Raw genomic sequence first — 72089 nt, 5'->3', positions numbered from 1 at the left:
CACCTTTCCTAAAGAAAACTGCCGTCATCTACCACATTCTCCATCTTGTTAGCGACTTGGATGCATGAGGTATTAAGCTGATTGTGCGATAATTCTTGCACTTGTCAGCACTTGCTGTCTTCGTAATTTTGTGGATGTTATTTTTCTTGTAGATAATACTTTTCCAAACTTCAGATGATAGATCGCAAGATCCACATATTCTACACACAAACGTGAATAGTCATTTTTTTCTACTTCCCACAATGGTTTCAGAAATTCTGATGGAATGTTATCTGTCTCATATGATCGTAAGTCCTCCAAAGCTCTTTTATATTCTGATTCTAATACTGGAACCCCTATCTCTTCTAATCCGACTCTTTTTTTCTTCTACTATTACATCAGACAGATATTCCCCTCATACAGGCCTTCAGTGTACTCTTTCCAAATATCCACACTCTCCTTTGCATTTAACAGTGGAATTCCTGTTGCACTCATAACGTTACAACTCTTGCTTTTAATTTCATCGGAGGCTGTTTTCATTTACCTACATGATGAGTCAATCCGTTCGACAATCATTTATTTCTCGGTTTCTTCACAATTTTCATAAAGACATTTTGTAATGGCTTCCCAGCACTTCCTATTTATTTCGTTACTGAGCGGCTAGTATTTCTGGATTTCAGGACTTCCGTGAACATTTTTGTATTACCTCCTTTTGTCCATTAACTGAAGTATTTCTTCTGTTACCCATGGTTTCTTCTCAGTTACTTTATTTCTACCTACGTTGTTCTTTTCAAATTTTGTGACTGCCCTTTTGAAAGATGTCCATTCCTCTTCAATTTTACTGCCTACTGAGCTATTCCTTAATGCAATATCTATAGCCTTAGCAAACTTAAAAAAATATCTCTTCATTCCTTAGTACTTCTGCAACCCTCTCATTGACGTACCGAGTCTTTCTGGCTAATTTCCTAAACTTCAGCCCACTGTTCTTCATTACTACTTTATGATCAAAGCCTATATCTGCTCCTGGGTACAACATACAGTCTATTATCTGATTTCTGAAACTCTGCCTGAAAATGATGTAAACCAACTGAAATATTTTGGTATATCCCAGCTTTTTCCAAGGATACCTCCTACTTTTGTGATTCTTGAGCAGCGTATTCGCTAATACTTGCTGAAATTTATCACAGAACTCAATTAGTCTTTCTCCTCCCTCATTCGTAGTACCAAGTCAATATTTCCCGTAACGTTCTCTTCCCTACAACTGCATTCCTGTCCCCCCATGACTATTTGATTTTCATCTTCCTTTACACACTGTATTCCCCGTTCAATATTACACTCACTTTATCTTCAGCTTGCGACGTCGGAATGTATACCTGAACTATCGTTGTCGGTGGTGGTTTGCTGTCGATTCTGATAATATCACTGGACTGTTCACAGTTAGGTGCTCTCTGCCTACCTTCCCATTTATAATTAATTAACTCCCGTTATAACATTTTCTGATGCTGTTGATGTTACCCTATATTCATCTGACCAGAAATCATTGTCTTCCATTTCACATCACTGACCCCCACTATATCTAGCTTGAAACTTTGCATTTCCGTTTTCTGATTTTCTGATTTCCGTACCACTTCGAGATTCTGGCATTCTACGCCCAACTCGCAGAACGTTATCCTTCCGTTGGTTATTCAACTTTTTTTTCATGGTCATCTCACTTGACAGTTCTCTCCAGCATATCAGAATTGGGGACTTTGCTAATGGAGAGATCATCATGACACTTTTTCATTTACAGACCACATGTCCTGTGGATATTCATTATTTGTCTTCTACGCAGTGGTTTCCATTGCGTTCTGCACCCTCATGCCGTTGATCTTTGCTGACTCTTCCGTCTTTAGTGGCAGTTTCTCACAGGAAGGGCAACAGAGAGCCCTGAATCTCTGTCCGATCCGCCGCCCTCTTTGAAAAGGTCGGTGGCAGAATGAGGGTGACTTCTTAAGCCGGAAGTCTTTGGCCGCCAATGCTGATTTTTCTAAGAAATTGAGTAGTCTACTGTTCCTCCAATATCACTGGTCCAATATCTGGAAATGCGTGCAAAATATAAAATGTGCGACGAATGGCACCTGTACAGTGGGTATTTTTCATTTTCTAAAGACTGTGTCGTACAAGTAATTTTCTCAAGTATCGGTGGATTTTTGAATGCGACTTCATGAATTCTGCACCACACTAACGGGCATGTATTGAGGAATGAGACCAATTTCTTCCTGTATGGTACTTTTTAGTTCTGAAATATTTCTCAGACGATGTTAAAGACAGCAGCGTTGTGACGCCCCCATCGAATAAAATCACAAGCTGTAAGTTCACGTGAAAGTGCTGACCAGAGGATGGCCCCACGTGAAGAAATTGAGTGTCCCAGAAACATCTGTCTCAGCATTTGAAGAGAAACCTGAGCTGAGACGATTGCTTGTTAATTTTCACCGCATAGTTTCTTGGTGCAAAAGAAGTGATCATCATGTGAGTGTCGGCAACATTATCCATTTAAAAAAAGTACGGACCAATTATCCCTATTCCCCGTACCGTCCAGGATACTCTAACACGGTCAGTATGCAGTGGTTTCTCATGAATTTCGTGAGTCTTCTGTCCACTCCAATATCGGAAATTTTGGTCCTAATAAGCGGAAATTTGCTACAAAGGCCCGCAGCACCTTCAGGCTCATTTTGAAAGCTATTGCATTTGACCTCACGCGATTGCCATAATCTCTTCCAGACATTTATTTAACAATAATCATGTAGTTCTGATGAAATCAAAAGTCCCGCTTCAAAATTCGGAGCAAACGCCGATCAGATACCTGAAGAGCTCTAGCGCGTTTCCTAGCACTTCTTTGAGACAGCTGAAATTAATGCCTCCTCATGACCTGACCGAGAAGTGACTGCCACAGCTATAAGGAACAAGATAGACACAAGACTTACGCAAACCAAGATAATACTTTCAGATCCTACAACGGCTCTAATCTTGGATGGAGGTACCTTGAAGACGTCCAGACATCGGTGGTTGTCGAAGACGTTACCCAGTTGCGGTCCCGTAAGTTACCTGCACATTTTGTACACCGGGAAAAAGTCAACCTTTACAACATCCTTAATGAAGAGTGATACCATACAGTCCAGCAGCTGACTATTTGACTTCTGAGAAATGACACGTTACACAAATAGATACCGTGTTTTTCAACTTCAATTAGCACTTTTAGGTTTATACGGGTACGAACCGAATCTCCTGGCGAAGGAATTCATAGTAACTTTGGTACAGACTGCGTTATCAAGCAAACGGTTAATAAAATAGCATCATCCCGCGGTAACGCAAGTACGAAACGAGGACACTCGGAGTCGTTTCTTCCCATCCACCTTACATTAGTTCTGTTGGCTTCGAATCAAATCTAATTATACTTCTACACTCTTGAACTACACAGCATACTGGAGACGAATAAGTAAGTACCGTAACTATTTAAGTGCTCAGGACAGTTGCTTTGCGATTAGTCAGCGATAAATAAAGGACATGTAACTTTCATAACGTGACAAATAAACCAGCAAGTCTGAAAAGAAGGAGCATACACTATGTGACCATAAATATCCGGACACCCCCAAAAACATTCGTTTTTTCATATTAGGTGCATTGTGCTGCCACCCACTGCGAGGTACTCCATACCAGCGATCTCAGTAGTCAGAGACATCGTGAGAGAGCAGAATGGGGAGCACTGCGAAACTCACTGACTTCGAACGTGGTCAGATGATTGGGTGTCACTTGTGTCATACGTTTGTACGCGAATTTACACACTCCAAAAGCTCCCTAGGTCCATTGTTTCCGATGAGATAGTGAGCTGGAAACGTGAAGGGACACTTACAGGCCGACCTCGTCTATCGACTGACAGAGACCCCCGACAGTTGAAGAGGGTCATAATGTGTAATAGGCATGCATCTCTTCAGACCATCACACTGAAATTCCAAACTGCACCAGGATCCACTGCATGTACTCTAAGAGTTAGAGGGGAGGTGAGAAAACATGGATTTCATGGTCGAGCGGCTGCTGATAAGCCACACATCACACCGGTAAAAGCCAAACAATGCCTCTCTTGGTGTAATGAGCGTAAACATTGGACTATTGAACAGTGGATAAGCGGTGTGTGGAGTGACAAATCACGGTAAACAATGTGTTGATCCGATGGCGGGGTGTGAGTATGGCGAATGCCATGTGAACTTCATCTGCCAGCATGTCTAGAACCAGTAGTGAAATTCGGAGGCGGTGGTATTATGGTGTGGTCGTGTTTCTCATGGAGGGGGCTTGAACTCCTTGTTGTTTTGCGTGGCGCTATCTCTGACGGAGTGGGTACACGGCAATAACATCCCTGTAATGGACTGGCGTGCACAGAGTCCTGACCTGAATCCTATAGAACACCTTTGGGATGTTTTGAAACGCCGACTTCCTGCCAGGCTTCACAAACCGCCATCGTTACCTCTCCTCAGTGCAGCAGTGAAGAATGGACTGCCATTCCCCAAGAAACCTTCCAGCACCTGATTGAACGTGTGCCTGAGAGAGTGGAAGTGGTCATCATGCTGAATTTCAGCATCACCGATGGAGGGCGCGACGAACTTTGAAGTCATTTTCAGCCAGGTGTCCGGATACTTTTGATCACATAGTGTATATTGCTCCTACGTCAGTGATAAGATTTCTTTGTACAAATATACTAGCATTGTCTTATTGGACCAAAAAAAATCTACAAAGAAGTAAACTTTTGTTAAAAGCTACTACTTTTCCTCTACATTTCATACTGTTCGTATACACGCCGTTTGGTGCGCCGTTTAGAACATTGCAACAAGGTTTCTTCTGATATGAATGGTGCTATCACCGCGAAGATGAAAGACAACGGCAGAAGTCATGGTGCAGATAGAGTGGTTCATCACCTGTATGACAATGAATCCTAATCCCTTGGCGCCCCATAACTTGTGATTCTTGCGGATGATTGTGCCTATTTCACTATAATCCGTGCCTGAGTGCAACTCTGGTGGGACGTGACATGGATTGTGACAGTTAACGGTAAATGTGAGAGGGCTGGTGTGAAGGTGTAAACTACTCATACATGAGGACTGCAGTGAGACACTATGCTGTGCAGTGCAGCCATTAAGAATGCCACGTATCATTCACGTTAATACCATTAAATACTGAAGCCACATGTTTTATAACGTTTTCAGACGCGATGGTGTTCAAAATACAGGTCAAATACCATAAACAGAAGTAACAAACTACGCCTAAATCTATTTTAGTCAATGATATGCTGTTTTGATTGGTGCCCGTGTGTAAAGCAAATAATTGCGCTGAACATATTACTCTGCAGTTAAATTTAAGCTGATTGCAAGTATGTGATTGAAAACTTAATACTTGTTGACAATTACTTTGCAAATATCTGAAAATGTAATTTAAATATGAAAAACCTAATTAATTTATTCGGGACTGGATAATTCGCTTTCCTGTTTTAATAAATAGCATAATATATTAAGTAACAAAATGTTAAGCAGAAAACACTTTCAAGTTAAGGGTAATACTCATTTTCGTTAAATTTTAGTCATTATGAGGGAACCTACTGTTTTTCAGTTAATAGACATATTGATAACAATGATAGGTGGCGGTGTAGAAAAATGGCGATGATTAGGCATATGCTATGCTCATCATCTTCTTCAAGCCTACATCATAGGCCTTACCATTCGTGGCGTATTCGCTATGGATAACCAGTAAATGCTAAATACATAGTATTTCGTATCTACGTCTGATGTCTTTATATGATTTTTACATCCAGAAACTTTACCGCCATACATCGATACAAATATGATTCCCATTCACCACTGTAACGTGAAAAATGGCAGTGTGCTCATTGTGTTAGCACGTTCTAAATTTTATACAATATCCTATTTCGGTTCCATGGTAAACAGTTTGTCTATCCATGTCGCCCATAAAAGAAAAATTCTCTGTCTCGTTTGTCATTGACATCTACTCATCTTGTTCATAGACTTAAATTTTTGACTTTGCTTTAAGTATCATTCTGAACTTACAACATCATATTTATGTTGTATATGGGAGCAGCTTCGTACCACTGCCTTCCGAATAATTTAATTGAAGGCGCTTGTAGGATTTACTTAAACAGGAAGATTCAATTGTTTCCATTTTATTGTCTTTACGTAACATACAGCGGGTATACAATACCTTGTTTCACTCGGACATATGTTAACTCGGAACATTTACCTCGAAACGTAGCATTTTTGGAACCAGATGAAATATACAGCCTTTAGACCTCCTAAAGATGGTAATTCGTTTAGGAAATATACACCACTACGTGCAATGAGGATCCGTTTATAGTAACCTCGTCACATGAAGTGACTTACCTACAGGGTTGTTACTCGTCTCTCTTCAACTGTAGTAAACTGGAAACGAATTTCTTCCGTAGAATACTAAAATCGGAATGTGTTGAGGTCTTGACGTTGTACGATTTGAATTCAGTACTTTAAACATGAATTCCTAAGCGAGCTTTCATCAGACCGAAGAGACACTGGCTGGGTTTTACTGTAACTAGAATAGAATTCTGAAATCGCTGGAATTTCTGTATTGGAACAATAATAGTTATAAGGCAAATGGTAGCTCGACTACCGAAATATAACGACGTCTTCAACAGCCAGGAAACTCCGGAACTGTCGGAGTTAGTCAAACGTGCATTGTCTGCGTTATTCCAGCAATCTATGGAACTTCTCATCAGTGACTGCAGCTGTAAAATAGAAGAGGGTGGACGTTCAGTGGTACGAGGAGGGTAATCCGATTCCAAGTAGGGCAGTTCCAGCAGCTCACATATAGTAAGACCGCTGTCAGCGGAAGAGAGAGCAATGTGTTACACGAATACCAGTGTAATTTCCGGTCCTGAAGCAAGTGATTGAAATGTGCCATACAGGTCTAGGCTTTGCATCATTATTTTCAAACCTATTTTATTGCAGCGCGCCCAGTAACGTTGGTTTCCATAGGGAACCAACAAAAGGTCTGTATGAATGTTCAACGTGTATAAGCGGTGATGCAGCATATTGGCTTACGTTAGGCTCGTTTACTGTTAACAGGGCTTCGGAGGATTGCAGACTTGCATGTCACATTACAGAAACAGAATTAAAAGAGGAATAGCAGTAACGGATGTGAGGTAACTGATGATTACCATTTACGTTTGCTTTCACTGAACTAATAAAAAAAAGGTACGTGTTCATTCGATTTAGTGGTTTGCATATGCTTCTAAATTACTTTACAATTAAAGGACTAGATGTTATCGGACACAATTGTAGATAAAAGATTTATATGTATGAAAGCTATATCAAATTTATGTACAGTAAAGTTATTTGTCTTACACACAGGTATGGTGCCAGAAGAATGCCTCTCATGCGAATTTCCACGTACCCACTGCTTGGCTTCTTTATATTCACAGTGCTTGATTCTCAGCTAAAATTTGTGGGCGTGAGTCTAAATCAGACGAAGTGAGAGAGTGGCCCTTTGTCATTGGATTCAAACATCCGGTGCACGTCGCATATGTTTGAGTCGCGGCAGTCATCACCAGGGTCGCCACTTATCCCAGAAGGTTCTCTTCCTTTCAGCTGAAAACTCACATACCTCATACTTGGTTAGTGAAAAGCTGAAAGAGATGCCCATACGCTGTATTGCATCCTGCCTTCGCAGACATACTAATTATGCAGAGTGCAAATAGTCCAACTACCTGTGATTTCTCCATTCAATTTATTCTCTCCATCTCCACATCTCGAAAATCTAATGCATTGCTCTTTCTTACTCAAGATCCGATTCTCGTCATAATAAAAGAGAACACTTCATACAAAATACGTTATTTCCCTGAAATTTTTGACCATATTACAGTACAAAATTCTCTTTTTCCTACAAACTGCCTCTTTCGCTGTTGCTAGCTTGTCATTAATTTCTATGCTGGTCTTCCAGTCAGATCTATCTTGCTTCCTAAATATTTAACGTTTTGTACACGTGTTGATACTTCGACAGTCAGTATTTTCTTTAACTTTTTTGTTGTTCGAGTCGTACAACTTTTATTTTCTCTGTACTGATTTTCATTCCTTACATCTTTCCCGTAACATCAGCGGTATCTACTATGGTGGGAAAAGCGGAACATAAGAGAATCGAAGCCGTTGAGATGCAGTGCTTCAGAAAAATTTTGAAAATTAGGTGGACTGATAAGGTAAGGAATGAAGCGGTTCTCCACAGAATTGGTGAGGAAAAGAAGATGTGGAAAACACTGATAAGAAGAACGGAGGATGCTAGGACGTCTGTTAAGACTTCAAGGAATAACTTCCACAGTACTAGAGCTCTAAAGCGTAAAAACTGTAGAGTAAGACAGTGGTTGGAACACATCCAGCAAATACACTCCTGGAAATGGAAAAAAGAACACATTGACACCGGTGTGTCAGACCCACCATACTTGCTCCGGACACTACGAGAGGGCTGTACAAGCAATGATCACACGCACGGCACAGCGGACACACCAGGAACCACGGTGTTGGCCGTCGAATGGCGCTAGCTGCGCTGCATTTGTGCACCGCCGCCGTCAGTGTCAGCCAGTTTGCCGTGGCATAGGGTGCTCCATCGCAGTCTTTAACACTGGTAGCATGCCGCGACAGCGTGAACGTGAACCGTATGTGCAGTTGACGGACTTTGAGCGAGGGTGTATAGTGCGCATGCGGGAGGCCGGGTGGACGTACCGCCGAATTGCTCAACACGTGGGGCGTGAGGTTTCCACAGTACATCGATGTTGTCGCCAGTGGTCGGCGGAAGGTGCACGTGCCCGTCGACCTGGGACCGGACCGCAGCGACGCACGGATGCACGCCAAGACCGTAGGATCCTACGCAGTGCCGTAGGGGACCGCACCGCCACTTCCCAGCAAATTAGGGACACTGTTGCTCCTGGGGTATCGGCGAGGACCATTCGCAACCGTCTCCATGAAGCTGGGCTACGGTCCCGCACACCGTTAGGCCGTCTTCCGCTCACGCCCCAACATCGTGCAGCCCGCCTCCAGTGGTGTCGCGACAGGCGTGAATGGAGGGACGAATGGAGACGTGTCGTCTTCAGCGATGAGAGTCGCTTCTGCCTTGGTGCCAATGATGGTCGTATGCGTGTTTGGCGCCGTGCAGGTGAGCGCCACAATCAGGACTGCATACGACCGAGGCACACATGGCCAACACCCGGCATCATGGTGTGGGGAGCAATCTCCTACACTGGCCGTACACCACTGGTGATCGTCGAGGGGACACTGAATAGTGCACGGTACATCTAAACCGTCATCGAACCCATCATTCTACCATTCCTAGACCGGCAAGGGAACTTGCTGTTCCAACAGGACAATGCACGTCCGCATGTATCCCGTGCCACCCAACGTGCTCTAGAAGGTGTAAGTCGACTACCCTGGCCAGCAAGATCTCCGGATCTGTCCCCCATTGAGCATGTTTGGGACTGGATGAAGTGTCGTCTCACGCGGTCTGCACGTCCAGCACGAACGCTGGTCCAACTGAGGCGCCAGGTGGAAATGGCATGGCAAGCCGTTCCACAGGACTACATCCAGCATCTCTACGATCGTCTCCATGGGAGAATAGCAGTCTGCATTGCTGCGAAAGGTGGATATACACTGTACTAGTGCCGACATTGTGCATGCTCTGTTGCCTGTGTCTATGTGCCTGTGGTTCTGTCAGTGTGATCATGTGATGTATCTGACCCCAGGAATGTGTCAATAAAGTTTCCCCTTCCTGGGACAATGAATTCACGGTGTTCTTATTTCAATTTCCAGGAGTGTAACTGTGCATATAGATTGCAATTTGCAATTGCTACTCTGAAATAAAAAGTTCGGCAGAGGTGAGGAATTCGTGGCGGGCTGCATCAAACCCATCAGAAGTCTGATTTAAAAAGAGAAAAAGATGTAACTCTTTTTTTATATGTTGTTGGGAAGATAATTTCGCCTGCCCATTCTTCCCATTTTTGCCCCATTGTCTTCTAGTGGACAGTCGTCAATCAAACTTTGTATGTGCATAATGAAAAGGGTAGGAGACCGACAGCAGCCTGCTCTTACTTCATTCCCTAGCTATAATTCAAAGATTTTGTGGCTACAGTTTTTCTATAAGTTTTTCTATAAACATTACTGACCTATTGATTCGTTCTTCGTACTTAAAAATGCCATTACAAATTTCAGTGCAATATATTTTGCAGCATTGTTCTTCAGAGTTAATACTGGTGGCCTATTATTAACAATGAAATTGATTCAAGATAGTGATTATTTGTCCTCCACCAATAATTTTTCCGAGTTAGCTAGTAAGACGATATGTTTACAATGTAAGCCTCCAGATGAGCAATTCAGCACTTCCATACTTACGTTTGTGCAGTCACTTTAGATAATAGCATTAGAATTACCAGTTCATTTTACATGAATATTCAAATTTCTGCATCAGTAGACGACGCAAACAATGATAAATATGAATTTCTTTAAGAAATTTCCATAAGCTTGTGACAGTGACCTAATTTCAGCCAGTTATTAATCATAAGTCATCGAGTCAAAATCAAATAATGATTAGGACCACATTTTCTAGTGTACGTTATTACTGTGGACAGAGATGCAATAAATTCCTGTCACGTCATTAATGCAGAACACTGATGACTTTTCCCTTTATCTGTCACTTGTAACATTTTGAAGGTCAACACTTTCGCCTTTTACGTTAGTTTACTTTCAGTCATCACGGTTGTAATTTCGATGCTTAGTAATTTTCAAATGTAAGATTTCGTGCATATGAAAATGTAAAAAAGAAAAAATAATAATATATATATAGTAGTTTACAAAAACAGCCCATTCTGTTGTCAAATACGATAGAAGCACTCGAGTTCAATAACTCTTTAGCAGTTGTCGCTGATATAGGTGCCGACAGTTTTCTTACCATATCTATCAGGGGCGGCTCCTGCATAGGTTTGCAGGTTTGCGCTACCCCCAAGGAATAATTTTGTTCAACTGTGTTTGCCTTCTGAGTGTTCTACAATAGTGGAGAAGTAGCGCGCCGTTTATCTCTCTCGAAATGCCCGGGCTCCAAACGCCGAACGCAGCGGAGTTGGACGGAATGTGCCAACGGCGACAGCGGATTGCACTGTGGCTGCAAACGCGGAGTTGGGTGTCTCAGACGGGGTGCGGGGTGCGGGGCCAACGACTGGCAACACTGTACTCGTATGTGGGCCTTGTGTGTATAATCACCTCACCCGGACCACCCTGCCAGCCGCAGGAAGAGGGCCTGAACTCTTCCGAAGGGAAACGGAACCATCGGATCTTCTAACAAAATGGGATTCTCCCGCCACCTTTACCAGTTCGGGTGTAACTGCGAGCGAAATAACTATTTCCTGTGTGTTGTGTTAGTTACAGTGAATTTTGACGCTCAAGTGACAAGTGAATACGTGAAATAATGAATCAGGTAATTTCACTGCTCTCTGAACTCTTCAGTTCACGGAAGTTTAAAGAAAAATTAGAAATCAAGAGGCTAAGTAGGCCGATTCCTGCTTTAACAATTTCGCAGACCGTTAAACCGAAAAGTCGCCAATTCAATAGGAAATTTAACTCTGAATTGTACAACAAGCATGAATGGCTGTGTGGTTGTGACATGAAAAATGCCTTATTTTGTTTTCCTTGTTTATTTTTGGAGGGCCCGCATCTCGTGGTCGTGCGGTAGCGTTCTCGCTTCCCACGCCCGGGTTCCCGGGTTCGATTCCCGGCGGGGTCAGGGATTTTCTCTGCCTCGTGATGGCTGGGTGTTGTGTGCTGTCCTTAGGTTAGTTAGGTTTAGGTAGTTCTAAGTTCTAGGGGACTTATGACCACAGCAGTTGAGTCCCATAGTGCTCAGAGCCATTTGAACCATTTTTTTATTTTTGGAGGAGATCTTTCATGGTCTAAACATGGAGTCTGTGACATTCAACACCTCCATGACAAAATTAGAAAACACGAACTTTCTTCAGTCCATATAAATAATGTTTTGAATATGGCAAGTCGAGGCAATGTTAATATAGCTACCCAATTAGACAGTGGGTACAGAGGGACCGTGGCATTACACAACCAAAAAGTTACTGGTAATAGGTACATATTTAATCTAATTATTAACTGTATTCGTTTCTGTGGTGTGTTGGAACTTGCCCTTAGAGGACATGATGAGACTAAATCATCTTCCAGTCCTGGTGTTTTTCGTTCCTTGATTAATATTAGTGCAGAATTAGACTCTGTACTAAAATCGCATTTAAAGAAAGCTACAGTTTTCAAAGAAACCTCAAAAACCATCCAGAATCAACTCCTGCAGTGCATGGTTCAAGTCTGCCAAGAGCAAATTAGAAGAGAAATTAAGGGTGCTGAGGTTTTGGCTGTAATAGCTGACAAAAGCAGTGACGTAGCTTGTGTTTTCCAGATGGTTTTAGTGTATACACTCCTGGAAATGGAAAAAAGAACACATTGACACCGGTGTGTCAGACCCACCATACTTGCTCCGGACACTGCGAGAGGGCTGTACCAGCAATGATCACACGCACGGCACAGCGGACACACCAGGAAACGCGGTGTTTGCCGTCGAATGGCGCTAGCTGCGCAGCATTTGTGCACCGCCGCCGTCAGTGTCAGCCAGTTTGCCGTGGCATACGGAGCTCCATCGCAGTCTTTAACACTGGTAGCATGCCGCGACAGCGTGGACGTGAACCGTATGTGCAGTTGACGGACTTTGAGCGAGGGCGTATAGTGGGCATGCGGGAGGCCGGGTGGACGTACCGCCGAATTGCTCAACACGTGGGGCGTGCGGTCTCCACAGTACATCGATGTTGTCGCCAGTGGTCGGCGGAAGGTGCACGTGCCCGTCGACCTGGGACCGGACCGCAGCGACGCACGGATGCACGCCAAGACCGTAGGATCCTATGCAGTGCCGTAGGGGACCGCACCGCCACTTCCCAGCAAATTAGGGACACTGTTGCTCCTGGGGTATCGGCGAGGACCATTCGCAACCGTCTCCATGAAGCTGGGCTACGGTCCCGCACACCGTTAGGCCGTCTTCCGCTCACGCCCCAACATCGTGCAGCCCGCCTCCAGTGGTGTCGCGACAGGCGTGAATGGAGGGACGAATGGAGACGTGTCGTCTTCAGCGATGAGAGTCGCTTCTGCCTTGGTGCCAATGATGGTCGTATGCGTGTTTGGCGCCGTGCAGGTGAGCGCCACAATCAGGACTGCATACGACCGAGGCACACAGGGCCAACACTTGGCATCATGGTGTGGGGAGCGATCTCCTACACTGGCCGTACACCACTGGTGATCGTCGAGGGGACACTGAATAGTGCACGGTACATCCAAACCGTCATCGAACCCATCGTTCTACCATTCCTAGACCGGCAAGGGAACTTGCTGTTCCAACAGGACAATGCACGTCCGCATGTATCCCGTGCCACCCAACGTGCTCTAGAAGGTGTAAGTCAACTACCATGGCCAGCAAGATCTCCGGATCTGTCCCCCATTGAGCATGTTTTGGACTGGATGAAGCGTCGTCTCACGCGGTCTGCACGTCCAGCACGAACGCTGGTCCAACTGAGGCGCCTGGTGGAAATGACATGGCAAGCCGTTCCACAGGACTACATCCAGCATCTCTACGATCGTCTCCACGGGAGAATAGCAGCCTGCATTGCTGCGAAAGGTGGATATACACTGTACTAGTGCCGACATTGTGCATGCTCTGTTGCCTGTGTCTATGTGCCTGTGGTTCTGTCAGTGTGATCATGTGATGTATCTGACCCCAGGAATGTGTCAATAAAGTTTCCCCTTCCTGGGACAATGAATTCACGGTGTTCTTATTTCAATTTCCAGGAGTGTAGGTACATCATTAACGGAAAACCAGTTGAAAGATTTTGGGACTTCATAACACCAGATCAGCATTATGCCAAGTTTCTGGTAACGTCCATTGTCGAACAGATAAATAATCATTTGGGAAATTGTCCACATAAGCTAGTAGCGCAAACATATGATGGTGCAGCAGTCATGAATGGTTCGTCACTTGGGGTGCAGGCTCTTGTTAAGGAAAAGTTTCCCAACGCTTCATAAATTCATTGATATGCCCACCAGTTGAAACTCATTATGCTTAAAGCCGCTTCCATTAATAAAAATGTGCGAATATTCTTCACTAAACTTCAGGGACTTAGCACCTTCCTTTCAGCATCTTGTAATGTCACTTGCAGCGGTCTCTCCACGATTTTTTCAGAAATTTTATAAATTATATAACTCAGTACATATCTCGAAATATCTCTTCTTATCTTAACGATTATCAATGCAAAGTAGTTTCTAGCCCAATTATTCCTTGGAGCGTCCATTTACTCCATGGAATAGCTGCTCTGCTATCTATGTTTTCTCTTATGAAAAGAATGAAGGACTTCTTGCCGATTAGTCGTGAAAGAAAGAGGATGTATATCTATGTATTGTTGAGCTAGTCGCCATCTTGATGAGATTCTGTATGAGAAGGAATTTAATACATGAACTAAACTAATGTAAGTGTGTTCGCGTATTATTTAACTGATTATTATTGACATTATCTGCTTACTACGCTGTGTTGCACGGGATCAGTGGGGAACGTCTGATTTACAGTGGACGAACCTGCCGTTTTGTATGCCCAAGATATCCAGTTACTTCAAATAAATAGGCTAATACGGTCTTACCAGCAGATCTCCGGTCTTCCCCATGTGATCACCGAAAGTTAATAATTATTACAAATGTTTCCAAGAGATCGACTGACAATTTTCGTCGTACCGAGACTTCTAAATTGCTTCACTGCCTTATGGAATTTAAGTTAAGCTCAATTTAATCAGGACAGAACAATATTGAATTGTGTGAGTGTGATAAGCCTGCTTTGTGAATGAAAATTCCCTTAACATAAGCATGTTTTTACTATCCTGATCAGTGAAGCTAAATCAGGCCGGTGTGAGAGATTCTTTTTTAAATTTTTGATCCCACAAAAAAATTTTAAAATCTCCTCAAAGAACAGCAGTTCTCGAGGAAATAGTACGAAAACGACTACCACGTACAGTACCTACTCGGTGGAATTTTCAGTCAAGGAGTGTGAATAATGTTTTCGAATATAGGGAAGATATTATCACGTGCATGAATAATATGAGCCACGGAGAAAAACTGTGTAATGAGAACACGATCCTGCCAGTCTGTGGCTTAGTAACAATTTTGAAGGATGAAAAGTTCATTCTTTGGCTTTCATTTTTTCGTAAAATTTTGATACATGTGGATATTTTGTATAACCAGCTACAAAAAAGCGATATTGACCCAACTTGCGCACAAAATCAGCTGACAACTTTTGAGTGTGAAATTGCGAACATTAGGGAGTGAGTGAGTGAAAGTTTAACAGGTTTACACGAGTACCATAAAAGAGGGAGAACTGAAGATGGCGCACCGATATGTAATCCACTGCGGGAGGCAAAAGAAGTAGGTTATGTCGTAAGTTACGGGTCAAAAGAAGGATTCAAGTTCACTAGGCACCTAGTTGCAGCCTCTGTCTTTCTACTAAGCTTTCTCTACTAAACTTTCTCATAACAAATAAATACCCCACTCATACGGTTATAGTTGGTGGGCGCTTCAACCTTCCCTCCACATGTTGGCAAAAATACTTGTTCAGAACCGGTGGCAGGCAGAAAACATCTTCCGAGATTGTCCTAAATGCTTTCTCCGAAAATTATTTCGAGCAGTTAGCCCACGAACCCACACGAATTGTAAATGGTTGCGAAAACACACTTGGCCTCTCAGCCACAAACAATCCAGAACTAATAGAGATCATCATGACTGATACAGGGATTAGTGATCACAAGGTCGTTGTAGCTAGGCTCAGTACCGTTTCTTCCAAATCCACCAGATACAAACACAAAATAATTTTATTTAAAAAAGCGGATAAAGTGTCACTAGAAGCCTTCCTAAGAGACAATCTCCATTCCTTCCGAACTGACTATGCAAATGTAGACGAGATGTGGCTCAAATTCAAAGATATAGCAGCAACAGCAATTGGGAGATTCATACCTCATAAATTGGTAAGAGATGGAACTGATCCGCCATGATACACAAAACAGGTCCGAACGCTGTTGCAGAGGCAACGGAAAAAGCATGCGAAGTTCAGAAGAACGCGAAATCCCGAAGATTGGCTAAAATTTACAAACGCGCGAAATTTGGCACGGACTTCAATGCGAGATGCCTTTAATAGGTTCCATAACGAAACATTGTCTCGAAAATTGGTAGAAAATCCAAAGAAATTCTGGTCGTATGTAAAGTACACAAGCGGCAAGACGCAGTCAATACCATCGCTGCGTAGTGCCGATGGTGCTGTTACCGACGACTGTGTCGCTAAAGCGGAGTTATTGAACGCCGTTTTCCGAAATTCCATCACCAGGGAAGACGAATGGAATATTCCAGAATTTGAAACACGAACAGCTGCTAGTTCTTAGAAGTAGATACCTTAGGGGTTGCGAAGCAACTCAAATCGCTTGATACGGGCAAGTCTTCAGGTCCAGATTGTATACCGATTAGGTTCCTTTCAGATTACGCTGATACAATAGCTCCCTACTTAGCAATCTTATACAAACGGTCGCTCACTGGTAGATCTGTCCCTACAGATTGCAAAATTGCTCAGGTCGCACCAGTGTTTAAGAAGGGTAGTAGGAGTAATCCATCGAACTACAGACCTATATCATTGACGACGGTTTGCAGTAGGGTTTTGGAGCATATACTGTATTCAAACATTATGAATCACCTCGAAGGGAACGATCTATTGATGCGTAATCAGCATGGTTTCAGAAAACATCGTTCTTGTGCAACGCAGCTAGCTCTTTATTGGCACGAAGTAATGGCCGCTATCGACAGGGGATCTCAGGTTGATTCCTTATTTCTGGATTTCCGGAAAGCTTTTGACACCGTTCCTCACAAGCGACTTCTAATCAAGCTGCGGGCCTATGGGGCATCGTCTCAGTTGTGCGACGGGATTCGTGATTTCCTGTCAGGAAGGTCGCAGTTCGTAGTAATAGACGGCAAATCATCGAGTAAAACTGAAGTTATATCAGGTGTTCCCCAGGGAAGCGTCCCGGGACCTCTGCTTTTCCTGATCTATATAAATGACCTGGGTGACAATCTGAGCAGTTCTCTTAGGTTGTTCGCAGATGATGCTGTAATTTACCGTCTAGTAAGGTCATCCGAAGACCAGTATCAGTTGCAGTTAGAAAATATTGCTGTATGGTGTGGCAGGTGGCAGTTCACGCCAAATAACGAAAAGTGTGAGGTGATCCACACGTGTTCCAAAAGAAATCCGTTGGAATTCGATAACTCGATAAATAGTACGAGGTGCATTCAAGTTCTAAGGCCTCCGATTTTTTTTCTCCGAACTGGAAAGAGATAGAAACATGCGCATTGTTCTAAAATGAGGCCGCGTTCATTGTCAATACGTCCCAGAGATGGCAGCACCGTACAGCAGATGGAATTTTACCGCCAGCGGCGAGAATGAGAACTGTTTTCAATAATTAAAATGGCGACGTTTTCCTTACTTGAACAGCGTGCAACCATTCGTTTTCTGAATTTGAGTGGTGTGAAACCAATTGAAATTCATCGACAGTTGAAGGAGACATGTGGTGATGGAGTTATGGATGTGTCGAAAGTGCGGCCGTGGGTGCGACAGTTTAATGAAGGCAGAACATCGTGTGACAACAAGCCGAAACAACCTCGGGCTCGCACAAGCCGGTCTGACGACATGATCGAGAAAGTGGAGAGAATTGTTTTGGAGGATCGCCAAAGGACTTTTGAACAGATCGCCTCCAGAGTAGGCATTTCTGTGGGTTCTGTGCACACAATCCTGCATGACGACCTGAAAATGCGAAAAGTGTCATCCAGGTGGGTGCCACGAATGCTGACGGACGACCACACAGCTGCCCGTGTGGCGTGTCGCCAAGCAATGTTGACGCGCAACGACAGCATGAATGGGACTTTCTTTTCGTCGGTTGTGACAATGGATGAGATGTGGATGCCATTTTTCAATCCAGAAACAAAGCGCCAGTCAGCTCAATGGAAGCACACAGATTCACCGCCACCAAAAAAATTTCGGGTAACCGCCAGTGCTGAAAAAATGATGGTGTCCATGTTCTGGGACAGCGAGGGCGTAACCCTTACCCATTGCGTTCCAAAGGGCACTACGGTAACAGGTGCATCCTACGAAAATGTTTTGAAGAACAAAGTCCTTCCTGTACTGCAACAAAAACGTCTGGGAAGGGCTGCGCATGTGCTGTTTCACCAAGACATCGCACCCGCACATCGAGCTAACGTTACGCAACAGTTTCTTCGTGATAACAACTTTGAAGTGATTCCTCATGCTCCCTACTCCAATGACCTGGCTCCTAGTGCCTTTTTCCAACAATGAAAGACACTCTCCGTGGCCGCACATTCACCAGCCGTGCTGCTATTGCCTCAGCGATTTTCCAGTGGTCAAAACAGACTCCTAAAGAAGCCTTGGCCGCTGCCATGGAATCATGGCGTCAGCGTTGTGAAAAATGTGTACGTCTGCAGGGCGATTACGTCGAGAAGTAACGCCAGTTTCATCGATTTCGGGTAAGTAGTTAATTAGAAAAAAAATCGGAGGCCTTAGAACTTGAATGCACCTAGTACAATTCTCAAGGCTGTCAATTCAACCAAGTACATGGGTGTTAAAATTACTAACAACTTCAGTTGGAAAGACCACATAGATAAAATTGAGGGGAAGGCGAGCAAAAGGTTGCGTTTCATTGGCAGGACACTTAGAAAATGCAACAAGTCCACTAAAGAGACAGCTTACACTACACTCGTTCGTCCTCTGTTAGAATATTGCTGCGCGGTGTGGGATCCTTACCAGGTGGGACTGACGGAGGACATCGAAAGTGTGCAAAAAAGGGCAGCTCGTTTTGTATTATCACGTAATAGGGGAGAGAGTGTGGCAGATATGATACGCGAGATGGGATGGAAGTCATTAAAGCAAAGACGTTATTTGTCGCGGCGAGATCTATTTACGAAATTTCAGTCACCAACTTTCTCTTCCGAATGGAAAAATATTTTGTTGAGCTCAACCTACATAGGTAAGAATGATCATCAAAATATAATAAGAGAAATCAGAGCTCGAACAGAAAGGTTTAGGTGTTCGTTTTTCCCGCGCGCTGTTCGGGAGTGGAATGGTAGAGAGATAGTATGATTGTGGTTCGATGAACCTTCTGCCAAGCACTTAAATGTGATATGCAGAGTAATCATGTAGATGTAGATGTAGACTATAGAAATTCGCTACTTACTCTTCCAGTTTTCCAGAAACTTCTTTCAGAGCTGCTATTGAGTGCTACTCCTTTTTGGAAGGAAAGAAACTTTTAACAGAACTCTCTGTTATTTTTGGAGGAGAGGAGTTCAAAAGCATGCGTGGAGCTTTGAGCTTTCTGGGTTACATAACAGACAATAATCTTTGTGATACACTTAGCGAATCTGTGAAGCTCCTGAAAGCGATAATTACAGTTCCAATGACCACATCAGAAGCAGAACGTTGTTTTTCTTCGCTGAAACGCATCAAAACCTTCTTGCGGAATACTATGGACCGAGAAAGACCATCAGCACTCTCTATAGAAAGAGACCTCGATTTACGAATTGGATACTTCAATCAAAGAGTGATTGAAAGATTTGCAAATATGAAGGAAAGGAGGATAGAGTTCCTGTACAAGTGATCACCACCACATCCAAATTCAGAGATAAAATCGAACGGTGTTAACATCAGTCCTGCTGAAGAAGGTTAGTAAGGCATGTCTACCACTTTTTGAGTACATAGATCTGCAGTTAATTCCTTTTATACTGCAAAAGTAATACTTTTTTCTGTGTACACCTTTTTGTTTTATTATGAGTAGATGCAGGAGTGACACGAGCGAGCGGTCTGTTTATATCAGGCATTACAAAAACGTGAACAGTGTACTGATTTTCTCTCTTTTGTTGATGTTTTCCTTCGTGAGCAATGTGAACCACCATCTTCTTTGGTCACGAGCCGCCACTGATATCTATTACACGTTATTACTTGCAGCAACTCTGTCTTTATGTGCATGTTACGCAAGGCTTGTTCCTATGACGGGGTGGGCAAGATAGAGACTGATTTTCGCTTCTGAAGCAGAGTTCACAGTCATGTGAATATGTCATCGAATGTTTATATTATGTAATTGTCGATATTATAATTCTCTGCTTTTCCTATTCATCGGCGAATTTTATGATTCTTATTTCCTGTTTACTGAAATATTTTTATGGGGTTTGGAAAGAGACAACGTGAATGCATTACCGGAACCAGATACCTTCCAGCATACGATACTGTTCCAGCAGCCTGTCGATATTTGCCATGAACCAAGGATGTGTGTACTTTTTAGAGTGTAGATTACATTGTGAAAGTCCGAATAGACTCACGAGCAAGTTGTCTGTTCGCTACAACAGAAGAGCACATGCTGGTAAGCCGGCCGGTGTGGCCGTGCGGTTCTAAGCGCGTCAGTTTGGAACCGCGTGACCGCTACGGTCGCAGGTTCGAATCCTGCCTCGGGCATGGATGTGTGTGATGTCCTTAGGTTAGTTAGGTTTAAGTAGTTCTAAGTTCTAGGGGACTGATGACCTCAGTATTTAAGTCCCATAGTGCTCAGAGCCATTTGAACTATTTGAACCACATGCTGGTAAACACACGAACTGTGCCGCTGCTACGTGTTTGCTTACATTTTTCATTTAGTTCGGCAGACGTTTGAGCGACTCCTCCTGACAGACACTGATTTGCAGCTGTGTTATCCTGTTACTACTTGGTCAAGTTTCAGATTCACGTTCGTTCAAATGCCAAAGACAAAAAAGTAAATAGCTCTGTTTTGATGATATAAAATATATTATCAGAAAATTCGCTACGATGTCCGATGTAAATCAGTGAAAATCTCACTGAGATATATGGAAACATTCTTCATATATTCTAAGTTGCCTGCCTCGGCTGCTACATCCTCAATAGAGGTAGGTCACAAATCATTGTAATAGCCGCAAAGGCGTTATATATAAGTTACGACACTCAAAACAAATGTTTGTTGTTAACAGGTACACAGCCTCCAACGCCCCCTGGATACTGACGACGTGCCGTTGATTGAGTGCCTCAACAAGACAGAAATTTCTGTGGAGAGGGGAGATTAATCTAAGGGCCCTGAAGAGAGCCAGCAACTTTTTCATTAGTTGCAGGAGCCAGGGTCTCGATGATTAACCTGAGCAGCTCTAGCCGGAATACTCTTACTTTGCTGATACAGTTAACGACTGAAAGAAAGGGGAAATTACTACAGTAATTCTTCCCGACGGCAAACCGCTTTACTACGTGGTTAAATGATAATGACAACTTCTTAGGTAAAATATTTCGCAGGTAAAATAATCCACCATTCGGATCTCCAGTTGAGGACTGCTCATAAAAACATCATCATCAGGAAAAACAAAAGTTCTGGTATCATACTGGCGAAATCGAAATGTAATACGTCTCAGGATGACATGACATCTTTTAAGACATCAGGGAACAACTTCCGTGGTACTAGAGGGGGCTGTATAGGGTAAAAGCTGTCGAGGAAAACAGAGATTGGAATACATCCAGCAAATACACTACTGGCCGTTAAAATTGCTACACCACGAAGATGACGTGCTACAGACGTGAAATTTAACCGACGGGAAGAAGATGCTGTGATATTCAAATGATTAGCTTTTCAGAGCATTCACACAAGGTTGGCGCTGGTGGTGACACCTACAACGTACTGACATGAGGAAAGTTTCCAACCGATTTCTCATACACAAACAGTAGTTGACCGGCGTTGCCTGGTGAAATGTTGCTGTGATGCCTCGTAAAGGAGGTGAAATGCGTATCATCAAGTTTCCCACTTTGATAAAGGTCGGATTGCAGCCTATCGCGATTGCGGTTTATAGTATCGCGACAGTGCTGCTCCAATGACAGTTAGCAGAATATGGAATCGGTGGAGTCAGGAGGGTAATACGGAACGCCGTGCTGGATCCCAACGGCCTCGTATCACTAGCAGTCGAGATGACAGGCATCTTATCCACAAGCCGGCCGGAGTGGCCTTGCGGTTCTAGACGCTACTGTCTGGATCCGAGTGACCTCTACGGTCCCAGGTTCGAATCCTGCCTCAAGCATGGGTGTGTGTGATGTCCTTAGATTAATAAGATGTAATTAGTTCTAAGTCCTAGGCGACTGATGACCTCAGAAGTTAAGTCGCATTGTGCTCAGAGCCATTTGAACCATTTATCCACATGACTGTAACGGCTGGTGCAGCCACGTCTCGATCCCTGAGTCAACAGATGGGGACGTTTTCAAGACAACAACCATCTGCACGAACAGGTCGACGACGTTTAAGCAGCATGGAGTATCAGCTCGGAGACCATGGCTGCGGTAACCCTTGACGCTGCATCACAGACAGGAGCACCTGTGATGGTGTACTCAACGACGAACCTGGGTGCACGAATGGCAAAACGTCATTTTTTCGGATGAATTCAGGTTCGGTTTACAGCATCATGATGGTCACATCCGTGTTTGGCGAGATCGCGGTGAACGCACATCGGCAGCGTGTATTCGTTCAAATGGTTCAAATGGCTCTGAGTACTATGGTAGTTAACATCAGTGGTCATCAGTCTCCTAGAACTTAGAACTACTTAAACCTAACTAATCCAAGGACATCACACACATCCATGCCCGAGGCAGGATTCGAACCTGCGACCGTAGCGGTCGCGCGGTTCCAGACTGTAGCGCCTAGAACGACTCGGCCACCTCGGCCAGCGAGAGCTAAGTAACATGGTCTATTACTATCTTCAAAGTCATAAATTGTTATGGCTTTCAGTGACAGGAGCAAATCCCCAGCAAATTAATAATAAATAAACAGAAAATAGAAAGAGTAAACACGTTAAACTTCTTAGGAAGTGCTATCTCCATTCATCACAGATATGAACATACAAAAGAAAATAGATTTAATCACATTAGTGGAACAATATACATAACCCTCAGAACTAACTTAAGAAAGGAAAGTTAACTAAGTTCTTCCTCACGACGTTGGTGCCAACCATGGCATATAGAAGTGACTCGTGAATTCTAAAGAGAAAGTAATGAACGATATAGGAATCGGATGATGTGTGTGTGAAACTCTAAGGGACCAAACTGCTGACGTCATCGGTCCTTGACTTACACACTAAGTAAACTAACTTATGTTAAGAACAACACACACACCCATGCCAGAGGGAGGATTCGAACCTCCGGTGAGAGGGGCCGCACAGTCCGTGACATAGCGCGTCAAAAGGAGCGGCCACTACGCGCGGAACAAGAATTGAAGATGCCTTTCCTAAGTAAAGTATCTGGATACATACTATCTGCCGGAGGAGGATTGCATACATCAGAGAAGACTGAGTGACAATCCCAAAGGGAGAGATTAAGGAGTACAGGAAAAACCGGAAGTAGCATGTCACAACAATATAAGACGACAGAATTGCAAAATTAATACTGGTTTACTGACCCATGGGCAGAAGGTCTTATTTCAACCAAGTGGCCGTAACAGGCAGATTTATAAAACGAGCAGAAAGGAGAATAATAAGATTTTCTGAGAGGCAGAACAGCCCCGAGAGAGAACTGATGATGTTCGTGTTCAGCGTTGTCACCAGGCCTAGTAGGGCATGTAATATGGGTAAACAACATCAGATGTTGAGTTATCACTGTAAAGGACAAGGAGAAGCTGCAGACCCATGTGATACGCCGTTGTCAACATATGATTGAGGTTTAAATGAATCTCATTCTACGTCTCCATTTGGCCTGCTGGTCGAATCGTGTAATGTCGAGATTTTTGGGGTATTCGAATGTGACAGTGGCAGAACATTGGCCTGCGTGGGAGGTGGAGACAACTATACTCGTCGTCAAGACTCCAATCGAACACATCCGTTCACAACAAGGAAGAATCATCGTATTGTGTACCATGCAGATTGTAACCCTTTCACATCTGTACCTGCCGTCAGAGAATAAGTAGCGGACTCCCTACAACATTTTGCATCATCCGGCAGCGCAGGGTCGGCGGCTAGAGAATTACCGTCTCATGCGTAGTCTGCCGTTAACTTCACAACACAAACGACTGCGTTTTGAGTGGTGCCGTGCCCTGGAAGCTTAGACTGTTGATGAATGGTTTCGCAATGAGTTCAAGGTGGGTAGAGGTTGTAATGTACTCAGGATCACCAACGTCGGCGAGAACTGAGTCGAATTGGGGAAAGTTAAGTTTTTCTATGTTTTGGAGAATCAGTGGATTGTTACATCTGGCGTCATGATGTGAGGAATCAGTGGGACAGCTGGTGATCACTGGAGGAACTGCGAGAGCACAGTAGTACGTCACAGACATTTTTGCGTCCTCCTGTGTTACCCCTGTACGACGGTATCGTGGTGCCATTTTCCAACAGGACAATGCTCGTCCACTTATGGCACATGCCTCTATGAACCGCTTGCCTGATCATGACTTACTTCATGACTTACTCTTGTGGCTGGTGAGACTCCCAGATCTCACTGGGAGGGAACAATTATGAGTCCAACTTGCATGTCAACTTCGTCTCAGTGTCAATATCTAGGAGATCAAAGAGCTGTTACAACAGTTACGGGCCAGCTTGCCTCAGTTGCGGCTACAATAGTTTTATAACACTCTACCCAACCGAAACTGTGCCGGCATCCATGGGAAGCAACGTAATACTAAAAACTTCGCTGAAGTTCATTGTAAATTTGACGCGATGCTGTACGCACTAAAGTATTATCATGTACCTTCTTATCCCGTGAAGTTTCCTTTCATTTCCTCCTCCCCTTCTGGGTGCTTCACTTTTTTTGTAATACTGTATTTATTACATAACTGTGAGACAAAAATTCTGGAACCAGAGTTTAAACTGAAAACACTTCCTGGGACAGATGTGGGCTCCGATCATGATTTATTCGTTGTGATTTGGAGCGCAAAACTGAAGAAACTGCAGAAATTAGATACCTTAAGAAAGAGACTCTCATTAGACTATTCCTGCGAGATGCCGTGTCTGGCAAAACGGCGCTATCCAAAACCGATGCCGAAGCAACTGTAGTGCGTCATGTGTCATTGACAACACGGGTGACCGATGGCTACGGAGATGTGTACGGGTGAATGGATTGTTGTGCAACTGACCTCCAAGATGATACGAGAGGCTACTAACAGTGCCCCCTCTAAGACTGTTCAGCAAAGGTTGCTGCATATGAGCCTCCTCAACAGGCGCTTAGAGCATGGTCGATGCTGTTAGTCGGCAACTAAGGCTCGAATTTGCACATCAATACCGCATCTGGGCTGGCATTTTAAGAAGGCCGTTTATGTCGGAAAGTAAACACCCTGGTAACAATAGTCTAACAGGCTCACGCCAAATGAGGGAGAGTTACGGTCTGGGGGACGTTTTCGTGGCATTTGAAGAACCTGCGCTAGCAGCATAGGAATGCGGAAAACACAAGTCCGAAAACAATTTATTGGACTCACAAAAACGAAACAAAACTACACTCTCCAGAAGAACAACAGACTCGATCCCAACTGCGGATCAAAACAAATATGAAATAATAATACACTCCTGGAAATTGAAATAAGAACACCGTGAATTCATTGTCCCAGGAACGGGAAACTTTATTGACACATTCCTGGGGTCAGATACATCACATGATCACACTGACAGAACCACAGGCACATAGACACAGGCAACAGAGCATGCACAATGTCGGCACTAGTACAGTGTATATCCACCTTTCGCAGCAATGCAGGCTGCTATTCTCCCATGGAGACGATCGTAGAGATGCTGGATGTAGTCCTGTGGAACGGCTTGCCATGCCATTTCCACCTGGCGCCTCAGTTGGACCAGCGTTCGTGCTGGACGTGCAGACCGCGTAAGACGACGCTTCATCCAGTTCCAAACATGCTCAATGGGGGACAGATCCGGAGATCTTGCTGGCCAGGGTAGTTGACTTACACCTTCTAGAGCACGTTGGGTGGCACGGGATACATGCGGACGTGCATTGTCCTCTTGGAACAGCAAGTTCCCTTGCTGGTCTAGGAATGGTAGAACGATGGGTTCGATGACGGTTTGGATGTACCGTGCACTGTTCAGTGTCCCCTCGCCGATCACCAGTGGTGTACGGCCAGTGTAGGAGATCGCTCCCCACACCATGATGCCGGGTGTTGGCCCTGTGTGCCTCGGTCGTATGCAGTCCTGATTGTGGCGCTCACCTACACGGCGCCAAACACGCATACGACCATCATTGGCACCAAGGCAGAAGCGACTCTCATCGCTGAAGACGACACGTCTCCATTCGTCCCTCCATTCACGCCTGTCGCGACACCACTGGAGGCGGGCTGCACGATGTTGGGGCGTGAGCGGAAGACGGCCTAACGGTGTGCGGGACCGTAGCCCAGCTTCATGGAGACGGTTGCGAATGGTCCTCGCCGATACCCCAGGAGCAACAGTGTCCCTAATTTGCTGGGAAGTGGCGGTGCGGTCCCCTACGGCACTGCGTAGGATCCTACGGTCTTGGCGTGCATCCGTGCGTCGCTGCGGTCCGGTCCCAGGTCGACGGGCACGTGCACCTTCCGCCGACCACTGGCGACAACATCGATGTACTGTGGAGACCTCACGCCCCACGTGTTGAGCAATTCGGCGGTACGTCCAGCCGGCCTCCCGCATGCCCACTATACGCCCTCGCTCAAAGTCCGTCAACTGCACATACGGTTCACGTCCACGCTGTCGCGGCATGCTACCAGTGTTAAAGACAGCGATGGAGCTCCGTATGCCACGGCAAACTGGCTGACACTGACGGCGGCGGTGCACAAATGCTGCGCAGCTAGCGCCATTCGACGGCCAACACCGCGGTTCCTGGTGTGTCCGCTGTGCCGTGCGTGTGATCATTGCTTGTACAGCCCTCTCGCAATGTCCGGAGCAAGTATGGTGGGTCTGACACACCGGAGTCAATGTGTTCTTTTTTCCATTTCCAGGATTGTAGTAGAAAGGACCCGACTCGTCACTGGGAGTGGACGCAATAAACGATTCTACAATGTCAAGAGGTTCGTCGACTATATCAAGTCCATCTACAAGAGATTAGCCAGCTAGAAGAGGCGTCTGGCCGTCGCTGCCGGAGAGGCAGCTCTATATCCTTGCAAGCGGTGCGTCCAACTTCCTTTTGCCGGCAGTGCGCCGCCTTATACGGCCCATTGCGAGAGGTATCTGCCGGAACTACACTCCTGGAAATGGAAAAAAGAACACATTGACACCGGTGTGTCAGACCCACCATACTTGCTCCGGACACTGCGAGAGAGCTGTACAAGCAATGATCACACGCACGGCACAGCGGACACACCAGGAATCGCGGTGTAGGCCGTCGAATGGCGCTAGCTGCGCAGCATTTGTGCACCGCCGCCGTCAGTGTCAGCCAGTTTGCCGTGGCATACGGAGCTCCATCGCAGTCTTTAACACTGGTAGCATGCCGCGACAGCGTGGACGTTAACCGTATGTGCAGTTGACGGACTTTGAGCGAGGGCGTATAGTGGGCATGCGGGAGGCCGGCTGGACGTACCACCGAATTGCTCAACACGTGGGGCGTGAGGTCTCCACAGTACATCGATGTTGTCGCCAGTGGTCGGCGGAAGGTGCACGTGCCCGTCGACCTGGGACCGGACCGCAGCGACGCACGGATGCACGCCAAGACCGTAGGATCCTACGCAGTGCCGTAGGGGACCGCACCGCCACTTCCCAGCAAATTAGGGACACTGTTGCTCCTGGGGTATCGGCGAGGACCATTCGCAACCGTCTCCATGAAGCTGGGCTACGGTCCCGCACACCGTTAGGCCGTCTTCCGCTCACGCCCCAACATCGTGCAGCCCGCCTCCAGTGGTGTCGCGACAGGCGTGAATGGAGGGACGAATGGAGACGTGTCGTCTTCAGCGATGAGAGTCGCTTCTGCCTTGGTGCCAATGATGGTCGTATGCGTGTTTGGCGCCGTGCAGGTGAGCGCCACAATCAGGACTGCATACGACCGAGGCACACAGGGCCAACACCCGGCATCATGGTGTGGGGAGCGATCTCCTACACTGGCCGTACACCACTGGTGATCGTCGAGGGGACACTGAATAGTGCACGGTACATCCAAACCGTCATCGAACCCATCGTTCTACCATTCCTAGACCGGCAAGGGAACTTGCTGTTCCAACAGGACAATGCACGTCCGCATGTAACTCGTGCCACCCAACGTGCTCTAGAAGGTGTAAGTCAACTACCCTGGCCAGCAAGATCTCCGGATCTGTCCCCCATTGAGCATGTTTGGGACTGGATGAAGCGTCGTCTCACGCGGTCTGCACGTCCAGCACGAACGCTGGTCCAACTGAGGCGCCAGGTGGAAATGGCATGGCAAGCCGTTCCACAGGACTACATCCAGCATCTCTACGATCGTCTCCATGGGAGAATAGCAGCCTGCATTGCTGCGAAAGGTGGATATACACTGTACTAGTGCCGACATTGTGCATGCTCTGTTGCCAGTGTCTATGTGCCTGTGGTTCTGTCAGTGTGATCATGTGATGTATCTGACCACAGGAATGTGTCAATAAAGTTTCCCCTTCCTGGGACAATGAATTCACGGTGTTCTTATTTCATTTTCCAGGAGTGTATTTGCGATCACATGCCTGGGGTATCAAAAGTAGTTACTGGGCTAGCTGGACCTCTGGCGTAGCTGTTCTGCAGGCTCCGCAAACATGTAGCGGTCCCGGCGGCCATTGGTGGCGACTTGGTGTCGTGTTGTGTAGTGTTGGGCCCACCGGTAAGTATTTTTTTTGTGAACACAGGCGACGTAGGTTTTCCTGGTGAATATACGCCCTGTGATGCAGGCATCCCCTGTTGGTTGTACGTGAAGTGGGATGCCGATGCAGTAGGCGCAGCGATGTACGAAGTAGGCGGCCACACAAGCATTCCCTGAATTATCTCGACACTCGTTATTCTAGAAGGCACACTGGATCAGCCCAAGTATACATGTGTGCAGTTAGTTTTTCCTCGACATCTACCGGCAGGACATTGCGTCAGTCACACAGCTAGCAGTGTGTGTGCGTAATTTGAAGAGCACCAGGATGAAATCAAATCGAGGATCTGTACGACCGCTTCTCTCGGACTTTTCGTGACATGGGTCCCCAACCGAAAAATCTGGTGCAGCTATCCATGCCAGAATATCAGTGACTCTCTTCCTGCAGGCCTTGCTGTGACCCGCTCTACATAAGGTTGATATTGAGGTTTCTGAAGGTGGTCACATCAATGTGACAGGTAATTACGTTAGCCGCACTTATAGACCCACTGCTCTTGCTGCGACTCACTACAAGTGCAGTAAATCCTCAGTGGGCAGCCACAAAGGATTTGCCTCTCCCAGCCCGAGAGTGATGCTCGCTGTGCTGAGCCACTTCTCCAACCAGTGTGCCTCACTGCAGATCATCGGAATACCTCATTTTACACGTCTCAATCTCGGTTTTAAAGTTTGATTTGTCGAAGAAATGGTTAATATTTATAAAGTTATCCATTAAGGACAGTGCAACCGTGGATGAGGTTCGGCAGGTGGGCAAAACAAAACTAATCAGGAAAATGTTTACAATACGACTGACGCCGGATTGACACCTGTTAACGAACAACACATAAGACTGAGGAAACGACCCCCGTTGATGTTAGTTTATGAAACCGTGAGACACGCGTAGCAGCTAAGCGTGAGAGTTACAGCAATAACGTTTCCAGGTTCCGTTGTAGCTCTTGCACTTTGTGAGGATTATTTGGGTACATCTGACCCTACAATTTACCAGGAAGGGAGCTGATTACCAGGAGATTCCTCTGCCGCTATTGATTGTCCCATCTTCCCGAATGACTGATAAGGTTGTGAAGGCAGTCTATGGAGCAGCTCCGTTTTGCTGATAACATCTACAGAGTCTTCCATTTTCTGTGATCTGATTCACATATGGATTAAATGCTGCCTCGGTACAACTATAAGTAACAGTTTGGTGGAAGATACGTGTTACAATGCAGAAACCAAAGATCGAGCAGCGACAGAGTCTTGAGATTATGTAATGGCTCGTCGAAGTACTGATGGGGATTTCTGATACATAATGGCGTATGTCCTGTGAGTTCACAATCCTAGACATGCTGAACATGACATCATCTGAAGGAATGAACAACTGAGGATCCAAAAGTTCTTATCCAATTTCACTCAGAAATCACTAGTAGTATCGAACGTTTCGTGTGATATCTTTAACACGTGTACAAAAGTAAGTACTAGAAAACTGTACCTACAGCCGCTGAGGGATTGTAGAGGGTGTTGCGAAGAACAAATGCCAGATGGGAACTCGTTCCTGGAAACGTCATCGAACGACACTAGAGAGCGTCAAAGTTACGGCCGCCGGAGCTTGTCACTAGGCCACATGTTCGTTAGAAAACATCACTTTGCATGCTGACGGACCGTAGGCGGTATGCTTTGAATGTTATTTATTATTCAGTGATCACGACTGATTGCCGTGATCGCCAGTGGAGAAAATGGAGCTAGCTGATGCGTAGATTGGTCTTGTCTCTTTCGTTTCCATTTGCTGTTTATTATGCTCTTCTATACGGAGAAACAGTGGAGGTTTTACAATGTTCCAGGAGAACCAAACAAAAAAATTGGGCATCCTCACTAACTGCATCGGCAGCTGCAAAAGACGTTACTCAGATTTGAATAAAATCCAGTTCTAGGTATTGTCAAACTGGGCTAGAGAACAAAGTACCCCAGTAACTTCTGACCACTATTTTAAGTCATATTCGTACATTCCTTGTACGTTTACGGGCTAAATAAAGAAATATTTGTGTATGCAGATGAATATGACAGATTTATAGATCCTTAGAACCGAACTGTTCATTTTGAGGAGCTGAGTGTCATGCTACATCTAGTGAATAATGATATTTACCTCCTATTCCGCCAACTCATCGTTGCGGGTTGAATAATACTCCCGTTAAACCAGCGTTTCTATTTGTACACGCAGGTCATCAAGCTCCACAAGGGCGTCTAAAAGACATCCTACAGTTTTCACATTCTGTCCAGTTCAGTTTCAGACAACGCACATGAAAGAGCGGTCCAGGGTTCAGTGGGCTCGCAGTGTTTTGTGCCCCAAAAACTACTCACACTAAAAATCAAGCTGTAACTGAACGAAGAACGCAGCAAAAATTTGATTATCAAGGTCGGATGATTTGGCAGGTATCGAGAACAGAACGCTGGGTAAGCAGGCGTCACACAGAGCAAGGCATGCATTACAATATACCTATCAGCTTATACATTGAAGCGCCAAAGAAACTGGTACACTTACTTAATACCGTGTAAGGCTCCCACGAGCAGGGAGAAGTGCCGCAACACGACGTGGCGTGGACTCGGCTAATGTCTGAAGTAGTGCTCGAGGGAATTGACACCATGAATCCTGCAACGCTGTCCATAAATCCATAAGAGTACGAGGGAGTGGAGATCTCTTCGTTGCAAGTCATCCCAGATATGCTCAATGATGTTCATGTCTGGTGAGTTTGTAGGCCAGCTTTGACAATTAAATGTTTCCTGCGTTCCTCCCTCAACAACAGCTTGAGTTTTAGTGTGAGTAGTTTTTGGGGCACAAAACTCTACTGGCCCGCTCTTTTATCTGCGTTGTCTGAAACTAAACTGGACAGACTTGGGAAGCTGTAGGGTGGTGTTTAGCTGCTCTTGTGGAGCATGATGACCTGTGTGTACGAAACAGAAACTCAGAAGAGTGTTTTTGGAGCCACTCTGTAACAGTTCTGTACTTTGGGATGTCGCATTGTCCTGCTGAAATTACCCAAGTCCGCCGGAATGCACAATGGACATGAATGGATGCAGGTGACCAGACAGGTTGCTTACGTACGTGTCCGCTTTGAAAGTGGTATTAGACGTATCAGGAGTTCCATGTCACTCCGACTGCCTACGCCTCACACCATTACAGGGCCCCCCATCAGCCTGAACAGTCCCCTGCTGATAGGCAGGGTCCACGGAGTCATGAGGTTTCTCCATACCCGTTCACGTCCATCCGCTCGATGCAATTTGAAACGATACTCATCCGACCAGGCAACATGTCTTCAGTCGTCAACAGTCGAATGTCACTGTTGAAGGGCCCAGGCGAGGCGTAAGGCTTTGTGTCGCGCTGTCATCAAGGGTACAAAAGTGGGGCACCTATTGCCCATATCGATGATGTTTCGTTGAATGGTTCGCACGCTGACGCTTGTTGATGACCCAGCACTGAAATCTGCAGCAATTTGCGGAAGCGTTGCACTGTCACGTTGAGCGATTCTCTTCAATCATCGTTGGTCCCGTTCTTGCAGGAACTTTTTCCAGCCGCAGCGATGAAGGAGATTTGTTGTTTTATCGGATTCCTGATATTCACGGTACACTCGTTAAATGGTCGTCCGGCAAAATCCCCACTTCATCGCTATTTTGGAGATGCTGTAACCTATCGTTTGTGCGTCGACTACAACACCTCATTCAAACTCATTAAACTCTTGATACCCTGCCATTGTAGCAGCAGTAACCGATATGACAACTGCGTCAGACACGTGTTGTCTTATACAGGTTTTGCTGACCACAACACTGCATTCTGCCTGTTTACATATCTCTGTTTGTGAATACGCATACCTATATCAGTTTCTTTGGTGATTCTGTGTATATCATCGATTGAATTAGTTGTTATATCACTTAAGAATAATATTAAAAGCGATAATAACGAAAAATAACAATAATTAAGAGCTACCTGGTGTATAATCGCAGAATGTATTCTACATTTCTATAAAGAGGTTACGTACGAAGTGAGTGGTGTTGTTCATTGCAGATTCATGATACGAAAACAATAGTCGACGTAATAAAACATATAAAGCTCCTTAAAATTTCCATAATCAGACACTGAAATGTATAGAAATTGTTGATGATAGCGAATTGTTTTCGGGAAAAATTGTAACGGGTGTTGCTTGAGACCTGTCGTAACATCCCAAACATGCAAAGATGAATATACACATTTTATAAGTACAGAACTACACTGCATCATATAAAGTAAGTGAAGGAACAAAAGTGAACTAGGAAACGAAATGAATGTGCATGGGTTGAGAGGTTATGTTATTTCAGTGATTACGAAGTTACTGGCAGTATGATCCCACTTATCAGCATGACGTTGCACCACGTCGGACCTGGAGATATATTCGGATCGGAAGGGTGGCGTAAAGTCGTGGTATCTTCTTCCGAGGCAAGATGGCACAAAAGTGTTGTAACTGGTCCTTGATATCCTGGATGTTGACACCGGAACAGAGTCGAAGTCCGAGCCGGTCCGCATGTACATGTTCTATGGGGGACGAACTGAGAATCTTGCTAGCCACATGAGTACCTCAACATCACGCAGACAGTTCCTAGAGGGACGTGCCATATGTGGACAATCATTGCCATTTGTTAAAAAAATACACTGTCGTATGAGAGGCAACAAATGAGAAATTAAGGACACAGGATGTACGGGATGTATCGTGGTGTCATCAGAGTTCCCTCAATCTCTGCCAGCCGTGATGTGAACTCATTTACGCCGCACCATGACGCCAGGAGTAAGACCAAACTTCTTCCTCAAAACATTAGAAGAAGGGGCTCCCCCCCCCCCCCCCCAAGTTTCCAAATACGTGCCGACAATGGTAATCCATGATAGTACAGAACAGCAATTCATCGCTGAGGACAATGAGACATCATTCATTAGCATTCAGCGTACCACCCTAAACGCGACCGTTTATATTGTGGTGTTAACGGCAGCCTGCATGTCGAGTGATAGTTTACTAGTCCGGCCGCTGCTAATCTCCAACCAACGGTGGGCATTACACACAATGTGACAGGGAATCCATTACTTGTCTTTGATGGCAGACGCAGATGTACGATTTAGTTGATGCACAGTACGGTAATCCTGCCTTGTGTTGCTCAGACGTAGACGACTGGAACTTTGCCCACCCTAACGTCAAGAGGCTTCCCAACATCAGGCCTCTGTCACATCCGAATGTCCCAAATATCTGGATGTAGCACGTTTCGTCCAGCCGGTCAGACTCAGTCCCTTCTCACTGCTGGTAACAGTGTCCCACATGAGTGAGTGGCATCTACGCGTCCTTCACACAAACCACTCAACATTCTAATAGCATACTACACTCCATCAACATTAATACACTCTCGGGGCTGTTACACCTGTCACAGAGGTTTGCAACTCTTAATCATACATAGTACATACCCACCGACGGTGTGTACGTGTACAAAGTTACAGTGACATCCGACCAAATCCTCAGAGCGCTCCATTTTTGTCGTCAGGATGGTTTATATGAGACTTTAACCGCGGGAGTAATACCTGACGTATAATGACCCAGATATAAGAGGAAGTGACATTAGGGATTGATATGAAACCAAACAGTTACTTACGAATAATGTTTGCTGCAATCCTTCCATCAATTTTGGAGCCTATTTTGTTCTTAATAATGAGACAAGGATGAATGTTTTATGGAAGAACTATTTCTAATAGAGAAGCAGGAACACTGTGAAACAAACGTTACTGAGACACACCAGTGCCGTCGTTTGTGGTGTCCGGAACACCAATTTAAATGAGAAAATTGTACAAACAGAGTGTAGTTGAAATACGCATACCCAGTTTTCTTCATTTTAACTTGCAGAAATGAAATCAGATAGTAGATCGAATACACTAGTCAAGGTAATTTTATCAAGTATTTTAGAATCAATACCTTCACTGTTGTGTGTGCAGTAACCTAATTCATTGACTGTAGGAATACAAATTTAATATTGATGTAATGTTGCAAACGAAAGGATCCCTTGTGGCCATTGTCCCTGTTTACGTCTTAGACACGGTCTATCGTTATTTCAGTGACTAATATGGAAATGTAGCGGCGTACGTTCCTACGATTTCCGTAATGAGACGAACGATCCGCATTCGCAGGAAAAGGTAACATGCAATTTCGCCGGCGCTGCGGAAGGGTCTGCCTGCGCAGGATGTGCTGGCGCTCGTGGAATCCAATTGCAGACCTCGTGTGTACCTTCCCCTACTGGTAGCTCCGCAGGTGCTCCCCCGCTGCACCTACATATCTTTCTGGTTCGTAGAAAGCTATGTCGTTGGAACTTTGGAACGCCTCTGACGTGCTGATATTCCTTCTAATCCAAGAACTATTTCACTGTTCTGTGTGACTCCATTTGTACACATCATGATCTGCAGACTATCTCGAAAAACTAAACTCTGTTTATTTATTGTTTTCTGTTTCTCTAATGTACGATTCAGTGAATATGACATGTCGGAACTGTTCAAGTAGGGTAGATCTCAAATTATAATTAGGGGCTAGTATATGCAAACCTCGCATTCGCGTTCTTCAGTCCGTTTAAGAACACAAAATGTAAAGTATAATGAGCTACATACATGAAAGTAACTCTGTGAAATTAAATTAGAAACAGGTTTTCTTGGATCAAGGAAAATCATAATTAATTTATCGAACAAGTCTGTAACTTAACTATCTATTTGGACTTTACCAACCTGAGTGATAATAATTGGTTTAAAAGTAGCAAACGTGACGCGAATTGTAGAGATATAACGGGAAAATCACATGTGATGAAACAACGACTCCAAACAACGTGCAAACCATCTGTGACAGCCTGAATAAGAAACCTTTAATTTTGATAGAGCAAAATTGTTGAAATAGAATTCTAGCTTACTTTTTTCATCATATATTTGACCATCACTGCGTATTTCATGTTACGTAAACTTATAAATATCAGTACTTCGGTTAAAAACTAAATTTACGTTGTTCATCGATAACCGAAATCTGCGCCTGGTGAGGAGAGTGGGAAAGGGAGGAAGAGTCAAGCTCTGTTGTCATAGACGATTGTTTCCAGCATTTGTTGATGTCAAAACAGTTTATACACCACGATATTCGGAATCTTTTGCAATCAAGACATCCTTACATTGCGTAGCCTTGTAGTTCATTTATTAATTTATATTTCACAGACATGGACGTATAGATCGATTTTAACAAATGCACACACAGAGAATTACGAGAGAAAGTGTCTGGTTCTATTACTGCAATACATCTGAGAACATAGTCTCAGCAACACAACGTGTCGAATATGTCTCACACAAAGAGCCATCTTCATACACATAACGTATCCTACCTGTTTAGACCTTATCTGTTTCTCCGGTATTTCATGAGGCACACATTTAAACACCTTCAGTGAAGGATGTCACTCACGACATGCGACTTAACTGTTGGTGCGGTTGTCTTTAGTCCGAAAACTAGTTTGTTGCAATTCTCAGTGCTACTCCGCCCTCTGCATGTCTCTTGTTCTCTGCACAGTAACTGCGACCTTTATCCCTTTGTATGTATCCACTGTAGTCAAGCTTTTGCATTACTCTACAAAATATAAGCCCCACGATTTTTGTTTCATTACTGAATTAACTAATCTTTGATTACTCAAAAAGTAAACTATCATCCAATAACGTTTTTCAGTCAAGTGGCACTATCAATTTCCTTTTTACTTCGCAGTTGGACTCCGTGTAATATCTTTGGTTACTCAGTCTACACTTCTAATTCTTATTTTTTTCATTTTTTTCAATAGCACTAAATTTGGAGATCTACGGTTCTTTAGTTTTTCCGTATTGTTTGTAGGTACTTTTTCACTTCAGCATAGAGCTACACTTCAGACACACAGCTCCAAGAATCACCTCCAAACCTATAAATTTCTATTATACTCTCTGAGTTCACGTATCTCTCTTATTTTGGACAGCTTCCATGCTGTTACGAGTTTGCATCTTAAATCCTCTTTATTTCTACCATCTTCACTTTGCAACACAGAAGCAAAACTCGTCTTCTTTCACCAGTATCACTTTTCTAGAAATAATTTCATCAGCATTATTTGTCGATTCATTTTTATCTACATCTTACAATCTCTTTACAAGCCATAATCCTTTCTCTTAAACTAATTTAAAACGGCTTCGTTGTGATAGATGAGAAGTTACTCTCTTACCTAGTTTTCGTATATGGAAAATTATTAAACATTTTTTTACAACCTGATGCACGTTGAGCGAGACACTAGAATGTTTACTGTCTGAGCAGACCGGTATGGCGCTTAAAGCATGAGGTACTTTTACGGTTCCTAGCTCGTAGAAACGGCATGTTGGGAGTTGGAAGCAATTGGCAGCGAGCCCATCCCTCAGTAAATCTTGCCGGACAGGCCCACATCCATACAGGGCAGACAGAGTAGCCCCTTGTTGAGACAGGTCTCCAGCGGAACAATGCCTCTATACCTTCATTGGCGCCAACCGAAGGCGACGAACTGAAGGAATATGTCTACACAGTGGAGTTGTAAACCAGGCATTGTGTGCAGAGTCACACATAATAAAAATTCACAAGTTTTCGTGTTCGCCGATATTGCAAATAGGCCTGTGATCCACTCACTTCGGCTGCCTGAGTTGTAGAAGGAACTCCGGCGTCTGAGAAACGTTTGGATACAATCTTTATTATACCTCACAACTAGGACTAACAAGCTCCAAGGCACAGATGATTTAGATAAAGATCTATAAGATTGTGTCTGTTCGCTTCTTGCTATGGGAAGTGACACGACTTTGGAGAAAAACATGTTCCCCTTCCGTGAAAACTTAAAAAAAGCCACTTTGTGCTGTAGTGAGGGAGGGGAGATTTAGCGCCTCTAGTGCCATCTGATTGGCTCAAGATGGTGTCGTTTGTGGACTTTGTTGCAAAAAGAATTTTTTTTCTGAAGAGGTTTCAGGCACCCAGGTGTGTGACTTTGGTGTCGTAAGAGGACGTCTGGCCGATGCTCTGGCATGTGTGGTTGGTACTTGGGACCTGTCCTAAGACTGACTTCACTTGCCAGTAGCTTAGACCTGGGAGCCTGTGGTGAAATTCTTACTGTACCGACAGTGTGACTTCAAATGTCTCAGACTACCCAATTTCCAAGGGCACAATTATTCTTTTTTGGTTTACCAGTCTTGTCGTTTAATTTCCTTGTGGGCTCTGTCGTATAAGTGAGCCAAATTGGTCCTTGATACGACCAGCGAACAGGTGTGTCACACACTGAAATCTATCATTATTTGAGGGCTCTTGTAGAGAGTAAATTTTACTCTGTCTGCCTGATCAGATTTTTGCATTTCTTTCACGCCCGTGATCGCTTCACAGATGCCACCTTACGTCTGGCATCCACCGCATATATCTCGCCAGCTGCTAGTTCCATCTCTTGAGAAAGCAAAGAGGGTAACGTACTGGTGCTCCGGCCTTGTCAGAGCATAAGACCTCAATCGCCACTTGCTCACAGCTGCACCTGTATTGAAAAACTTCTGTAGATTATCAATCAAAGTCTACTCAGCGTCAGATCAATTCAGATTGCGTTATACACATGTTTAGGGCCAGAGTACTTGACTCACTTCTACCACCCAGGATCCTTGTCCACTGGAGTTTTAAACCCACTGTTAGTTGTTTATGGCATTCAATCAAAACTTGTTTAGCATAATTTATGTCTGTATTGGTTTTGGGAAAATAAATGTTGTCAGTAAACTAAATTTTGCATACATTCTCAATCATTTTATATAACAGCTCCACGAGTTAACTTTCATTGTGGCGACCTTGCCATGATCTCGGATTGATGGCACCTTCTGTGACCGTCAGATCGTAAATAGTGTTGCATAGTGAGGTTCTGTTCCCCATGTTTAATGTGGTACACTGGGTAGAATAGATTCGCGTTGCTGGCGTCTAGATATAGTACTAATATTTAATTATTGTATGTGTATATTTTCATGTTGTGGTTGTGACTTCTGTGTCACTTGAGTGTTTGTTTATGATGGGGAACAGCGTTGTGCTAGTTTATTAGCACTGAGATTTTCGTTTGTTAGTGTAGACAAGTGTGCTCTTATTTGAATTCGTTGTCAGGAACTGGGAATTATTAGCTCAGGGAAGCGCAATTTAGAGTAGAATCTAACTGGCATGGCCGACCTTTGCGGCCGAGCGGTTCTAGGCGCTTCAGTTCGGAACCGCGCTGCTTGTACAGTCGCAGGTTCTAATTCCGCCTCGGGCAGGGATGTGTGTAATGTCCTTAGATTAGTTAGGTTTAAGTAGTTCTACGTCTAGGGGACTGGTGACCTCAGATGTTAAGTCCCACAGTGCTCAGAGCCATTTGAACCATTTTCTGAGTGGCATAGGAATGTGTATTGTTTAAATTCGTTTGGGTGAGGGTTATAGTTCATGCTTACAAGAGGCAAGGCACGTTTGCTACAGAGTAGCGGAAGTAATTGTGTTTTGTTAACCATGGATCCACGTCAGAATATTAGCGGTGACCAGGCAGATTTTACAAAGGATTCTCAGGTAAATGCAGTTGGAGACTTGGCAGAAATATCGAACGTGGAACCTGCAGAGTGTGAAGACATTTATCCATCAGGTGCCGAAAGTGAACAGGAGACCGCAGCAGACAGAAATGTAGGCGCTGCTGGTACGAGACACACCATCTGTGAAACTGGAAGATCATAATCACGAACTAAACATCACTGAATGATGAGATCTCGTTCTTATAGTCTGGGAGGTGTTAGCGGTGGATCTCAGTTTGAGACTCTCATGCAAGTCATGCAAGAGGCCAAAAGGAAGAGGTGCGAGCTAACATCCCATAGATGTTCGGGCTCACATGCGGTTCCTCTTCGTATAAATGTCTTGGCTCAAACGCGTAAGGGGTTGAACCGCACATGTCGCACTTCACGCCCTAAATTAGACCCTTTGGTTAAATTGTCTGGCTGATGGCAAGTTTGCGAAATACGAAGTTACTATTACGTATAATAACAGTAATAATAATATCAGGAACTAAATTAACGACGCATAAATGATGTAGGCCACACATTTGCGATTTGGTTAGAATAATTTTTATTCAGAAAGCACACTGATACCGAATATGGTCGTATTTAAAATTACTATTACACTCGAGCGCACATGCTTTCGACACAGTTCGATCATTCACTACCTCATCGCAAGTTACAAGTTCAATACTCCACCTAGTTAATTACGTGAAATGTTAGTGTTCACACCAGTCGCGCGGCTGCTCACCGCTCAGAGACTAAATCCCGTTATACTACACAACGCGAAATTTTCTACGTCGGTTCACTTCCTAGCTGCCTAAATGCCGACTGCCCGCTTTCGCGTCTCAATCCGAACTCTACCCTTCAGTGTCTCCAGCCGAACTATCGGCTTTCTCGTCCGCACCAGCTCTGTTCGTCCCCGGCCGCGCTTCCCGGGCGCCGAACATCATCGCTCAATTGACTAGTGCAGTTCCCTTTCCTGAAGCCGTCCATCTGATTGGCTACAGCTTATTCTACATTATTTTACATTTAAACTTATTTAAATAATCAAAGCTTGACCACTTTCACGACCTAAATGAAGTAACAATTATATCAAAAAAATTGTTCAAATGGCTCTAAACACTATGGGACTTAACATCTGAGGTCATCAGTGCCCTAGAACTTAGAACTACTTACACCTAACTAACCTAAAGACATCACACACATCCATTCCCGAGGCAGGATTCGATCCTACGACCGTAGCAATCGCGCGGTTCCGGACTGTAGGGCCTATAACCGCTCGGCCACCGCGGCCGGCAACAATAATATCCATTACATCATAAACGTAAAATTATTTTACATAAAACCAATACAATTTCCTTCTTAGTTTTGAATGCCACGGTCAGTAGCGTTGCACCAATGTGCTTTCTGATAAATAAATAAAGAACTGAAGTAACTATTATGCATTAAACTTTACAACAAATATTCTATTACCTAATGATTCAATAAGGTGTCATGTTGTCAACGTTGAATGTGTTTTGTGTGGAGGAAATGATGATCTGTCGCTTAACAAAAAATACTGATAATTTAAATTTACTATATTTTTTTAAACAAATAAAGTTACTTAGTTGACATTTACTACGTTGGTAATTTTAATGATGCGCTTCTATATGAAATGTCGATCGTTAAGATCCTAAACTATTACAGATATGATCAATATTCAAGTTTTATTGGGATCACCATGAAAATTTATGGGGGACGGCAGATTAAAATTACTGTGGCTTGATCCTCTGCATTACTACAGAATTAAATAGTTTTCATAAATGATTCCCTTCATGACCAGTCTTAGGTCCCCCATATTTATCACTGCTATACTTCCCTGGGTTTGGGTATTACGTAGGTTCTCGTCTGCCACACTCCCACACACTACAGCGTTTAGGCCTCGATAGACATTGGACGCCTGTGAGTTTCCCCATCTCGTGGTGAATCTGCGCCTTTTGCGGAAACGGTTCTGGACGAGAGGGTTCGTTTCACAACTCCTGTAGGCCGACTCTTTCGGCCATATATTTAAATGAGAACTCAATGCTCGTTAACTCGCATAGGCAAGAGGCAGAAAAGAAGAGACAAGAGGCAGATAAAAAGTGACGGGAGGAAGAGGAGGAAAGAAACAAATTAGTCATAAGAATGGTCACAGGCGGTATAGATAGAGTCAAGAAAGAGTTCGCAGGAATCCAATAAGAGCTAGAGAATGTCAAGAAAACCACAGTAGAAACTCGTGAGGTGCCGGACCAGGCGAGCACGTTGCCAAAAAAGCGCGACTGGTAGCGCAAATAGCACGAAAGGACACATCAGTGACCAAAGAACAAATTAAACTGGCAAGAGCTGTGGTGTGTAAGACTAAAAAGGCACTTGCAACTCTCCAAAAGCAAGGCAAAAAATAGTTTAAGAAACGCAGGAAAAAATGAGTGAGGCTGAACACACAGAAAGCAAACAGGCCGAAATCTCTGAAGTTAAAGATCAGCAGACAAGAGCCGGCGCGCAACAAAACGTGTTGGCTAAGGACGTTCGGCAGGTACGCGAGCGGGTCGCGCAATCTCGTCCGGTGGAGATCCATTGAGAGCATCAGAAGTGAAGAGACATTTTTGCGACTCTCCGAACCGCTATATGAGGACAAGCCCCCTGCACATGGGAGAATGCTGCAGGAATATGTTCCTGCTGCCGCGGAACGCGCAATAGGAAATGCTCCGTTAGTTACACGCAGTATGTCTGGAAAAAGACTGTACCCGTTTACGGAGGTCAGAAACGTTATTACGTGAATCTGACAACACGAGGGGTACCATAACAGTGCACGGATACATGGAATCACTTGCTGCAGACGATAAGGAAAATTCATACGACTGATACGTCGACCCTTTAGACTACAAACTTTTCTTGACCATACAGAATTTTCAAGTCTACAAGGAGGCAAACAACGCATTACATCCTAAGATCTGGATCACGTGATACCAAAATCTTGACCACTGAAGAACAAGCTCTAGTTTATCTATGGTTTCTTAAAAGGGTCGATTGCAGAACATTTGCGCGGAGCTGCGGAGAGTTGTCACTCCTACCAAGAATTTAAGGACCCATTCCTTAGCACATATTGGTCGCAAGACAACCAGAAGAGGATAAAATAGGAGATGATGTTAGGAAAGGACTTAAAAGAGTCAGTATTACGCAGTCCTGTCAAATTCTTCGAATCTCTGGTCAAGAAAAACCGATTCTTGGATCAACTGTGCAGTCCCAATGAAATTATAAGGCACTGTTACATTAAATTACCTTTAAGTTACAATCAACTGCTCATCGGTAGATGCAACGATTCAATCGAAGCTTTCAAGAGCGCGCAGTGCGAACTCGATCGAGTACGCGAATGAAATTCACGATTCTCAGAAAGAAGTAGAGATAATGACCGTAACTGGCCAGATTTGGCAGAGAAGTGTGACGATGGACGAAATGGAGAACAGCATCGATCTATTTGAAACGAAAATTCAGACTTGAATGGGAATAACCCGCTATTATGAGAAAATAGAAGACGGGGAAATTATAATCATAACAACAACTACCGACGAAACGGAAACTGGAGAGAGCAACAGAACTCGAACCAGGATCAACACGATTCTAGTGAACAACAGCAAAGCAATTGCAGGACAGTCTAGGTCGGTCAAGGTCAATGGAATGACTAACGTAGCGAATATGTGGAACTAAGGCCACCTAACCCATCGCAGGGGTCATTCAGAGAAAATTCAAACAGAAATTGATACACAGCCGCTGCGTTCTCAAACAATGACGCAGAAACTATTGGAACGAGCGATATTAACCTGTTACAGTACTAAGGTACAAGAGAACTGCAACAGGAAGAAAAGGTGCACTATGTAAATAGTCTCCATAGACGAACTATTTAACGTCATTTAATGTTGATATTCTATTGCTTAGCGTAATTTTCCATTTCTTTTATTTCGGTGATATTTTGTTGGTTTGTCAATTCCATTAGTTTTAAGCATAAGCCCTTGTTTAACGTGGTCAAATGAGTTGCGAATTTGTGACATCTTCTCGCCAACATTCACTGGCAGATGGCAGATTGAATAAAAATTCCGTTGCCAGTTATATCTCATTAACAACTGGCGTTTTTTGTGACGTACCAAACCAGGCGTATTGCAATATTGAGTACTCCAAACAACTGAGTATTGCTATTATTTCTTTGGGCCCCACTATTGTTGACAGATTTGCGCAACTGAGCATCGTACTCTGTCACAGCATTCTAGTAGAAGAGCCTTCACAATTATCACCATGGTCGATGAAATTGATTCGGTTTACTTTCCGTGGTTTCTTGTACACTGCCCAAGGGACGGATGTACGTCACTTTATGTTTTTCGTGGTGTCTAGACTATAAATCGTGCCATAGAGCATGTGCGTCTCGATTTTCGGATTTGTTTCGTATGGTGTTAGCAGTCCACACTTTGGGCGCGTGTCGACGCTAAGACTCCGTGTGATATGAGCCATCGCATGTCGTATGATGTAGCCGGTCTCGTGGTGGAATTTTGCCAGAACCATGTGAGCCCCGTCCGCGAAATATTGTGTTTGGGGAATTAGCATGGACAAGTGCAAGTCATGGTAAAGTGGCGAACCCCAGACCTGGAAATAGGAAGCAGAAACAAAACGATGGACCATGGATGCGACTTAAATTAGAAAAGCATTTGTTTCATTTCAGCAGCAGCAATCCTGACGAAGGAGACAGGAGGCATCCTTATACTATGTAAAATTACGTGTACGTAATCATAAAATGCCACTTCAAAGGTTTCAGACAAATCACCAACACCTGAGCGCGTAGACGCGCTTCCTGACCACTTCAGCGTCAGCGGACAACACCAGCGGGCATAGAAAAATAAAAAAAGGATTATACAAGGAGCAAAATGCATGAAAATTCGCTTTGGTGGTATTAGCAAAGGCATAGGGTAGTACAATAATTTAGTGTTTAGTGTTGGGAGAAGTCTGCACATTTGGTGGAGGCATAGAGGTAGCGCCAGCGTAAAATTATAGTGCATGGCAGGAGTAGAACTAACCAAATCCTAATAAAAACACGCGCACACACAAACATAGACACTTCACATCATATAATTTATGTCCATTCAAAGTTAACAGGGCCCTGCAGTCATTAAATTTATTTTGGGATTGGCACCCTTAGTAGTAAAATAAGTAAATACATAAATAAATAATTAAATAAATATATTAAGTAAAAAAATTGTATTCATAATTATTTTCTTTCCTGCAAAGTGATTATATCAATGTAATGACATTTGTGAGAGAATATAGCACTTGACCACTCTTGAGGGTTGCGCTGACTCCGCAACCAACACGGCACACTGGAGATCATGGCCCACAGCAGCCAGAGAAAGGCGAGCGGAGCGGGCAGCCTCAACCAGTCAACCAGAGACTCAGCTGTAGCGGCCCAGGTGTGGGGGACGCCTCCTCCGCCCGCTGCGGCAGAACCGGGCCGAGGCCAGCTGACGCTCCTACGGCTCCTACCTTCTTCTAAATTAACATTATTTGTTCATTCATTTAATTGAGTCTGAGGCGTTTCGACGATCTCATACCAGACGCAGAGTTGTTGTCATTGTTGGTTCTCCTTTGAGAGGAAATGTCGCCTAGTAAAGGTGCATTGATTATAATCATATCTTTCAGTGCGATGTCCAAGATTTCTCGCAATATCATGCCCCCGTTAACTACTTCCTTTTCACCTCCCTTAATATTGTCTGAAAGTCTATCTTTGAATAATCCTTAAAACGCGTCCTTCCCTTCATTTACTATTACTGGTTTCCCATGTAAGCTCGTGATATATGACTGCTTGTCTTTGTTCCTTTAATTTTGCCACAGCCATGCATGCTTTCACAGCTTCGTATGTCCCTCTAGATATTCCTGCTTTGCAGTTTTGCACTTTCTGTCAGCCCCTTGTTTTAGGCACCTGTTTTCCCTTATGATGGCTCCAATTCTTGCATTTTTATGTTTTCTTATTTCGAGAATTCAAATACCTCGTGTGCTACCGAATGATTTCTAATGCGTCTAGTCTTTCTTTCTAGTTGTTGATGTAAAGAGCTTACAGTTTCATCTCTCAAAGCTACACATTCCCAATATTCTATTTTTCCTGGTGTTATCCACGCATAAAACCTTCTTTCATGATTCTTAAAGCAAATGATTAAATTGTAATGCCTGCGAAATTTTACCATGTGGCTCCACCTTCCATTCCTTTTCCCCCAAACGATGTTTCAGTATTTTAATTCTACTTATTTTATTACCATTGGCGTCTAGTCCCATATCATGATTAAATTTGCTTCTCCATTAACGTAGTGAAAAACTTAATTTCTCTCGTCATGCATTGTTCCATCTTTTAGTCATCTGTAGAGTTCATAGGCATATACGAAGGGCGTTTGAAAAGTCCATGCAAAGTCCGAGAGATGGCACCACTGGTGCGTATCGAGGTCATGTTTAATTAGTAGCATCTTTGAAAAGAAGGCACACCAAGTTTCAGCCATATTGGTCTATTTCTTTGTGTTTGGCATTCGTGTGAATCAAGGAAGTCGAGTGATTGTCAAAAAATTGACGAAAACGAATTTCGCCTGGTGATTAAACGTTACTTTATGAAAGGCAAAACGCCTCAAGAGACTAAAGAGAAGCTTGATAAACATTACGGTGACTCTGCACCTTCGATTAGAACAGTTTATAAATGGTTACAAAATTTTCGAAGTGGTCGTATGGGCACAAGTGATGCTTAACATTCTGGTCACCCTGTGGAGGTCACGACAACAGAAATCATTGATAAAATCCATGATATGGTGACGGATGACAGACTAGTTAAGGTGCGTGAGATTGCTAGTGCTGTGGGCATCTCGAATGAACGGGTAAATAATATTTTGCATAAACATTTGGACATGAGAAAGCTATCCGCAAGATGGGTTCCACGATTGCTCACGCTTGACTATAAACGGAACCGTGTGAAGTGTTGCAAAGATGGTTTGCAGCTGTTCAGGAAGAATCCGCAGGACTTTGAGCGTCGTTACGTCACTGTGGATGAAACATTGATACATTACTATACTCCTGAGACCAAAGAACGATCTAAACAATGGGTTACCAAGGGACTATCTGCACCAAAAAATGCGAAGACGATTCCTTCGGCAGGAAAGATTATGGCGGCTGCCTTTTGGGATTCGCAAGGGATAATCCTCATCGACTATCAGTAAAATGGGAAAACTATTACAGGTGAATATTATTCATCGTTATTGGACCGTTTGAAAACCGAGCTACAAGAAAATCGTCGGCGATTGGACTGCAAAAATGTCCTTTTCCATCACGACAATGCACCAGCACACACGTCAGCAGTTGTGGTCGCAAAATTAATGGAAATAGGATTCCAGCTCGTTTCACATCCCCCCTATTCTCGAGATTTGGCTCCCTCGGACTACTGTTTGTTCCGCAATTTGAAGAAATGGCTGGCGGGACAAAGATTTAATTCAAACGAGGGGGTGATTGCGCCTACTAATAACTACTTTGCAGACCTGGACAATTCCTATTATTCGGAAGGGATCAACAAATTAGAACAGCGTTGGACGAAGTGTATAAGTCTAAAAGGAGACTATGTCGAAAAATAAAGAAGGTTTACCGCAAACAAATAAGTAGTTTTTATTTTTGCACGGACTATTCAATGCACCTCATATATGCTCGGTGCTACGGATGTGTATATTGACTTCAGATTATCTGACACATGAGAATATTTTTATTACGGCAATTTTACAATGCACAGTAGCCTCCTTGAATGACGTTATGACGTTGCTGAGCTTTACTCGTACTCTTTGCCTTTATATCACATGTCTAAACAATAAGGACCCACGGATCTATTGTGAGGAATTGCTCTTTCTTCTCCGCCTTTCTCTGAAAGAAATAATCATTCCACCCTACCAATTGTAAAAAATAGTCACTTGAATTTTCAATATTCACGCAGATCTAATTGCCTTCCACTTAAAACTGAGATATTAATAATAAAAAACATGGATAAGCGAAAACCTGAAAGACGAAAGTATATTGTTTATAAATATGATAGAGACGTATTCCAACTTCTCCCTTGCCGACTAGCTGGCAGTTCTTATACTGTTTATTTATATACACGCAGTTGAAAATCCAGACATGGAAACAGCCGCGGTCTGATACGACAATCACACACTAACAACGCTTAACACTGCACTGCCTATCAAGGAAGAACCCAGAGAAGAACCCAGACTGAGGAGGAAGCGAAATGAAACTTCAAGGATTCAGAAAGCATGTGCAGTTATTTCAGTGATTACAAAAAGATTCAGATTTACAAAGAATTTGGCAGTAAGAGCCCAGTTGTCAGTATAACACTGCACCTCCTCTGGCATGGATGAATGCACTGAATCGTTTGGGCAGTGTCTCATAAATACATTGCATCTTCTTCTGAAGCAAGCTGGCCTACAACCGTTGCACGTGTAGCTGGTCATCGATATTCTGGATACTGGCCATGGGACGGAGTTTACGTCTTAGATGGTCAGACATATGTTGGATCGGGTACAGATTTGAGCATCTGCCTGACCACGGAATCACCTAACCATCACGCAGATAGTTCATAGGGATATGTGGCACTTGTGGACGAGCACTGTCCACAAGAGGATACTGTCACCTGACGGCACATGAGGACGGAGAATGTCCGTAATTTTTTTTATTTTTTCATTTCTTTTTATTTTTTTTAATTTTATATTTTTTATTTTATTTATTTATTTATTTTTTTTTGCGTCGAGTTGCCCCATCTGACTAGCAGCCTTGATCTGAAGTCGTACCAATGGCTCCTCACACCATGAAGTCAGGAGTAACACTGTTGTGTCTCTGCAAAAGGTGGGAAGACTGGGACCTTTCCCCAAGTCACTAGGTGGTGATGGTCATCCGTGGCAGTGCAGAACCGCAATTCATCGTCGAAAAAAATGCGACGTCATTCATCATTGGTCTATGCTCATCTGTCATGGCACCTCTAAAATGCGAACCATTTGTTCTGTAGTGTTAACAATTGTAGTGTAGTGTTAACAATTGTAGTGTTAACAATTGGGACGCTAATTCCCAAGACTGGCTGCTGATAATCTCGGGTCAATGTTGCGCATTGTCACATAATGTCTTAAGGCGGCCGTTACTTGTCTCGGATGGCAGCTGTAGATGTGAAGCAATTACAATGTATTTGATGCACACTACGGCGATGATCCCATTTGGTAGTCAGACACAGTCAACCTGAAACCTGAAGACGAGTGCGCATGTCCTCACTTTCCCATGCACTCCAACATCTGTCACCAACGAATGCTCCCAAATCTGGATATTGCACGATTCACCTAGTTAGGCAAACGGAGATCCACCATAAGGCCCCTTTAAAAGTCTCTCAGATGCTGCTAATGCTCCCTCACACGAGTTGGCTTCATCTCTGCTCACTTCATGCAGATTACTCAACATCTGACGTCCACATAAACACGAACAACAATGGAACGCTCTGATTTCCGTTCTACCTGTTACAGACAACTGGAAATCTGTTCATTTACATATCCGCATTTGGTGTTTACATGTAGAAAGTTGCATTGACGTCCGATCATAAACTCACTTTTTTGTCAGGCCGTGTTGCATTTAAGGGATATTCCTTCTCTGATATCATCACAATGGGTTAGAATTGGACTGAGCTATGAATTCATACATTCAAAAACCTTTACTTACTACTTACGTTATTAAGTTCGTCATTCGAGGGGCGATCTACAAATATTACACATTAAACGCCAATAAATGTAACGTATGCCTCTCTAATCAAATGGGAACATACCACACTGAACTTTTGGGAAACTCTGCAATAACGTCGCTGACGAGTCGTCAATTAAAGCCAGCGTAAAGTAGTGATGACCTTCAAATGTGCTGTGACCCTATTTCCGTCTGTGCTTATGGAATATTGCTAGATGACAGGAACGAACGAGTGATAGCACGGATATCACTGTGTTAAGACCCAACATATGGCTGACGGCTGTACTTTCAACAGTCAGATAACCAAAATTAATCAACAGGTAAATAAATACTACTACTAATATTTGTGTGAAAAATGACGTGTGAGGGTAAAGTAGCATTACAAAAACAATCAATATCGCATCTAACAATTTGTTTTGCAAATCCTAGTGAGAAAGCTAAGGAGTTAGAATACAAGATGGATCTATATCTTCAGCCGTATTGCGCAGATCACCGTACGATGTTGTTCCTAGCGTCATTCCGATACTAACTTTTGTTCCCTCTTCCTTCCATTCGCGAATGGTCTGCTGGAAGATCTACTGCCATTAGTACAGTGTGTGGGCTCGAATCTCTGTACATTTACGTAAAATCTCTCCTTCACGAACAAAGTCTCTCATCTAAAGACTGTCACTGGAATGTGTTGACGATCTCCGCAATGCTTTCGTGCTTACTAAATGATTCCGTCACGGAACGCATCACTCTTTGTTATGTCTTCCTTATCTTTCCTATTATTGAACCTAGCAAAGAGTCCAAGTTAATGAACAATGCTCAGTAATAGGACAAGTGCTGTGTACATCACTTCTTTCTTGGAGCCTGTAATCTACTTTCTTTGTAATTAGTATAATTAAGTCATTCGACCTTATATCTCACCAGACGGTTTATTCTAGATAGTTCTTATTTCCGCTGACTTGTCGCCAATAGCGCTATCAAACAGGAATTTCTCTCTGCTCTTATCAGTGAGCAGTACATTTCATTTATTTGCGCTGATGTTTCATTTACCAGTATGCACATTATTCGTCGATCCTCTGCCGTCTTGCCTACTTTTCGCTAAAGAACTCTGCAGTTGCAACTTTGCTATAAACGACAGAACAGTCTTTGTGGTGAAACGAAGCTTGCCTATCATTTCCTAAGTTCTAATTGTGCAATCTTGAGGCTACAAGGACCTTGCGTTGACAATAGAGGCATCAGGTGTCGAACTACGCTTGAACTAGTACCCGAGTTCTCTTTGAGGGTGACGATCCAGCTCTTTGATAGACGGCACAGTGCTTACTCATGAATGTGCTGGTAACTACTCCATTCCTGGTTTCCCGTGTAATGGATGTTCTCAGACAGTAAGGGATGTACGGTAGAGCTTACAATGCATCATCGGTGGTAACCACTCAAAAGTGGTTGGACCAAATATACCGACACCAGTGGTAATAGTTTCCATACGGCCTTGTAAGGTTGTCTAGGGTACTGCCAATAATAGCTTTGCAGGCTTCGCTTTGTCAAGTTAACATTGACATGTTTAGTTAATATCTGCTAAAAAGTGGAGAATCCAGCCACAAATCTGGTCCGACATCCTGTTAGTTCATATTCTGTTTATTAACCGTCCCTAGAGAATACCGTCCAGGATTCAAGGGAGACGGAGAGAATCTAGGTGCCGTCGTCTGCGGCGCTCCAATTTTATCGTCCTGAAATCCACCTCAACTGTTAGACGTGTGAATAGGCCATATGATTGACCAACAAAATAGTCTAATATTATGTCTCAGATATACGCAGGTTGAGGGGTACAAGTGTAGATTCTGTGATCCTTGGTACCTTGCTATATATCCACTTCCGTGTGTTAGCTGCTTTTTTCTCTGTGTCTAACAATCTTCCCGGAACCACGTCACATAATTTACTACCTGATGTTCCCTGTAAGGTCATATCAGCACCTATAAGTCGACTATACCGGTCACTATAGAGTAACTGATCTGCATCCACGCGTCAACACTTCAGAGAGCAGTGTACTACAGCGAACATAAGCTGCTTGCTCCTGCCACATGTACTTGGAGGTACAAATCACCCCAAAAACATGCGACCCTCATAGCTATAAGCATTAGTCTGCAAATTAAGTAAATACTGATGTAATGTTGTGTAGTACACTGTCATCAGTCAATAATAAAAATATTTGCAATTATACCAGTAACAGCCTGTAGGATGAAACTGAGGGGACACATTAGCTCTGTCTGCTACCTGACGCAGCAACTGTAACGCGGAGTAAGGGTAACCTTTAAACGTTCGTTTCACTTGTAATCCTTACAGGAAAATAGTATTTTGTAACCTGATACCACAATATTAAATTCGAAACGTCTATTGCTATATTAGTTTTTGGAAACGCTTTATAAAACATCAGAAGTGAGTTAATCGAAATGGAATATTTTGCGCCAGTACTCACGTCATTCAAGGAACTTTTGAGCAACGTGCAACACGCAGGATGCCTGAACTTAACTACATAGATCTAAATCTACACTCTATCAGCCCACTTAACGAGTGTGGTGGTGGTTACTGTTCATATGGCGTGTGAGGGAGAAAGAAAGAAGCTGCGTTGCCTTTTCCTTTGGACGCAAAATCTCGGAATTGTAATGCTAACTTTCTTCGTAATACCAACCGCCTTTTGTACCTTCTGCCGCTACAGTGGAATGAACATGTTGTGGCATTACCGCAAGCGGGTCTGCTGTGCAATTGTATTCAAAAAGAAAGTGTTTGATCGAGCGATATGCCGTTAGCTAGTTACCGTGTAGTGGCCTGGAAGCATAGCCGAATTACTGCAGCGAGCTGTGAAAGGATGTGGGCAGCCACTTGGCCGGACGCAGTAGCCAAGCAGCGTGGAAAACCTCGCAGTGGTAATGGAGATGGAGCACTGCATTGGCTAAACCGTCTGAATAGCGCTCGGTACGGCCGTTTCCGCAGTCGGTATCACGCGAAGCACATTCAGTGAACGGCACGCACTCGCTGACCTGTGAGTGGCCGTGCCACGAGGCCAAAGAAACGTGGTCCCTGTACAGGGTAGTCCATTGATCGTGACCGGACCAAATATCTCACGAAATAAGCGTCAAACGAAATAACTACAAAGAACGAAACTTGTCTAGCTTGAAGGGGGAAACCACATGACTCTATGGTTGGTCCGCTAGGTGGTGCTGCCATAGGTCAAACGGATATCAACTGCGTTTCTTAAAAATAGGAATCACCATGTTTTAATTACATATTCGTGTAGTATGTAAAGAAATATGAATGTTTTAGTGGGACCACTTCTTTCGCTTTGTGATAGATGGCGCTGTAATAGTCACAAACATATGGCTCACAATTTTAGACGAACAGTTGGTAACAAGTAGGCTTTTTAAATTAAAATACAGAACGTAGGTACGTTTCAACATTTTATTTCGGTTGTTCCAATGTGATACATGTACCTTTGGGAACTTATCATTTCTGAGAACGCATGCTGTTACAGCGTGATTACCTGTAAATACCTCATTAATGCAATAAATGCTCAAAACGATGTCCGTCCACATCAGTGCATTTGGCAATACGTTTAACGACATTCCTCTCAACAGCGTGTAGTTCGCGTTCCGTAATGTTTGCACATATATTGGCAATGCGCTGACGCATGTTGTCAGGAGTTGTCGCTGTATCACGACAGCTAATATCCTTCAACTTTCCCCACAGAAGGAAATCCGGGGACGTCAGATCCGCTGAACATGCGGGCCATGGTATAGTGCTTCGACGACCAATCCACCTGTCATGAAATATGCTATTCAGTACCGCTTCAACCGCATGCGAGCTATGTGCCCGCCATCGATCATTTTGGAAGTACATCGCCATTCTGTCATGCAGTGAAACATCTGGTCGTAACATCGGTAGAACATTACGTATGAAATCAGCATACATTGCACCATTTAGACTGCCATCGATAAAATGGAATCCAATTATCATTCCTCCCATAATGCCGCACCACACATTACCCTGCCAAAGTCGCAGATGTTCCACTTGTCACACCCATCGTGGATTTTCCGTTGCCCAATAGTGCATATTATGCGGTTTACGTTACCGCTGTTGATGAATGACGCTTCGACGCTAAATAGAACGCGTACAAAAAAATCTGTCATCGTCCCGTAATTTCTCTTGTGCCAAGTGGCAGAACTGTACACGACGTTCAAGGTCGTTGCCATGCAATTCCTGGTGCACAGAAATATGGTACGGGTGCAATCGATGTTGATATAGCATTATCAACACCGATGTTTTTGGGATTCCAGATTCTCGCTCAATTTGTCTGCTACTGATGTGCGGATTAGCCGCGACAGAAGTTAAAACACCTACTTGGGCATCATCATTTGTTGCAGGTCGTGGTTAACGTTTCACATGTGGCTGAACACTTCCTGTTTCCTTAAATAACGTAACTATCAGCCGAACGGTCCGGACACTTGGATGATGTCGTCTAGGATGCCGAGCAGCATACATAGCACCCGCCCGTGGGGCATTTTGATCACAATAGCCACACATCAACACGATATCGACCTTTTCCGCAATTGGTAAATGGTCCATTTTAACACGGGTAATGTATCAGGAAGCAAATACCGTCCGCACAGGTGGAATGTCACGTCATACCACGTACTTATACGTTTGTGACTATTACAGCGCCGTTTATCACAAAGCGAAAAAAGTGGTCCAACGGTAAAATTCATATTTCTTTACGTACTACACAAATATGTAATAAAAATGGGGGTTCCTATTTAAAAAAAACGCAGTTGATATCCGTTGGACCTATGGCAGCGCCACTAGCGGGCCAACCATAGTGCCATTTTGTTTCCCCCTTCAAGCTAGGCGACTTTCGTTCCTTGTAGTTTTTTCGTTTGATGCTTATTTCGTGAGATATTTGGCCCGGTCACTATCAATGGACCACCCTGTATAGCTTCGTTGCAACGTAGTGGACTAATGGGAGTGATAAGCGTTGGATTGTGTTGATAATTAGAATTCGTTTTTAGCTGTCGATTTTTTATGTTTGCTGTGGAGAATGTTTACGCTGTGCACCTCAGATTTACCAAATACTACTGCAGAAAATGATAGTCCAACACTCAATGATACTGAAGCTTACTGGTTCAGCTGCGAAACTTTAAATTTGCATGAATGAATACCTGATGAGAGAAATGTTCGCATTCAGTCTGCAGCTAAAGTCACATTTACAGACAGACGTATTTTCAGAAATGAAACAGTTGTACATTGAAGATTTTATCAACTAACTACAACTGCCAGCTTTATTTATCATAAAGGGAAAACATCAATCCGGCGGTACTTTAGGCTCTCATTAGTGAATCGGGCAAGTGAATCAATAAGACTCACTACACATGGAGAGTCAACCGAAGAAAGAAGAAAGTAATGAGAAGTAGCAGAAATGAGAACGGCGAGGAGCATAATATTAAGACTGATGATCACGAAGTAGATGGAGTTAAGGAATACTGCTACCTAGACAGCAAAATAACCAACGACGGACGGAACAAGAGGTACATAAAAAGCAGACTGGCAGTGGCACAAAAGGTATTCCTGGCCCAGACAAGTCTACTAGTATCAAGCACAGACCTTAATTTGAGGAAGAAATCTCTGAGAATGTACGTTTGGAGCACAGCATTGTATAGAAGTGAAACATGGTCTGTAGGAAAACCAGAAAAAAAGAGAATCGAAGTATTTCAGATGTGGTGTTACAGAAGACCGCTGAAAAGGTAAGGCATGAGGAGTTTCTCCGCAGTATCGGCAAGGAAAGGAATATACGGAAAACACTGACAAGAAGAAGGGACAGAATGATAGGAACTCTGTTAAGACATCAAGGAATAAATTCGATGGTACTAGAGGCAGCTTTACAGGATAAAAACTATAGAGGAAGACGGAGACTGGAATACATCCACCACATAATTGAGGACACAGGTTGTAAGTGCTCCTGCACCATTTCGTGGCTGGCCGCACCAAACCAGTCAGAAGCCTGATGACTAAAAACTAAAAGACAAAACAAAAATTTGTGATATTAACTGCACTGTCTGGAAAGAGGAAGCAAGCGCAGGTTCGGTGGTAGGCAGAAATGGGCATTATTCGAATTAATTTCTGTTTCGATAGTTATCCCTAAAGTGCATCATACCAAAACATCTGTTAGTTAATGAAAGATTCACGGGTGAGGGTATTGTTACTCTCTGCAAATACCAATAATTACTTATTATTTATAATTCATAATTTAAACAATGAATAACTTAACATGCACATTACTTTCCAGGTTCACTTCCTTTACCGGCCGCTACAACTAGTGCTTGTTACCCTGGCTCACTGCTGTTTTTAGGTCGTGAAAAACTGAATAATACCTTGTACAGAAATGTCAACCGGTATTCCAATTGGCACACGAACGTCAAGTAATTTATTTGAATTCGTAAAGTTAGAGGTGCTAGCTATAGAGTAGACTGAAAAAGAGTAGTTCCGTTACGGACCACATAGCTAAACGTTTGGGTTACGATCTTCCTTTGGTCCTACGACTTCCCTGTTACCTATCGCTTGCTTCATCTGCAACAATGAGAAAAATCCAAGTCAAGCTGCACCGTCTTTCGGAGTACATGTTGAACTGTAGGTACCACTCTAAATCGCTGTGTAAATCGGTTCCGAGGTGGGAGAAAGGTAAAGAGACACACTATGCCTGGTAAAGCAGTGCAGTGTTCAAAGCAATCTTCAGGTCGAGCATAGCTTTACTTTCATCACCGTGTAACAAATGCAACATAAAAATGCTCACTAAACGGAAGGCATGAGCATTTACACTACAGACGTGGCAAAATTCAGCTGACTCTACTCTTGCCAATACTTCCCTCTGCTCAGATGCGGAAAGGTTCCAAGTAAGTTTCCAAAGATGAGAAGAAATAACAAAAATTCATATCCTGCAACACCCTCCTCCACTGTTTCAAGACTGCTAACACTATCTTATATTGCTGTTTCGTTGACACAATTATGCAATTCTCTCGTGTATGTAGTGCTATATAATGAGCGAACAAAGTAAAATCTCAGTGGCTGGTAATGAGTAACATCAACACACTTTAGATCCAGTGTCTCCTAAACGCGTTTGGAGTGCTACTGCTGATCCAGTGTCATCCTAAAATGTCTTAGGATTAAGTCTGAGCAAGTTATCCTTTAAAATATTGAATGGGCCTTCGATCCAGCATCGGCCTGGGCAGCTACGTAGGGCTCTCAGAATGAAAAAATTCGGAAGGGACACTGGGTTTGAGTACTTAAGAGTTCATAATACTGCAGGAAATGGCAACTTTATTATGAGAAAGTGACAAGAAACAATTGGAAGGCTTTGTTTCCCGCTTTGCACCAACTTCAATCATTGCAGCAGTGCCCTACAGGGACGCCGGCAACGAACTAGAGACTTAATTCTAATGGCCAAAGAAATGTCGAAGTAATCGAGTCATGGGTTTCAGATGATGTTTTAAAGCAAGAACAATATTTATTTCGAACGTGATCTTGGGAGCTGAAACTAAGCAGAATCACATCGAAGCTTTATCGAAAACTACAGCAGAACTGATCAATTCTGAAGTTTTGCAGAAGAAGATTTTGTTGTGAAAGTCTTACGTCGTTATCCTGAAGTAAAGGCGATTTTTGGATATGTATTACATCAATGTCCTCTTTGCATGTGTAGAACATATTTTCTTTGCTGTGTTACAATCTCGGATCTCCAAAAGTGAAATAATCTTGCTGATGAGATTTTTGAGAAACGTAGATGTTATGGAAACTAGTGTAAAATCAAGAAAAAGTACATGTGTTTAATCAAGAAGAAAGAATTAGTGCAATAAATGCAACTGTACTTCGAATATATCTGTTGTTCGTAACACTTTTTACTGACAGATGATGAATAAATGCTTTTTTCGTGCATCTGAATAATGCTTCGAATAAATGTTTTTATTTGTTATTCACGAATATCGAATAATAATAATATTAGTCTGTTTTCGTTATTCGTCATTCGTCATTGGGATTTTGCCAACTCAATAGTGATAAGGGAGGCCGTCGCACATGCGCATACTGCAAATTCTCAGCGTGTGTCTGCGTGTGTGTGTGTATGTGTGTGTGTGTGCGTGTGTGTGTGTGTGTGTGGCATCCGCTTGTCTTGAGAGGAAGCGCATGACATCTGCTATCTCAATGTAGACAAGTGTAATGTGCTGCGAATACACAGAAAGATAGATCCCTTATCATTTAGCTACAATATAGCAGGTCAGCTACCGGAAGCAGTTAATTCCATAAATTATCTGGGAGTAGGCATTAGGAGTGATTTAAAATGGAATGATCATATAAAGAGGATCTTTGGTAAAGCAGATGCCAGACTGAGATTCATTGGAAGAATCCTAAGGAAATGCAATCCGAAAACAAAGGATGTAGGTTACAGTATGCTTGTTCGCCCACTGCTTGAATACTGCTCAGCAGTGTGGGATCCGTACCAGATAGGGTTGATAGAAGAGATAGAGAAGATCCAACGGAGAGCAGCTCGCTTCGTTACAGGATCATTTAGTAATCGCGAAAGCGTTACGGAGATGATAGATAAACTCCAGTGGAAGACTCTGCGGGAGAGACGCTCAGTACCTCGGTAGGGGCATTTGTTGAAGTTTCGAGAACATACCTTCACCGAAGAGTCCAGCAGTATATTGCTCCCTCCTACGTATATCTCGCGAAGAGACCATGAGGATAAAATCAGAGAGATTAGAACCCACACAGAAGCATACCGACAATCATTCTTTCCACGAACAATACGAGACTGGAATAGAAGGGAGAACCGATAGAGGTACTCAAGGTACCCTCCGCCACACACCGTCAGGTGGCTTGCGGAGTATGGATGTAGATGTAGATGCAGATGTAGACAAGTGCTCACTCAGCTCATTTATTGTATCGCTTATCTACGGCAACTTGCGCCAATATATACGAAGTTATTCGTACTGTGTCTCGCACATCGAAGCCACGTGTGGACCACTAGAATGGGCCTTGCGCCTAGAGGTCTCTAGTGGAAGAGGTGTCGCCGGATGCTTAACGAAGTAAAGCAACATGACCGGAAAACGACTATGTTAAAAGTGAAAATTACAATATTCACTGAAAGCAGTAAAACTACTAAAGTGTAAAGACAGAGACGAACTCGCGACGAGACGAGCTTATTAAAACTATTACCGTGTTTGTAATGTCATTGTTAACAAGCTCAGTTTCATTTATATTAAAAAACGTTTTACAAAATCAAAAACAAATGTTACAGGTATGCAGTACAAGCTTAGGACACACATTTTGATGCCAACTAGAGTATGACCACATGAAACACAAATTGTTAAAAACAATGTGTTGAGTAATTCACGGATAACGCCAAAACCAAGGTTGATTAACCTGTCCACTAATGACGATTGCCAGCATGAGGGATGTGTCCTAATATTCCAGTACCCACACGTTATTTAATAATAATTTTAGTAACATAATGTTTGTAAAATAGTGTCTTAAATAACGTACGACTGCAACGCCAAGATGAATAAAGTTGTCAGCTTGACTAGGTTCCTGCAGTTCCATTTCATAGGATTTAAATAAAGCCATTTATGTAGCTACATACAAGACAGTAAAATGTCGTACCAGACGGTGAGTCAAGCAAAACTATATTTCAGATATGTCTGAAATGGATAAATGTTATAAGATATGTTATTTTACGAATCATGGTCAATTTGTAAGATGCGACACTGAGTCAAGCAGCGAATCACGCGACAAAAGAGGCAGGCAGAGTAAGTTTTGCGCTCTTTGTGTCTGTTGGTCCGTGACGTTGGTAGGGATTATGTGGCCATGGAGCTGCTTGGGCTTAAATGTTTCTCGGGACTGAGAAGTATTTCGAGGTGCACTGCATAAGCATATTTCGTTGAGTAATACTTCGAAGTGCGTCATTTTGAGACTTTTTAGGACACTAAGTGCAAATGGAAAAAGACATAGTATAGCTATCAGTGTTTGAACTTTCCAGCCGAAGCCAATTGTCTTACTGTATAAAGAGTTTTGTCCACTTGTTGAATTTTACGATTTTGATGCAAAATGAATGATTTGCTGCAGCTTTCTTTGCCTCTATTTTACATTCATTACTACCTATGGATATGCTGCTTGCCCTGCAAATGAGTCATTTTGATTTCTTGTTCCTCTGTTCTTTTCAATAACATCCGTTGATGGAAACACACGCATTATATTTGTGCGTGATTTGCATAAACGAATAGCAAAGATTAATCCTTTGGTTGCAATCCACGTTGTTATCCTACAGGATCATATTTTTAATGTTTTCCCTTGACATTTCCCGCCCAGTAATTAATTTGCTTGTGTAATTATCAGGTAAGTCTATACCAGATTAAAATGTTTCGTGATACCTGCTTGCATAAGGGCTTAAAGCAATAGTGTATGACAGAACCCCACTTGTTCAGATGAGCAGCAAACAAATTTAAGATCGACTACTGACCTTGTGGTTTTAGGTAGCAATTAATTGATCCCCTCAGGCAAAGACTTTCTCGTCTATGAATTTTTACTGCGCCGCCAGTAGCGTTGCGGTGTCCTTGACGCTCTCGAGCTTGCTAAACATTAACCTTACAAAGCGCTCTGCTCATCTATGGGCCTTAACGGTCAGTGTTCCTTAATCAGGGTGAAAGATAATATTCAAGAATAATTTTGTGATCTGTCTTATTCCTTTGCCTACAATTCTTGTAATGATTTACAATGTGTTATCCAGCTTCCCCACAACGAGGAGAACACATGTCGATTTGGTATCCCTGCAGTCTAGAAGACTAGCAATCGTGATGGATTGTGGGGGGGGGGGGGGGGGGGGGGGGGAGGTCTGGGAGTCACAAGTTTGGTGAAATCAAATGTTAGTCCTAACCAAGTAACAGAAAATATATAGCAAATTTGTATTTTACCAAAGAAGTTCAGATGATGATAGTTGTAGGAACTGGAAACACCTCGACTGAGAACTTAAAATACAGTATTGGGAATGACTTGGACAAAACAGGAGCAGGTACAGTCCACAGAAATTTGGATTTCCTGTATGTTCTGGGGACTCATCTTCCCTTGGTTAATGCTGCTCTTTCAGACAGATGCAAAATCTCATATTGGTGCAGTTCCAGTAGTTGATATAGGTAGATAGGGACATACTTCCCATGGCTTGCTTCAGACCGGTAAGGAGTTTGCAAATTCATTAGCAGAAAGTATAAGGAAATCCCCTAGCACAAAGGCTATTTTTATTGGAATCAGGTGATACTCCAGCTTCAGCTCAATTTCATACGTCAGACACACATTTATGAAAGAAGTTAATAATTTAGTAACTGACACAAACATCCGGCCCCAATTTGTTCAAGGTAGTATACTTTATACATAACTCATTCATATAGGAAGCAGAAGGTAAAAGAAACGCATGCCTATCGTTAGGTTAACGGACAGTGAGAATTCGATGCACAGTTCACCAATCATTTAAAGACAGCAGACACTGATCAAAGAGAAAATGAAAATTTTAATGAAAACTTAGAAAACGTTGATTGGGGTGAATTTTCAACTAGCGTAATGCTACCTCTAAATTCAATGTGTTTCACAATGACGTCGTACCCATTTTTAAGTAATTTTATTAAATAAATACTGCGGAATCATTAAGAAAACTTTGGATCACTACAACTACGAGAATGTCTTTACAACTACTTGAGACATGTACAAAATACACAAAAAGTAATAATCCAACAGTACTTACCTATCGTAAACAGTACTGAAGGATTTCAAGAGAAATTGTATAAAATAAAAAACAGAGTTATGCAGTTCTTGCTAAAACCGACAGATCATGCAATTCAATGAAACCAAAATTTACTTCCCCATAGTTCAAAACAGATAATGACCAACTTAAAATGTACTATTGTTTTTATCCCCTCTATAGCAAGAATGAATTTGTAGATGTCGACGATTGCCGCCCAATGTCACATCACAAACAATTTCTCAAAGTTTTTGAGAAGGCAATGAACTATACATATGTCATCCAGATGAGTGCTAGTGGGATGCTTACCAGTCAAACTTCGGATTTCAAAAGCCCGGTTCTACTGTAAGAGCTGTTTATGAACATACTGAGAATATAATAAAATCTTTAAATATTGCCATCTTTTACAACTTATAGAATACATTTGATCATGAGTCATCGTACTCTATTAAACAAATTAAGTTGTTAAAGAATATGTAGCTTATTTAAAAAAAATTCTGGAAGTTGGATAGGGCTTTTCAAGTTGTACAAAGAATGATGCCACGCTATCTGCATCGAAAAAAAATTATAATTGGAGTCCCACAGGTTTTGATCATTGGTCTGTTACTGTTTTTTCCTTTAGTTCGAGTGTAAAATTTTCTGAGAAGCAGGATACAGGATTAATACTGTTTGCAAACGGTAAAAACACTGTTGTGAATACGATAAACGAAACATCAACAGAGAATAGTGATTTTTTGTGAATGTTATTGATTGGTTTTGCACAAATGAACTAGCTCTAAATTTTAAGGAAAGTACAAAAAAAAAAGGAAAGAAATAAAAAATGGCTCATACAGCCTCGTCAACTCAAAAATACCACACCACCTATAAATGTACTATACAATTAATAAATAATAAAAAAGAGAAAAGTGCTAAGTCTTTGGTGTGGATACAGATGAATACACAGACTGGAAAAATTATACACCAGAGCTGCTAGAACGTTTATATTTGACTAAATTTTGCAAACGAATTATTGCTAACTTTGGTATTATTGAAGTAAGGAAATTAACCTATTTTGCATGTTTTCATTCACTGATGTACTACGGAATAACATTGTGGAGTAACACTTCTCATCAGTAATAAGTATCCATTACACGAAAACAGTAATTAAAATTATCTGTTGGCTAACTCAGGTGCACCTTCCAGGGGTATCTTTAATAATAATAAGCAGCTAGGAATATTAATCAGAATAACTGACTTGGGAAATTTGTTTCCAACAGTCCACCTGAATTTGAAGGTAACAGAGATACATACAAGAACAGCCGTAGAACGAAAAATGATTAAATAACCCTTTAATGAATCGAGCTTTGGCGCAGTAGGGGGTAACACTCATGGATACCTCATTATGTGTCAATCTGTCCACATAATTACAGTGCTCTACAGATAATAGAATCAATTTCAAATGCAGATTAAACACCTTCCTTCTTAACAGCTCATTTTACACTATACAAAGATTCTTAAAGAGAAGTAACTTGTTGTTTATACGGAATAAAGGCCTGTGAATGGCCGGCTTGTGGGAGCTTAGACAGAGCGTTCATTTTAACTGAATACATTGAAAAATCTCGAAAACTACACATCGGATCGAAAACAGATTTAATTCCAATTTGTTTGTCTTGATGGGGTACATCTGACGATACCACTTTCGACCCGCCCACCCAGAACGTGGAAATCTTTAGCCCCCATTTTTTATTGCAGATTAAGATTGTACGGCAAATTTACACACATTTGGCCTGTAGCATTTTCTTCGTTTCGCCACAGATGATGCTGTAATCGGAGGAATAGAAAGGGCTACAAAATCATAATTTACGACACGCTACGGTGGCCCTTGAATATCCAAAATCGCGTGGTATCCCACGTCCATGCTGTAAGGGGAGGACAGGCCAGTATTTCATAACTTCTAATAGGAAAACCGATGCCGTGTAGCGAACTACGACGTGTCACAGCAGCCAGTACACCGTGGCGTACAACAGATAGCGCCTCTAGACATTGCAGTACTTGCGCAGTGTTCATTCCCTGCACACTTACCTATCATTTGGAGAACCGACTTGCAAATGGACGACGAATGTTGAAACCACAGAGGAAAAAATTGAAATGATCCTGATTTATGGAGCATGTAGGAGAAATGCTGAGGCTGCTGTTGCCTTGTATGCCGAGCATTTTCAAATGGTTCAAATGGCTTTGAGCACTATGAGACTTAACACCTGAGGTCATCAATCCGCTACAAAAATAACCTAAGGACATCACACACCATTGCATGAATTTTCCAGAGAAGGCTTTTACAAGTTTCTGATGGCAGCGAACAGACCGGCCAAAGGAAACGAAGGAAACGTGTTACAGGAGATGGTAATGAAATAGATGTACTTGCGGCAGTGCACCACAACGCAAGCACAAGCACCTGGCAATTGCAATGTGATTTTGGTATGTCCGTAGGTAGTACGTCACAATACTGCATCGTCACAAGTATCACCCATGCTGAGTGTCGCTGCCTCAAGAACTTCAAGGCGCCGATTTCAATAACCCGGGAGTGTTTTGTGAATGGGCACATCAACAAACGCAAAAGACGCCCACGTTCTTTGCCGAGATACTATTTCCCGTTGAGTCTACACACACAAACCGTGGTAGCGTTAATCGGCATGACATGTATTAGTGGGCTGTAGACAATTCCCGAAGGTTACCGCAAGTTGATCATCAAAGTCCTTGATCAGTTAATGTACGGAGTGGCGTCATGGGGAAGAAACTCATTGGTCCGTATTTTATCGACGGCACGTTGAATGGACGCAAATATCGAACGCTTTTGGAACAGGAACTATCGTTACTACTGCAGGACGTTGCTCTGGGCGTTCGATAACGTATGTGGTTTCAGCATGATGGTTGCCCAGCGCATTAAGCAATTGAAGCAGCTATTAGACCGTGTTTCTGTGGGGATGTTTAAAAGACACGGTGTATCAACAAGTGCCAACAAGCCGTGAGGACATGGTCGACAGCACCAGAAATGCCTGTGCTGACATTCCCGTAGATATGCTTATGTCCTGTGAACGGTCGTTAGTAAAGCGTGTCGCAAGTCGTTGAGTGCATTGACGTTGGTGCTAGTACATTTGAACACTTACTCTAACTGGAGAAGTGGAGTAGCATTAGCCGTAGTGGCAAGCCGCGTCACTGTTTTATATTTCGGAGGAACACGATGTTGCGACTGGGGTTTCCAATTGTAGCCATTTCTATTCCTCCGATTACAGTGCCATATGTGGCTAAACGAAGAAAATTCTTCAGACAAAATGCGTGAGAATTTGCTGTACAATCGTAATCTGCAATAAAAAATGGGGGTTAAGGATTTAAAAGTTGCTTCTCGCCACCCACGCAAAGGGTGAGCTGGTCGAAGGTGGTATTGTCGGATGTCCCTCTGGAAACAAACTGGAAAAATACAGTAATTATTTTTGATCAGATGTGAAGTTTTCAAGATATTTTAATGTCTTCAGCTAAAATGAACACCCTGTATGCTTTTTAATTTTAAAATAAATGTTTTCCATATTGATTCAGAGGACACTGTAATGTTCTGATATGATTCTGCTATTGTAAATAATTCACCTTTACTGTACTAGGACATAGACGTATGAGCGTACTGAATGGGTATTGCGCAAGATCTTTGACTCAGTGTTTAGTTTTATCTGTGGATGATCTTGCAGTCGGTCTGATATACAACGCTGGGACATCGTTATTTGAGGCATAGTAGCTAGCAGGGGAGTTTTTAAGAGAAAGAGATGTGTTATGCGTGAATCTATCGGAAACTGGAGTACATTATTATGGAGATGAAAGCTGATGTATAATACTTTCTTGTTCTTTTTATTGATGGAGTAGATTTTGGAGGAATGCTAAAGGTACTACAAGCCTCTTTGTAGCGATAGAATTTTGTACATGTTAGAATCATTCAGTGTTGTGCAGTCTTTTTGTCAATAACCAGAATTTTATTTCTTAAAAAATAATTTCTTTAAAGTAAAACGCACCTCCGTGATTCATAGAAAAGCTTTAAATTTTTGTGGTGTGTGCATTGCACTAAATGTCACTAGAAGTCACAGATTGTTTCTGACAAAAAAAATTATAATAAATCGCTTATCTTTAGATGCTGCATCTGCTTTCGAGATCACCAGTACTCCAGACAGAGAAACAGCACGATCGGCAAGAGATAAGCCACTTTCATTTCGCGACAGATCTCACCATGCACTCTTGAGCAAACAGCGTGTAGTCAGGTGTCATTCTAGCTAGGAGATTAATTTTCAGTGACTTGTGCTGGTAATTACAAACAGTTATCTTCCTCCGAGTAGAGCAGTAATTTATTTTTGAGTATACTCCAAGTCAGAAATTGCAATTCATATCACGCAACGTTCATAATTACTTAGGTACTGAGTTTTAGTTATACAGTATTCATTGAGCACACACTTAGTTTCTTTTTGCCTTAGTTACATTCATTTTCTTTAATTCAAATTTTGCACTTCATGAAGATTCACAACGCTGTTCACATCCGCAACATAGGGCCAGCTAACAATTACTTTCGCTCAGCAACTGAATACATCAAATGAAGTAAATGTTTCATGAGGAGCAAGTTTTTAAATGCAGTGTATACAGTTTTCTCACAAAGAGACAAAATTTTTATTGAAAGCTTACAGTACGTTCAACATCGTAATGTTGAACGTGAATAAGTGCTATGGAGATACGACTAGCTACCAAATATCTGACTGACTAACGTACATACCACTCTTTCACTCGCAGTTTTCACATAATTGAGCAGTAAGAATGACTTAAACCTTAATATGCCTTCCGTTGTCATGCATAACTTACTAGTGTGATACGTGTCTCATCATACTGTGGACCTTCCAATCAGAAATGGGAAACAGGTAATTTCATCACACAAAATCTTCAACATATAAGCAAAATGAGAGGTCTGAAATGCGAAAAAGAGAACAGCAGGACAGCTGCGGCTTTATTTACTAAGAGATTTTTGCGTTGAGAATAATCTAGTAAGCAAGAGTTCCAGTTGTACCAGGTAGCAATGTGACTACCATTTCATTTGGCACCATATACATGTTGAAAAACCTTTCCATTCTTAGATACTAGCTTCTAACTTCTTCAAAGATCCTAGTAATTAACAAGGAAAATACTGCTAATCAGGAGCGACGACCGGTCCTACACAAGCCAGGGAAGACTATGTAGCATGGGTTGGTACAGAAAATGGTCGTGGGATGTGATTTGTCCAACTAAACCCTAGTTCAAACTTTTATGGAATTGTGAGAAGGAGGAAAGTGACCATTTGATGATCCTCTGCATCGCCTTCCTGTGACGGAACCGTAAATCACAGAGAAAGGGTAAGCAGAAAACTGTATGATACAACTGATAGAGTAACCTTATTCAGTCTATACGGTATATTTCTTAAAAATTACTGAAAATAAATGTGCTTCATTTTTCAGCGTGAGAAATAGAGAAGTATGGTAGCCATATGCCGTTTTTTCATACTCTTAAAAAAAAAATGTAGTGAGAATTCAATTGTGCCTTGTGTGTACCTTAAGTGCAGCATTTGCAGGTGTAATAAAAAGGGGTGTACACAACAGACGAGAGCTAAATATATGAACTATCTGGCTAGTCCTTTACTTACCCAAAAAAATTACTTCATTAACTGTACATCGCATACCAGATACATCTTCGAACTTTTAGCACTCATCAAGCCGCTTGAGCTCCACTTTCATCTGAATTTATAGCGTCAGGTCTGCTTTTTCGTAGACCACCGAGAACTAAACATTTACTCTCCCTCACTTCCTCTGACTTGGTGTTGCTTTGATGTCAGATTCCCTGACAAATATCCTCAAAGTTCTATTCCTGGGCTGCTCTTAAGCCTATGTTACGTGTTTCCTTGTTGTCCACGAGATCTGGTTGAACTTCTTGTAGATTTGAGGTTTGGTTAATCGTCTCTACAGCTGTAATAAATTTCAAAGTTTTCATTTTTTTATGGGTCGAATTTCATTTTGAATGAGGTTTTTGTCAGTAATTATAAGACAGTAAAAGACAACAGCAAGACGATTTCATTCAAAAGCTTATTAGTAAGTTCGCTAGTGATGAGTGCAGTGATAATCTTATGAAAGCCTCTGTCTGTCCAAAACTTTTGCTTTTATCATTCAACATGTTACTATGTTTTGTAATTGTGTATGTTGATGTATGGGCCCAACACTATATTTCACATCAAAAATTCAGTTAAACCGAGCAGCATCTACTTATAGTAAGGCTTCACAGATTTACTTCTCAGCTAGAATTTCTTTTTCTTTTCAGAAGTTGATTCTGAGTGTTGGGGGGTATCATCATTGGATGAAATTTTTCAGTTTAGTATCTCTCGAAGGATATCCAATTTCAGTTTAGGTTACAGCTATTGCATCATCATGTATTTATAGCCGAGAGGGATCGTCGTTCTTGTGAAATTTATATTTACCTTTGAAATCTGCAGCAAAGTGTGTGCTGATGAATGTATATTAATTTACATTACAGTCTTAATGAATGCAGTTGCTAGCGTAAAAGTCTTACTGCGTCGCTGTAAAATAATTATTTTCATTTCTTGCCTTTAATTTCAACATCATTTCTTTCACTTGACGGTAGAGATAAGAACGGTAGTCTTATCTGAAGGAAAGAAAGGGACAATTTCATCGTGTGTCATAGAATGACGAAATGAACTGACGAATATACCGAATGTTCTCGGAAAATAAGTACTCTCATGGGCCTGACAACTGCGTCAATAGTGCCCTTGCGTACATCCGACATTAAAAAATCGCGACACAATGTATATGTAGCACGCTGAGCGTTACGAATCCGAAGTGGCTCCTACCTAATCTTAAGCGATGTCGGTCTGTGTATTCACTACGAAGTATTTTGGAAACAAGGATTGTAAACTTTTATAAACTATTCTGGTCCTTCTTAAGTGTTTGTCATTAGGTATTCCACTTGAGGGCAACGAAAGGGAGGGCGCAGATAACTTGGACATTGAGCGCCACTAAACTCCAAATACACACACACACACACACACACACACACATGAATGAGGTGGACGATATTGTACAGACATTTACTTTAAATTCTTGTATAGTTATTGAACTTGTGTTTGCATGTGTTCATGAAGTGTGCGTGCTGTTATAAAATCTGAGGGCCTGTGTGGCAGGACTGGACTCGAGACAGAATCCTTAGTGTTGGTGGTCAGTATTTTTTCTGAGTTTTTCACGCAGAACTGCAGCTCCTCCTCATAGCTTCCATGCGCTCAGCATCTTTCTCCTACCTTCTTTTCAAACGTTTTATTGGACGAGCACTCCTCCGAGAGATGACACTGCAGATAGTAGAGCAACAGTGTGGAAGTTTATTTTGATCTGTCAGAAAGTTTTAGAAGTATGTTTACTCAGCCGCAAAGCGAATAACTCGTTCTGGAAGCAAACGCTTGGCTGAAGTACACCACTTATCCAGAACACCTAGGTACACATGACGACTTCTGAGAAGATGGTAAGAAAGAGATACTGACAAAGGGAAGGCACGATGTGGGGCGTGAAAAGTGCATCGACAATTCCTTTGGTAACTGCTATCTCTGTGAGAGTTAATTTTGAGATTTCAGTCCTGGAACAGCATACGTTTTTATTCCATCGGGATATAACACAACGTGTAGTCATCGCACAAGAAATCGCACAAGTTTTCGATTTGATACAGAGGTTGAAGCACCTAATTATCGTTAGAAAGGTATGGTTTTCAAATCCTCTTGAGGCTACCATCATTTATCTGCTCTTTAGGTGTATGCCTGGTATCAGAAAGGTAATGGCTGAATTATTCCACCATCCTTCTCCAGTTGAGACTTGGATCCGTCTGTAATGCCCTAGTTGTAGGCGAGAGTGCAAAATCTCCTCTTCTTTCCATTCGATTTGGAAATTGTAAAGTAACATATGTAATTAAGCGAAATTATCAGCCCTGCCGGACTTCCGAAAGTATAACACCTTTAATATTCTTGAAGTAAAAACACATCGCAGTTTTTCAGTATTATAATATCTAGCGGTACAAGAGAGGTTTCTCCCGATATTAATCGGAAGAGGCTACAATCTGATTCCCTTCGTTTGGTAAACTAATAAAAAGCTATCCTTGTCTTTCATCTACAAATACGGCGACACTTCTAGAGTACCTAGAAATCTTTCTTAGCAGATGACACCTTTAAAACTGACGGCAGAAATCCTGTGATCCTGCAACATTGGTGTGAGTGGTGGAAGAAGGTAGATTTAATTCTTGTACCATCCACTATAAGCCACATTTCTCTCAGAATCAGAAGTCTCTAAAAGCGCTCAAGTGTACTTTCGTTGTTATATTGCGTAACTGAAATGTCTATTCCTTTTTAAGTAAACAAAGTACTATAAATGATTTTACACGTTGTTTACACTGATTCCTAATCAGTCTTTAATTTCGGTTGAAATAGTAATTATAATGTCGCGGCCTATACTGAAAAACGCATGCCTAGTAAGTAATCAATTCTGTCAACAGGCAATAACACTATTGTTAATCAAGCAACGTTTACTCTTGCATCACTTCTTTCCTTCAACAAAATACTTTTAAAGATCAATCAGTAATGGTCCCTACTTTTTGCAGCCAGCATTGCAAATGACATATGGCAAATAATGTACCATTCAACTAAAATAATTAATAATTATAGAAGTATCCTATTTTCGTCTTCCAGAACTGGGAGAAACTAAAGTTCGTAGATCAGTCTGTGAAAGTGTAGCCCATATTCACGTGGTAGTTCCTTTTATTTCATTAGTGAACATGTTAGCTAAAATTGTAAAAATTGTAGGAGAGCGTGACTCACATTAACACCACTTAATCTCTACGTTATCATTATCACATTCTCAACTTATTCATTGTGTTTGTGGCCACCACACTCTGTAGTCATTTTGTAATAATACAACAATTACGAGTTTTATGAAACAGGGTGAAACTAACATTATTCCCTCACAAGGAAGGTAAGCTCCTTTATATATCGGAACAGTGGAAAAACAAGCGCATGACAGAATGAGATTTTCACTCTGCAGCGGAGTGGGCGCGGATATGAAACTTCCCGGCAGATTAAAACTGTTTGAAAGACCGAGACTCGAACTCGGGAATTTGCCTTTCGCGGGCAATCGCTCTACCATCCTTCTGTTTTATTAATTTTCTGTTATTTTTCTTTTTTATTATTTTTTTAATTGTATTTTTTCTCTCTTATTTTAAAGCCCCTTAGGAAAATAGAACTACAAAAAAAAACTTAATGCCACCGCCACTTTTCATCCGATAACAAAGACATCTGGTCCACTTCAGGCGTAGGCTCCTGCCTATATACCAGGGGAAATACGGAAATTCAAGGTTACCAAACCTCAGCTGCCGGTCCGCAAACAAACCGATGTTCGTCATTGTCTGGCACTCCACACGTGGAACATAGAGTTGATTGGGCGAGGTGGATACGATGAAGGCGAGATTGGTTGATTTGTTTACCATTGACAGTTAGGTACCAGACATGAAAGCGTCCGGCACAGGTACTTCCGGAGACATCAGTTCATGACAGACAGAGGTGAAGGTGGACTCTAACAAATCGCGGAAGGAGCGATAAAATTCGAGGGGAAGAACGTCGGGTCCTGGGGAGCGATTGATGGCTCCTGCCCGGATCGCATCGCGGACTTCATCATCAGTCACCTCTAACATCAAGTCAATCGCCGCATCTCCTGGGATACCACCGAAATTGAGCTGTGAGACTTCCTCGATCAACTCTGGGGAATGTGGAATTGCGGCGTAGAGATGCTCGTAGTGGGCGTGAAGCACATTCCCTATTGCAGATTGGGTTACATATCGACGCCCTTCTTGGTCTGTTAGGACGTGAATCAATTTTCGGAGTCGATTTTGGCTTTCTTGGATGATATGGTACATCGATGGATGTCCTTGAGGCATGCGATCATCAGTACGAGATCGTACTATCGCTCCTTCCAAATGCCTTCGCATGAGATTGGAGATTTGGGCCTTAGCATGGTTCATCCTTGTATGGCGCTCAGGGGAGGCTGGCATCGTGGAGCATTCTCGTAGGATCCTATAGTAAAAGTTCATAGTGCTCTTCCTCCTGGCGACAACATATTTGTCATACAGGATCAAAGTTTTTCGAAGAGTTGGTTTAGCACACTGGATCCGCCAGGATGTCGTAGACGGATACGTGGGACGGCGTCTATTACACGTGATCCAAGTGTCTTCTGTTAGAAGTCGACAGTCAGGTGAATTAAGAATTGCCATGTTCAGTTTCCATAAACCACGTCCGTGCCATACTGCCTGTCTTGTGAGAACGACATCACCGAAGTAAGCCTCATGATCTGAGAAAGCAACAGGCCAGATTTCAGCCTGTCGAGTGTGTTGAATTAGGGATCGCGCAGCCTGTCGAGTGTGTTGAATTAGGGATCGCGAGATGTAGATGCGATCCAGTCGGCTAGAGGAGTGGGCAGTGTAGTACGTAAAGCCCAAAAGATCACCGTGAACATGTCTTCACGTGTCGACAAACTGTAGTCGCGTGACGACAGTTTCCAGAGCTGCGCATGGTGAGGGACGCGGCAATTGATCCTGAGGTCGCTGGGTGCAGTTGAAGTCTCCACCCATGACCCAGTCATCGTGTGGTCCCATAAAAAGGGGTGTAACTTCATTTGCGAAGAAGGCATTGCGTTGATGACGGTAGCTGGAGCCCGACGGCGCATAAATGTAGACGATGCGTACACCAAAGAGAGCAAGGGCCATACCTCTGCCGTTGGGGAGGTATAGGACATCTTCGGCAGGAAAACCTTCTCGTAAGATGATGGCAACACCACTACCGGAGTCCGAAGCGGGGGAGTGACGCGCCGTGAAGCCATGTGGTGGTGAAAATTCGGC

This window comes from Schistocerca cancellata, chromosome 3 (assembly GCF_023864275.1).
Source record: "Schistocerca cancellata isolate TAMUIC-IGC-003103 chromosome 3, iqSchCanc2.1, whole genome shotgun sequence".
Lineage (NCBI taxonomy): Eukaryota > Metazoa > Arthropoda > Insecta > Orthoptera > Acrididae > Schistocerca > Schistocerca cancellata.
This window is presented reverse-complemented; position numbering follows the sequence as displayed.